At 36.6% G+C, this 72,089-nt stretch overlaps 1 protein-coding gene and 1 long non-coding RNA gene across 2 annotated transcripts; one reads left to right on the top strand and one right to left on the bottom strand.

Moving 5' to 3' along the window:
• Nucleotides 1–5,041: 5,041 nt before the first annotated feature.
• PRKX (protein kinase cAMP-dependent X-linked catalytic subunit) lies at nucleotides 5,042–60,246 on the bottom strand. The gene is made up of 9 exons (XM_066313835.1): nucleotides 59,878–60,246; nucleotides 32,353–32,521; nucleotides 27,964–28,227; nucleotides 21,171–21,290; nucleotides 15,139–15,234; nucleotides 11,502–11,559; nucleotides 9,278–9,355; nucleotides 6,245–6,393; nucleotides 5,042–5,825 (listed from the first exon to the last, which is right to left on the bottom strand). Exons 1-8 carry the CDS (start codon nucleotides 60,059–60,061, stop codon nucleotides 6,268–6,270), a joined length of 1,095 nt encoding a protein of 364 aa, XP_066169932.1. The 5' UTR covers nucleotides 60,062–60,246; the 3' UTR covers nucleotides 5,042–5,825; nucleotides 6,245–6,267.
• On the top strand, nucleotides 13,851–32,744 carry LOC136358035 (uncharacterized). The gene is made up of 2 exons (XR_010742995.1): nucleotides 13,851–13,948; nucleotides 32,496–32,744. It is a non-coding gene; the product is annotated as an uncharacterized lncRNA (long non-coding RNA).
• Nucleotides 60,247–72,089: the final 11,843 nt, after the last annotated feature.

Genomic DNA, 72,089 nt, shown 5'->3' on the forward strand with positions numbered 1-72,089 from the left:
TTCTTGGTTAAAGTACAATTCAAGGCTGTTTTCCCAAAATATTTTTCTCCCCTTCATTTGCCTGCTTTATTTCAATTGTCCAGAATAGGGACAATATGCAGGAGAGAAGAACTAAAAAAAAAAACAAAAACAAAAAAAAAAAAACCAAAAAACAACCCAAACCAACAAAGAAACAACAAACAACTAAAAACATCTGAAGTTGGTTAGTTGTTTATTCTGACACCAACTACACTTTTCAAGATATCTATCTGTACTCTGATTATGTAAATACAATACAGTAGGGATATCACCTGCATGGCACATTATGAGTTCTGCATACTAGAAATAAGACAGGTCTCCATTTTGGTGTTTAAGGTCACATATTTGAGATGTGCCTCAGAGACTTCAGCGGCCTGAACTGCAGTTGTAGTAAGAGATGTTAAGACTCTCAACTGCCCCAGTAACTCATTGGCTTTGAAACAAATGCAGTGAACCAGATAAACCTATCTTAAGTCGAAGTTGACATAATAGCCCCACTGACTGCTGCACTTTTCACAGAATAATAGTCTGAAATATGATTGCAGAAAACTGGAGTATTTGGAAACATAGAAAGAAAACTGTACAATTCAGCTTACTAAAATTTTACAGTATTTCTGGTTTCAAGCATAAATGCAAAGCTTGACGCACATCCACATGTGGTGATTTTTTTGAAGGGTAGATGGAAAAAGGGATCATGGAAGACAGAATGGAATTGTCTTCTACTGAGAGTAGCAGAAGAGCCTTTTACTTTCCCTGTGAAAAGCTGCTGAGATTGAAGCAGCTAGCAGGAGTTTGCACGTGAAAGGGCTCGATTTGTGAGTTATATAAGAATTCACAAAATACTGGGCAGGATCCAGATGTAACAGTGCCAGATGCCTCCTACGATTCCTTTTAGTATCATACCTTTATTGCCCAACAGTGGGTCGCAGAACAGTGGGCTACTGTCAAATGCTGTTTTAAGAGAATCCTGCCCTAAAAACGCCTAATGAAGCACAAAGTGAGAGATTTGGGGGTAGTGAGAGTGCTCCAACAAAACATACCTACCCTGAATGAGTGAAAAAGCGTATTTTAAGTGGCCTCTATTGGAAAAGATGAAGTGTTACACGTGCATTCAAAAAAGACATAGTACTCAGGACAAATGAACAAAAACTCCAACACACGGCTGGGGAATGAACAAGATGCCAAACAAAATTCTTTCTTGTTACCATTCAAAATTTTCCTGTGTTTTAACTGAAAAGTCCTTTTGATTCATGTCAACGACACGACTAAAAGCTTGCCAAGACTCATTGCAGTGTTCCTTCACTTTCCATTAGCAGTCTCTTGAAGCACATGACACAATGGTTTACAAGAGAAAAACACAGAATGTTTTTGTGTATTCAGTTCTATGAATCAATGCACAGAATTTAGAATGAAGCCAGGCAGGAAAAATGAAATATTCTGTCTTGAAAAAGTGAACCCTTAACTAGTCCAAACTGTATCCAGTAGGTTCTACGGTAATGTAGTTATTGCCAGATTATGATGTCTAGGGGATAAGAAATAAAATACACTTGACCCAAGAGAAGGAATTTAACACAAACAGCTACACAAATTTTGTTATAAGTGAACTTTTCAAGTTTTGGTGGAAGATGAAATAAAGGGTAAGTTAGGTGTGCCTGACATTGTAAGAATACTTTTCGTGACATTGTAAGAGTACTTTTCAATGCTCAAAGAAATAGATTGAACTGAGTGTTCTGGACAGTGTTCAGGTCATTAAGTTGTAAAAATGCCAAAGCAATTAGGGTCATATAATCAAAGTTTAATGAGAAATCCAAGTTAACACTTTTGATTATTGGTGCACTTCCTGAAATGGTTTTGAAAATGTACTTTTTGGTGCTTCTTCAACACCATCTGAAATCTGTTCTAACACCTGTGTCCTGTTCTGAAAAGGCATAAAATTTGAAAAGAAGGAACAGTTGTTTTTCTATTCCTCTCGTCTCCCCTTCACCATTTTCTTGAATGAAGAACCCAAATCCCCTCCTAGCATAAATGGAAGCAAACTAGGTTTAAACATTTGTAAAGATATAAAGTTTTATTAAATGAATCCAGATTTGACAGCTATTACATTAAATTAAACAGCAATAAAGTTTTACTAGGGTTTATGTACAGATCACAGTGATTTATCATTGTGCAATGAGGGCTGACTTTGTAACTTTGAACAGTACTTACACGTGAGCTACAACAAGCAATCAGCAACACACAACATTAGCCCAAGTGAACCTTGCAAGTTGAGCAGTCCAAACTGATTATGCAGCACACAAATGCCTTCTATCCCTACCACTACTTACTAGACAACAGAGTATTTATAAAGCAGTCAAAGTTTGCCATAGAAAAGTGCAAAACATGGGAAGTCTGTACACAGTACAGTACAAAAAGGAATCATGCTACAGTCATTGAAAGCTGAAAAATAATTCTATAGCATAGGAAGCACTGCATCACAACTCTTCTGAATGGCAAGCAGATGGGCTGAGGAACAGCCCTATCTTCATTGCTTTCAAAACTGTAAAATCCCTGTTTATCCATTTAAACATAGTTTAGTACCTATATTTGATCCATAACAATGACTTTCTACAGTGGAAGATCACATTAGTTAAAGCTCAGTAGCACACATATTCATTGATCAAGCTAATTTACAGGAAAATCTACAGCATGTTCTTCATTGAAATCATGAAGCATTTATATCATTTGGTTACAAGGCAATTGAGTTTACAATTCATGTCTATCACTTAAAACCTCAGACTGGGCAATTAAAAATATATATATAAAAAACTCAAAAATAAAGGTTGTTTTTTAATGTTTAACATTCTTGTTCACTGATGTAGAATACCAAAGGCCTATGGGCTCTCTTGCAAGACAAGTCCTTATGCAACAGTCTATATGCAAAAGTACATTAACAGAAAGAATCAAAATAAAATTAATTTCAGAGAACACCCTACTTGAATACGAACTAAAAAAATCTTCTAGTCTTCTTAAAAAAATCCATAAATCCAGAATTCCTAGTGCAGTGTTTACCTGCATGAGCACTCAGAACTACATTAATGGGCCACAAAGTCCCAGTAAAGACTTAAAGCAGACTCACTTGTGCAAATAAATAAAACAGCCAGGTAATAACACCTCATTAGGTCCAGAACTGTAGAGAAAATAACTGATAATTTAAAATAATGCTTAAAAATGTTTGGGTTTTATTTTTTAATTCCGTACTTTAATTAAAAAAAAAAGGAAAGCAGTTTTGTACTAGAAAGCATGCTGACGAGGTCAGTAGTTTACCTGTATGTACACATGGCTCGGAAACAATGTAAAGTATTAATGATATTGTATTCACTTCCTTAGTCTCCATCATAATGAGTGTCTGTGTGTCCACTGCCAGCAATGGGTAAGATTCATAAAAAGAAAATCCACTGTCTCCTGTTGTTCAGGCATTCAACACTTCTAACTTCTAAATTACCCAAATCGACTTCATTTCCTCAGATCTGAAGACTTAAACAGAGAGCAGCTTTGAAATTTGAAAAAAAATTCCTATATTTAGCACACTTTCTTGTTGCAGTATGTAAATTTTCAAATATGAAACTGATGTTGTTTCATATCAACTGATGATGCGAATACCGTAGTATTCATATCAGAGTCCACAGAATACCGTAAGCTTGCACATTAAGAAAACTTTCAAACTGTTTGCTCCTCCTTATGCAAAGTAAGATGTGTTTTATGTGTTTCAGTTTTTTTTCAATTGATTTAGACTAACTAATTCCACAGATACAAATATAGTGGGCCAGATTCACTTTTCCAAGAGAATATGGCACTTACACAATGTTAAAACTGTAATTTCCTATGGATTGTCCTGTATTTCATTATACATTCCTACACAATATTTACTGAGTGGCAGCTGGGGCCATCAAATTGCATAACATCAAGACAGCTTTGTGATATTTCAGAATTATAATTTTGAAATATCCTAATTTTGTTACACATTGTGCATTTTTGCCAAGTGTTATACAATCTATTTAAGTAAGACTTGCTTTATGAAGAAATAATCTAATACCCTGGAAGTTACAGATTCTCGATAACACCTCTGTACTGTTTAAAAAAGAAAAAATGAGATCACTTTTCCACAAAGAGACTCCAGTAACACATCTGCCAGAAAATCATGAATATGGTAGTTTCAGTAGCAGTTACTTTGTAGGCAATTCAAGATTTAGTTTAGAAAAAAAAATCTTTGGCCTACATTTTTTATTGCTTTCAGATCAAAACCATGGAGAGTAGTTTTTGGGAAAAACTGTCTGTATGATCTAATTAGACAGTATGTAGAGCCATACGTCATAGCAGTAGAACTCCAAAGAGCTGATGTCCTCTGAGAAAAAAAAATTGGTCTAAATATGATAATTTCACTAGAAGTTATCTACACCCACAACATCCTAAAGGATGTAATTGCTTTTTGTAATTGAAGCACTTCAAAATCAACTCCCTTATATTAACAAGTATCACAATATGGAACAAGAAAAAAAACCAAAAAAAAAGAGATTCTGACTGGTATTCAATTTACCTTCATGTTTTTGTGCATCCATATGTATAGATACATACATGCGCACATACTGATATTCAAAATTAAGCAGTATTGCAAATAACTCCAAAACACAGTGTGCTCAAGCTGCTAGAAAGATGTTAGCATCGGATAAAAAAGAGACCCTGCATCTCAAGTTCGAACTCTGTACATAGGACATTGCTGGCAGCAGGGACTAGGACATTTTCCAAAAAGGAGGAGCAGAAAAAGAAGGCTGTACTATATATCAGTCTTCCCTCTGATATTCAGAAGCGTTTAGCATTCAACAACTATTTCACTAATGAAAAAGGCCTGTTATGGCTCATGCTTTCCATTTGGAGAAGATAATCAGTGTGTGAGGGAACAACTCCTGTCAGAGCCAGTCAAAGCCCCTTCATCAGGATGGACTGACTTGCAAATTTACAGCGCAAAATTAAAAAATTTTATTTTTCATGTGAGGAATCGCATTTCAGACAGTGTATAATTACTCAAAATTCTGGCTTCCAAAGAGATATAATTGTAACAGAAGTTCATAAATTAGCCATTAAGATGCATCTTAAACAACAATAAGACATGCCCTTGTCTTTCTGCTTTCAAGTACTATGGTTGTAAGTGTGAGGCATTGGAAATTTTAGGTACAAATCTTTTTTAAAACATAATTATTTTTGTTTTTTACAAAGAATTATAAAATGTATATAAGATGATGAAAAACTCATTTATCCTTTTTTAAGACTTTTATTCCTAAAGAACTTCTTGAAAAACATTATTTGAAAAATAAAAATCATAGACTCTGCAAAGTACAAAAATTTACATCTTTGCACAATTCCTGTGCTTTAGTTGTACTGTATTCATTATATACATATATACTAATTTGTGCTTTTAATACACAAGTTTAGTATAAACTTATAAAATTAAGTCTATGAGTTAACTATGCAAAAAGGATCTGGGAATAGCAGGAAACTTAATTCAACCATAAGTTAAAAAAAAAATCCTAAAAATATCATTTTAGTTAGTCTACTTCAGAGCAGACTATCATTATTACAATTTACTAAACTAAAGTCAAATGTTTACAGCAAAAAATTATTCCTGCCTGCCTCCATCTTTTTTGATATTTATTATATACTAATACACATATCTAAATGCAGTATCATTCTTAGCCACAAAGGAAATCTTCCTTTACATCTGAACTCCATCGTTCTTCAGACTTGCTCTTAGCACTTCAATTTTCTTCCAGTTTCTAAGACAAAAAAAAGAACACGAAAACTCAAGGTGGACTATTTGAAATCAGTAACAAGTACCAACCTATCGCATTTATAAGAGAGAATATCCAGGGTACAGAATTAATCTGACAATCTTACTCCTCTAGAGTCTGCATTCTTAGTAGTAAAACCTTATAGTTTTATCTATCACACTTTCTTATCTGTCAAATCAATCTAGGTATTTCTTTTTAACACACTCTTTTAAAAAATTTAAGGACAGAAGGACTTAAATATCTGTATGCAAATAAACCTTCATCACTGTAGGAAACCAGATCCTGTGAGGTAAGTGATTTTTGTCACTTCAACCCATTATGAATCAGAAAATGTAATTTCTGCACAAGGTTCTCACTCAAAGATCTGCAATGCTTTCAAGGGCACTCTTGACATTTGCACATACCTTGTCCAGTGTAGATGTTATACTCAGAAGTTCTTGAAAATTTCTAGATCTTTAGGAGGTACCGGAGGTATCTTGTTCCAGTCATCTTCAGGATAAGCTTCAAAATTGGAAGTATCCCCATCATTGGATACTTTGGGCACTATGGGAGGCTAGTCATAAGAAGCACAACAAAAATGTTAGTGGTTTCCTCAATGAGCTCCTCTCCATCATACTATTCTGTAAAAGATCTAAAAAACAAATGGAGTAAAGATTTACTGTTCACCTTTACCCTAATAATGAATGGCATGAGAGACAGAAGCTCGCAGCAACACATACACATTCCCACACTTTGTCAATTTTACACTTAAATGATGTGGTTAAAAGACACTTAGATTAATTATTAATACATTCAATACAGATACCTATTTTACTGAGCCACTAGCTTCTTTTCAACTAAGAATCTCCATAGCAGCATGCAAAACTGCTACCATATTGAGGGAAAAAGCCTCCTCTTCACTGCTTTCAAACAGATTGATTGCTTTTAAAGAGGTTGAAATTACTAATTTCTGTCTACCAACTGTGCTTTTTTCCTAACATAGCAATTAATTCAAGCAGGTAAAGAAATTGCTCCACCATAATTCATTTGAAAAGGATGGCTATAAAAGCAGCCGAATTCAAATGGGTTGTTTTTATGAAACTTGAAGGTACCAAGACAAGCATCAGGTTTTTTATCTGTTTTCACAGAGGATCCTTTGAATTTCTAGCATTGCTCATCAGCTTCACAATACCTGTAGTTTTAACTTGTCTTAAATCAGGGGATTGAGAATCCTCTGCGCTTCTGGCCACAGACTATGAGATAAAGATCCTTTCAGGAACATTTCATTAATTGCAGGTGTTAATGAAGGGTAACCCCCTTTTCCTCTCTCAAGGGACATTTATTTCTCTATCCTCTTCTCAGCAACTGAGAGCTTAACTATCATGCTGCGTCCAACAGAACACTTTTGAGTGAGAAAACCTTATGGACAATCACTGAACTGGCTCAAAGTGATACCACAGGCAAAACTATATAGTATGGCAAAATGCTTTTCTGCATATCTTCAAAAAGATATAGAAGTCTAGCTTTCACTGGCTCATGAGATCTTATCTGATCTTTTGGGCTTCTCAAAACAATGTCATCATCAGTAGGTTTTCAATGGGACAGATGGGTCGCCCTAAGATAGTATTTGTAACCTTCAGCCAAAAGCAGAGTCCCAATTTTGTGTCTGGCAGTCACAGTAATACTGTGTAGCAGCTGAGGAAAACGTGCAGAATATGCTCTGCCCCACTGTGGGCAGTGCCTGGTACCCCTCCTCCCTGTAAGCATTTTGGCAGAAAAAACAGTTTTGTTAAGTGACACACAGAAAGAAAATATAAAAGAAAAGCGAGAAAGGATGATTAATGAAATTATTTTCTCTCTTTCAGTCATTATTATTGTTTACATGCTATTGATATTTAAGACCTTATTAGGACCATGAATCAATGCCTCATTTATACATGAGACAAATTCATGCTTTTTACAGGGAAAATGGAGCATTGTGTGCATTATTTCGTATTTTCAATCTCTTCATCAGTATGAAATTGTGAAAACAAATTTTGAAGAATATAGCTGCCTCTAGAAATAACCAAGTAAAATTCTGATCCACTTCACATCCCTACTTTTAAGTTTAGTTCAGCACTATCTCATCTTCTAAGAGGTTAATGGAACCATCACAAAGACCAAGAAACAAGTTTTGTATTCGTAATAATCTGAATGCTATGGTGACTCTTTTTTGACTAATTTTTTAAATAAAAATGCCAAACAAAGGATGTTTGGACCTGAGACATTTGCCTGTACATCTAACAATCATTTTTAATACTCTATGTTTTTTATTGCTTTGGTTGTTATAAACTTCAGAGTTTATATGCTAATAAAACAGGTACTCATCCAGTTTGTGTTCTTTGCAGGTTCCAGTAAACAGAATTTATAGTTCATACCTACAAAAATTTGACTTCATTACAGTGCATATACATAAAACATCAACTGGGTGCAGTAATGATTAAAAATACAACAAACTCACACATTTAAAACACTGTAAACTTATTTTTCCTAAAGAGAAAAGTCCCCTACAGCTTTGTATTAGATATTGTTTACAAGAATACATCAAGAGCATTTTAATATTGTCTCTTTCTCTCTCTTTTTTTTTTTTTTTCCCTCAAGAACTCAAGGTATCTACTTGGAATTTATGTGTAATAAACTAATGCAAAGAAAAGAAAAAGAAAAACAAATGCTTAATTGGTACTTGATTGACTGCATATGGTAACCCAACCTGTCCTAGAGAAAATCACTGGTGTAAGGAATTGTACAAGTTAGAAAACTCTGAGGAAGGAAAGAAAGAAGGCAGTTTTACTTCCAAAGGACTTTAAAAATATTTTGCTTTGTTGATAGCTTTTGCAAACATCTGCCATCATACAATACTAGAATTCAGTGCTATTAAAAAGTATGTTGGAATTACATTCATAAATCCTTCTCTTTCATCTTCTCTCTTCTTCCTATTCCCATGTGCTTTACTTTTTATTAAAACATTTACCTGAAGTGAACTTGGCACAAAATTTAAAGCCCAGAGTAAAATACTTCCATATATGTAAGGACAAGGAAAAAAAGAAAAAAAAAAATCAAAGCAGCAAATTATCAATCCCCTCCATCTCCCCAAATAAAAAAACCACTTACAGCAAGTAATCACTTACAAAACTCTAAACCTGAAAACTAACTTTTGTATTAACTAATCAGCATCAGCAAATTAAAGCAGGGATTTTTTAGACAGTTTGTATATAAACAAAAATGCAAATAGACACACATACAATTAACTCTGCAATGCCAGAAGGCACATATGCATTTAATTACTAAGTGTGCATATAGATACGTGGTTATACACACACAAACACACAGATGCAACAGCCAACAAACCTTCAACAGATCAGCTTAAATGAACAATGATTTCTCCTTGTGATGTCCTATACAGTATTTGCAGAATGTACCTTTAGTCTCTTTTGAGGTACAGCATCCCAGTCTATAGACCTGAACCATCGATGTCTCTTCACATCATCTGCTCCATTCTTTAAGGAAAGAAATCAAAATAACTATTTTTTAAGCTACATGTATGTCAAACCATGAATTTCATTACAAGGACTGTGATACCAAAGCAGACTAACATTCTAGCCTTTTTTCTTGTTTTCAGGTGACAATCATTAAAAAATTCTAAAGGATAAATTCATAGTATTAACTCCCTAGCAGGTCCTGAGTTCCAGCAAAAAACCACAGCTATTTTTGATGTGGGGTTTGTTTAGATTTTTTTCAGCATTCTTCTGACACAATGGAGATCAAGAACAGGCTTAAAGTATCCACAAAACCATTCACTACAGTCTTGTTTACATTAGTTTTCTCCAACATTTTAGGGAATGCCTTCTATTCAGATATACTTTCTAATTCTTGCGCAAAAACAAAAGCAAAAAAAACCCCCACAAACAAACAAAAAAACAAACAAAAAACCAACCAAACAAACAAAAAAACCCCACCAACAAAAAAACCAGATGAGGATTGATGGTGTTTAAAATAAAACTAATCTCTGGGAAGCACATAATTTTTTCAAACATTACACATATTTAATGCTGACAGCAAGAGGTTCTCAACTACTGTTATAGAAGGAAATATATTAAAACATTTGTTTTCATTTCAGATACACAGTTAAAGGTGTATTTGCCTTGTAATGATTACTCTCTCCGGGGTGCCTGCTTTATTTATGTACATAAGAGAAAAAAATGTCTCTTTTTTCATTATCAGGCTTGTTTAAAGCACAGACTTGTTCTCAAGGCATTAAGCACTGGGGAAAAACAGTTGGTTCTCTGTCTCAGACCTGATCACAGGACAGCACTCAAGATTATACCATGCACAGCTCCACAAAATGAAGCACTATCACGCATTTAGGTTTTTTCAGATTTATGTGGACTGGGACATTCATATCCAATGAGGCATCAAGGAGAACAGTACCATTCTCTCAAAAGCAATGACTGAACGCTTCAAGAGGAAGTGTTCAGTGGAACTTACATCTTTTTAAACCAATTATGATCATGGAAAAGGATCAGACACAAGTCTGACCTAGTGCTCCCACTCCAAAATCTGCTGTTAATTAGAACTAGTTTTGATTTAAGCATTTTAGGCAATTGTGGGGAAAACCCCAAAACAAACCTAAGCAACCACAGACAAAAAAAATCTCCCCCAAACAACACAAAACCCAGCCAAACACATTTACCAAAGCCCATGTTTGAATAAGTCAAGATTTGCCTTTGTTCTTGTTTTCCTTCAAAACTGTCCAAAGACACAAACGTTTTCACTGGTAAATGAGTTTAAAAATTTTCAGCTTCAGAAATCCTCCTGAAAAGCACTACAAAGGATTCTGAAGGATAAGAAAAACATTCTTGCCAGTCTAAGTTTGTGCCATAAAAAGGCTCCAAAAGAAAACACCGGGCAGCTGGTTAAAGCATTTATACTTATATCATTATGTTAAGAAAACCCTGGATAATTGTGCACCTTTTACCTTCTTGACCTGTGTTTACCATTCAATGTGCTTTGGGCCAAAAAGTAAACCTCTAACATACCTTACCCAGAGAAACAGAAATCTTAGATGTCTCTAAAGAAATGAAAGATTATGCAAACTAATTTCACTATCTACTGTCTTTATAAAATCTGTTCAGATTAGGGTAAATAATTCTTCCTGGTGGAAGAGTATTTGACTGTGCTTAATCAGCCCCACCAAGACAATGACCAAGTATCATAGTGCTACATCCTTACACTCCCAAAAATAATTTTTAAATTTCAAATTTGATTAGTGCTCCTTCTGGGACTGACACCTCCACAAAAAACAGAACCAAATGGGGAGGCTGAATATCATGTTTCAATATCAGGACTTAATATCATGTTTCTGGTTTAATCCAGGTTTTCACTTTAATAAATAGGGTGGTGGTAAGGAGAGAGGGAAACCATCATGAAGAGTAGCATTAATCCAAACAGGAGAACGACTTTAAGAAAAACAGAAATACAGAGGTTAAACTTTGCATTTTGGATTGCATAACCCAAGTGATATATGGGAAAAAGTAATTGTTTCATGTTTATAAAAAAAGAGCTCTCTATGAAGAGCTGGTCTATAGCTTTCCTACAGAATTCTTTCAACCTTGTGTTGTGTTACACTAAAGATTTTACACTGACCTTCATATTTCCTAGTCGTCTTGTTCTGTCAACCACAAGTAGCTTCTTAATAAGGTCTCTGAAGTAAAGAAAACATGTTCTCTGTTAAACAGAAGCAATTTATATTTGACTGTCAAGTGTTACAGAGTATAGACATGCTTCCCTTTGACCCATTCATTTCCTTCTATTTTAGGATATTTAAGAATAAACAATAAAAAAGAATCTAACAGAGTTCTTGCATGTTTCTTTTACACTCTTCCAAGAAACAAAAGAAAAAAAACTTCTCACTCTCTCCTCCCCTACCCCTTGTCAAGTAGCACCATTTTGTTCTTTTTATTTTTGTATTTTGCTGGACATTCCAGGTCTCAAAATGGATCTCAAATCTGTTTTGCCAGAACTCAACACTTATATATATTAACAAAGCAGATAAAGCTGTATCCTCATCTTTATGCTAATTATCCAGGGAAACCAGGGAAGAGCTAGTCATCTGCTTAAAACTAGTAACATCTATAATTTCACTGAAAACAAAAAGGCTCACTGAGATATTGGTTCATGGAACAGTTCTACATAAAGCTAAATCAATATTTTAAAATATTAAAATAAGTTTAGAGACACAAAACTCTGCAATTTTAGTAGCAAAGTACTTCAAATATTAAGCCCCAAACAACTATGACATAAACAACAAGTACCAGAATTTATGGAATTAGCTTGATTACTTAGGAGTCAAAAGAAAAATATGGCTTCATATTTCTATAAGCAGTTACATTTCATCTCAAAGAGTATTTTGCTATTTTATTTTAGAATAATGGCATTCTGGACTAATTGCATGAAGTACCAATGACAAGAAAGAACAAAAGTTTAGCCATATTTATAATCTCAAGTAATCCTGAGATATGGCTAGTTCCAATTTTTAACAATATGAAAGGTAAAAAAAAAGTCAACAGCTTTATTTACAGCAAATAACACAAACGTAACAATGACACACCTGCCTCCCTCCATCCCTACCTGTAATGTCTACTATCCCTCTCAAAAATAGCACTGTGTCACCTATCCTTGAAATCACAAAAGTGCCTGCAGAAAAAAACACATGAACTGAATTTGCTAGACTATTTAAAAAGCTATTGCATTCAGCAGGCATACGATCCTAAAATTCAACCTCGGAAAAAAATTAAATTATAGGAATACAAAAGTCCATGTAGAAAGCAATTTTTGAAACTCTCATGATTAATTCAGACAATCAATATTTGAATTAGATTAAATCATGTGACCAACTTCTTTTACAGTCATCTTTGCAGAAATACCCCTTTCTACTTCACAAAGACCATTCCTTATGGAAGAGGCTACAAGGATGCCTATAAGTACACTTAAAACAGAAGTAGAACTGCAAAGAAATCCAGAAACCCAAAAGAGATTCAGAGAGTTTGTGGCCAATGACACTTCCCTGTTCCAATAAAACCAGACAACATTTCATGGAACATTCTTGGCTTGCTTCAAAACTTCTTCATAGAAGTTGCTTCATAGAACAGTTAAGGGATGAGCTTACTTTAGTTGTCACTAAAAATGATGCTGCATTGGACTGGTGAAATATCCATTGAATTGAAACAAATAATATACGGTTTAGTAGCTCTTTATTATATTGGTTCTAAAATATAATTTAAAAATTATGTTAAAATTAATTCAATGGATATGTTGGTGTATGTATTCGGAGAATCAAATTCTACATGAAGGTCTCTCCAGACCAATAATCAGTAAAATGCTGTAACAGTGACATTTCGTTTGGAGTTTTCCAAAACTGGCTTTGCAAAGAAAAGTTAAAAAAAAAAAAAAAAACAGTAGGAAAGAAGGAAAGCAGAAGTGGTACAAATTCAGAAAGCAAAAAGTATGAGAGGGTGATAGGTGAGTAAAAAATGTCAGCGCCCATAAATTCAGGTAGTACATATCCCTAGGGAGAGAAATGCTCTCAGAATTCAGAGTGAAATAGTTTTGCTGCCTCAGAACAGGGAATTAAAACACTGTATAACCCTAGTACTTCAGACACAGCCTGGATGTGACAGGACCCAAGACAGCCTTCTTTCTGGCTGAAATACTGACTTATTGGAAAAAGAAAGGGAAAACAGATGGAACAGAAGGTAAGAAGCAGACTGCCTTCACTGCACAAAATAATCCTGGCACTTGCTTTAAGCTCATGATGCAGAGATGTTCAAAGACTATCTGGTTCTGTATACTGTGTTTTAAAAGAAGGTAGAGAGGCTGACATCCAAGATACTGTGCTCACAACCCATCTGCAGAAAGCAAGTGAAGACAGTAGTGTGGCCAGCAGGACACAACAGTGATTGTCCCCCTCTAGTGGCGAGTGGTGAGGCCACACCCAGTGCTCCTGTGTCCAGTTCCGGCCTCTCACTCCAAGAGACACTGACATGCTGGAGTGTGTCCTGAGAAGGGCAATAGAGCTGGTGAAGGGTCTGGAGGTAAGTCCCCCAAGGAGTGGCTGACGGAGCTGGGATTGTTTTGGCTGGATAAAAGGAGGCTCAGGGGTGACCTTATTAGTCTCTGTAACAGCTTTCACTATATTGGATGGGTTGCAAGTGATTATAACCTAATTTGAGGTGTTCCACCTCCTGATCACAGTATTATAGTTCAGTGCACAGAACACTACAAGAGATAATCAGTTTTCTTTGCAAGACCAAGTGGATTAGGAAGACCAGAAAATGGACTACACTAAACTGGAAACAGTATGGAGCTACTAAGAGAAAACTGTTACTAAGAGGCAAAAATATGAGACACTAACTAGACAGCTTAAGGGGATGAAGACATGCTTCATTCACCACACCTGATGATTCAGTGGAAGCTTAAATCTTTGTCAAATGATTAGTTTTGCTTTTAAGTGTTTACCCAGTACTGACAGTTAGCAAGTGCCTCACTAAGATCACTAACAAAACATCATGAATGATGAACATAGGAATAACTTCCTGTCTTCACTCTCTCATTCATCCACTCAGTTCTCTCTGGTTCTTAGGAGAAACTTCATATTTATTTTCCTCCATTTTAACGTTTACTAAAAAGTATTTCAGTTATGAAGTTTTTAAACAGGGAAAAAATTACTTCATCTGCAATATACCTTTAACAATTGCTAAATACTGAGAATTAATCCCACATTACATGAGTATGTAATACTGCATATTGAACTGGGCCCCTGCTATCATAAATGTAAGTTGATTTTACAACAGAACTTCTGAAGTATCAGAGTTCTCTTAAGTAATTATCCTGAGAGTGATTTAAGTGGTGTGTATCTATAGATAGAAAGTTTAGTGCTCTCTTCCTGCTCTCCTAACTTTTACTCAGATTATCTCCTCATATTTCTCCTCTTGACCTTCTTACAGTACAAGCCAATGGGGTTTGCACAAGGTGGAAAAGCATTCAATATCCCATAATACACAGAAAAAAGGGTCAGATACTATCTTACAACTGTATCACCACCTTGAAGTCTACCAAATATATATGTTTATTAAAAGTGAAAGTGTAAATATAATATAAAACATTTAAGCGTGATGTTTCAAAAAATCAGAATCTGAAACCAAGTCTTCTAAAAAGATTTTTTAGAAACAGTGCTGAGGAGGTGTTTAGAATAGAAAAACAGCATTGGGAGTCATGGACTTACTTTACATATAAATCCAAATGCCTCGGGAAATCTATTTTGCCAGCAAGAATCTTCTGATATATACCAAATGGATTGTCATCGAAAAATGGAGGAAACCTGTTTTAATGCAGACAATTTTTAGATGTTAGAAAAAGAAGTCCTAAAAATCTTATAAGCAGTATTATGTTACAGCACTTCTCAGAAATAACTGATTATATTGTTCTTTTTGGACACTACCAATCAAATAGCATCTTGAAGAACAATTTAAGGCTGCCATTGTAAAACAGAAAACATTTGTGTATGCAACACACTGAATGCAGAAGTAAAATTTAAATATAACAATAGAAAAATATAAAACTGTTACATAGTTGCAGTAAAAATATATTTATGAAATGAGTGTTCTGTGTTAAAAGTAAAAAACACTTTGCTGTTATCTCTAAAGCCCAGGGACATACTCTCCAAAAGAGCGTTACCATTTTTGATCTTGTCCTGTAACTGCAGGCACACTCTTATTTTTACCAGTTTCTGTCTAAAGTGTTAAAGGACCTTCACATGAATACATTATCCAGTTCAGTTATTTGTCGTACTTCTTGAATTGAAGTATATGTTTTGCTAGATAAGATTCTTGAAACAGTCAGACTGCTCACAACTCTCCAAGTGCAGCTGCCTTTCTGTGTGGGACAGATAAAGTTTTCATTTCATAATCTTCCCCATGATGAATAGTAAATTAACATGTGAATAAAATTCTACATCTATATTTTCTATGAAGTTCCTTTTGAAGTTATGAGCAAACAGAGAGACTACTTCTTTTTGCACAGCTACAGTAAGAACTGAGTTTTCTGCTGTGCTTCCTTTCCTAGTACAGTACATCACAATTGCTCCGAGAGGTGCATCAGTAGAGCCAGTACAGCAGCTGAGCCCGAGCACCAACAGCTTTCTGAGCATCAGTCATGCTCTTAAAAGTTACCACAGGAAACCTTCTAAGGGAATGGAATAACTCAGTCAATAATCCCAGTCCTGCTCTGCACTCTGTAACATGACCAAAACAACCCTCTTACTATGTTTCTGCCTCAAAATCCCTACAGAATTAAAAAAACTTGCAGGTTTAGAGTGTTGACCATATCAGTAGCATCCAACCATTACTACAGTTTAATTAAAATATTTTCACATCTCCCTAACATTTTATAGTTACCTTCTCAGAAAACTTAACTGCACACATACACACACAAATACAGTGCTCATGGCTTTGGAAATCTCTGATAGCACAAAAACAAGGATGGAAAAAACATTTCATCACTTCAGGCTTTTTTAATAATTTTATGACACTCAAACTAGCTTATTCCTCAAGAACTACTATACATTATTTCTATTATGTTTTCAGAGGCATTAATTTCTCCATTCTGCTGATGATCAAGTGGATTAGCATTCCCTTTGAAATACTGTAAATTTCAGCCATGGCAATATTGAAATTCTATCAGAATAATTAAGTAAAAGTGTCTGTAGGCTTATGGTAAAAAAATCCATATTAATTCAAAGCACTGAAAAGCATGACTAAACTATCTGGCTAGGGAAAGACCAAAGGATATTTCTTGTTAGTGTTCAGAAAGTCAGAGTACTTTCTTTATGAAAAACTACTTTCCAGCTAACTGGAAAGTGGAAGAATCTCAGGAATAATACTTGTGCTATTAAAAACTCCTGCTTTGACACTAAGGAACAAGGAAAACGTGATTGCTATTTAACATGCACAAGTTTTTCTCACACAAGATAAAAGTTTCTTTTTTAGTCAAGAAATATAAATATCATTCACATTGTCCACAGGAAGTTGACAAATTCAATTTTCCATTTATTACCTATTAGAATCTATAAGTGCATAAAGCAATTAGAATGATATTTTGTAACTATGTGTTAGAAAGCTGTCAGCTGCAGTAAGCAGATTACTGTACATTACTGTACTGAGGTGTGAAATCAAGAAGAATAGAAGTACATATAATTTTTTTTATATTTACATGTTTAAATTGCTCTTTGCTTTCCTACTTTGAAAATCCAAAATTACTCTGGCTAGAGTTCTTGAGAAAAGTTTGAATCACAATTGGCTATACAGTAATTTTATGGTAATTCTGCTTAAATGCATTTCAACTCTATGCAAAACAACCACAGCTTTGAAAGATTGCAGAGTTTTCTCATGAACAAACCAAGTAACTCGATTTTGATGCTTTTTGTAAATGCCAACCTTCAACACAGCACAGATTTTAGACAAAACAATGCAATTACTGTGCTGGGAGCTACCTAATAAATCAACAAAAATCCCCTTGAGTTTCAGACTTTCTTCACACCACAACAGAAATACAAACAGCTGCCTTTTCACCAGCTGAAAAGAAGCTACAAAAAATATCATCTCTGTAAACGGGAGAACAGCTGCAAACCATTCCTTTTGCTAACTGAAGCATAACAGTGGCATGGACATAAGTTTCAAAGACAGTCTGAATAACAGAAGTGTGTAAAACCTCAAGGGAAAACACACAGGTCTGAGAACATGAAACTGCAGACAAGAAGCATTACCCTGCCTAAAATGGAAGACCAGCACATCACTTATGACAACCCAAGCAAAAATAAAAAACACATAGCCCACATTAATACACAAAATTCATATTAGTTGCATATTCGATAACAATACAATTATGACATATCTAATGTTAAATAACAAGTATATTTTTCTCTGCATTAAATTGTAACAGAACTCATTTCCTCAAAATTAAATAGATGTTCCAACCCATTTATTTAGCTTGTTTAGATTAACTCTCCGAAGTTAGTGTTATTCATCTGTTAAGATTTCCACTCACCCTTGCTTCTCCCTATTCCTTCCCTTTTCTGTATCTTGCTATGTCAAACCTCAACAGGACCTTGCCTCAAACCTAGTTTGTGCAGAAGAATTCCATGGGCCTCCAGAGATTAAGTTAGGGAAATAAGACACTGCAGAACAGGAAGGTGTGGGTTTGTTTGCTTGTTTTTAGAGAGGCCCTTTCCTCACACTCACACCTACCAATTCTTTTCAATTGCTTTTGGGCTTCAGAGAGACTAAATTCAGGAAACAACTATCAAATGTCCTACATTAATTTACTTGCAGACAATAATTCAGTCTTGAAGTCGGGTTTTGTTCACCTTCAAAATATTTTCAGATTTCTTAAATCTTCTTTGAATTTTGATGGATAAAGTTAACTAGGACTGTTTCTGTAATAAAAGCCTTGATAGTAAGTATCTGGCCAGATCTTGAGTTGGTGAGGAGAAGTGCTTCAAAACACTATTACCAAGAACAGCAAAAAGGTGATAAAATGCTAAAACATGTGACAATCTTCCCATGTAAAGCAAACGCATACAAGCCCTAATCCCTGTCCTCCTTTAATTCCCTTAAAAAAAACCCCTAATAAATAGTATTTATCTATATCCCAAATCTTAAAAAAAAACCCCAAAACACACCCCCTACCCCTTCAAATTAACCAAACCTCAAAACACAAACACCCCAAACAAACAAGCTTGTATAGAGTCCCTATTCCAGCTTTAGACAATGACTGAATGCTGCTGGTTTATTTTTTATTTTTTGATGGAGTCCTTATCCAAAGCAGCATTCAATCATTATGAAGAGCATGTCTATAAAAGTACTGTAGTAAAAAAACCATAGAAAATCAGACACAGCAGACAGTTGCTCTGTCAATCAGCCTATATAAAACCTCACTTGACTTTCAGGAAAATGTAAGCTATCTCTATTGGTTAAAAGTCTCTAAAAGCCAAAGTGTTCATATTAAGCCATCTCCCTCTCTTCCCCTCACCCTGAAACCCAGGTCTCATCCCTTGAGCCAGACAGTGTCATGACCCAGAAGTTCCTACACAGAAACAATGGCAGCTACTCCCTTTTTTTATGATCAATATATACCAGTCATATTTCAGTAGAATATACAGCAGTCATACTGCAGCACCCTGCAGTCTTGAGATCTTAATGACTCCAAATATTTTACTTGATTGCCACCTGTAGTCTGTATGTCAACTTTGTAAACCATGTTTCTATCAGTGGTCTAGTGAAGAGAACGCTATCAACACCTCTGTAAGGTGTGCAAATAAAAAAGGCCCAATATCCACTCACACTGAGACCACACAGACCTGACAGAGAGTGGTCTCCCACTGAAACCCATGGCAGGAAGGTAAATCACAGCTGGGTGACTGCAGCACCTGCGCTCATATTACAGCCCAGACACTTTCATCTACAGTCTTCCTGCTGTCTAGGACTAAGATTAGTGGCAACAAGCTTGCTGGGAATCTCTTTTTTTCTTTCTGAGAATCTTTCATCTCTCTGTGAAGGATTCTTTTGACCAGCTTGGGCTGCTCACCTTACTGGAAGCAATGGAAGAAAGGTGAAGCCTGTTCTTTGTACAGATCAGCCTACATAAATAACAACTTCATATTAGACCAGTCAGCCAAGCCTGCCTGGGCCAGTCAGCAGCTATTATGTATTTTTGTCGCTATTCTGTCAACAAACTGCTGTGAGATTCAGTGTCAATGTATATGCAAGCCTTCAGGACACCAAGAAAGAAAGCAGTGGGTAGCGGGCTAAAGTTGTGCTGCTACTGGGTGAACTACACAGCAGTACACGTAGTGGATTAGAGCTCTGAAGTGCCCACCCATCTATCAGGGGAACTACCTGCTCAGGCAAATTTAGGAGCTTGTCCAAACACTGGAAGAGTCACCAAAATCACTTTGAAATGACTACTGCACAGAGAAGAGAATTAATAGATCCAAGCAAGCACACTTTGTTCTGATCATACTACAAGGCTGCAGATTTATTATTTATTAAGGAATGACCACACAGGATACCTGACAAACCTGGGGACCAAGAAGGCACACAGTGCACTGAGCCAGGTACCAGAAGAAGCTCTAAGAACTATGAAATCAAACTGATAAATACATTATGTTTCTTCAGAAGCTATGAATACCTTGCTCTCATCTGCATTTGTCTTATAGCACCCATCACAAAAAAAGCCAATTGCTTTCAAAAATCTCAGTCTTTTTTCAAGTACCCTCAAACAACACAGCCAAGAAAAAAAAAATAGTAAAAGGAAAACCACCAAAATGCCTTGTTTAGCATACAAGCTCAATTTCACATTCTAACTAAATCAGTTATTTATTTTACTGGAAAAATATTTATTTTTTGAAATAAGAGCAAATTGAGACAATTACTTTTATCTAACACTAACAAGTAATGAACAATTAATTATATTAATGCCAGAAATTGTTTCTTCAGTTTGAATTTGTATCTTCTGAAAACACTGCTTATCAAACAAATTCCAAAACACCAAAAGTAGCATTTGAGCACACTGATTTTAAACAAACCTATAAAGCTTTTCCCTGCTCTTCTTCCTCTGGTTTAAAGAAAACCAGTGCTCAGTTGTAATACAAACTGTATTAATAAAAGTCCTTCTACTTCCCACTGTGCCTTTTTACAGACTGAAGCTCCCACCATAACTAGGATTCCCCCTACACTGAAAATTAATTACAGAAGCAGTCCTGTTCTTTATTCTTTAGATATAAATAACCTTGTGAATAAAAATCTAAACTTCGGCAAAAGCTGATTTTCCAAAACACACAAGGAAAAGAGAAGCTGTTAAAAAAGCCCTAGGTAAAAAAAAAAAAAAAAAAACAACAACCAAAAAAAAACAAAAAAAAAAAAACCCCAAACAAACAAAACAACAAACAAAAAAACAAACAAACAAAACAAAACAAAACAAAAAAAAAAAAAAAACCACAAACCAAACAGAAAACCTAACCCCAAAACAGGAAATAAAACCAACAAACTCAAAAAATTAAAACACTCCCATAACAACAGTGATATATGTTCTTTCTGTAAAGCTTCCCAATTCCTTTCTTCAATGGCACAAATTATAAACTGGTATATCAATATTAAATGTAGCCCAAATTTGTTAATCCAAATATTGTGAAAAGAACTAGCAAATAATTTTTTACATAATATTACATAATATTGCTGTGATATAGTAATTATCACTTACCCTGACAACATCTCAAATATAAGAATTCCTAGGGCCCACCAATCCACAGCTCTTCCGTGACCTTTACTTTGTATAACTTCTGGTGCAAGGTACTCAGGAGTGCCACAGAGAGTCCACGTTCTGGTTGGAAAAGAAGGGGAAAAAAACCCACAACAAAACAAACAACAAAAGCAGATCAAAGTGGAACTGAAATAACAGTAATAGGAAAAAACCAAACACACGCGTAAGAAGTACCCAACGTATACCTATGTATTTACTGTACAAAGCAACAGAGAAATAAGAAAGGCCTCTACAAGATCTAAGCAGACTGCTTTGATGATGTTCTCCAATTCTCCTGGAACAGAGATATATTCAAATAAGAAACTTCCTGTCTCAGAAAATACCTGTGCAATATCTGTGCACTGAGTTTCTCAGCTGGTGCTGCTCTACCCAATAGACTATAGATTGTTTTCAATTATTAACAGGATTTTTCACTCTATAAGCTGCAGACCCTGGGAGTTCATGGACTGACAGGCCCAGCAGAAGACAAGCTTAACAGCCTTTTCCAGCAAAACAAAATTTCATTTAGAAAAAGAAAAGGAAGAAGGGAGTTTTTAAAGTAGTAGTAGTTTAAATCAGTAAACAGTTGCACATACAGTAGGATTTGTTTTACAATCTAAATATAGTATTTAAATCTAACCTGTCATCACTTCCACAATATTTATTAAAAGGGAAACATTTTGTATTTTCAGTTATTGAAAATGTTTATAAGGTGTAGTTAAGCAAGTGTGAGATCAGCAACACTTTTTGTGATATATTTTAAGGCAATTTTTAGTCATAGCTTTCTGTGGTAAGGTCAGAATAAAACTGTTATATTGCTAACTAACTGAAGCTCAGTTTCTATAAAGACATGAAACAAATTGAAGCTAGGCAGCTAAGTTTACAAAGACCAAATTACATTTTAAAAGAAAAATATTCTGAAATAATTTCTTCCAGAAATGTGAACTTTTCTTTGTAAAAATGCCCATGTAGAATTTGCCTGGCTTCACTTCCTTGACTTAGGTTTAAATGCACACTTGAGAAAAAAATCTGCTCTCACTCTGAATAAATTACCCTTCCCCAGCAGCAAGTCAGAAGATAAAACTTGGAAAATGTGCTCCCCAATTCAAGAGAAATTGAAATCACAGTATAGAATAAGGAGGAAAACTGCATCACATTTTAAAAGGAGTTCTAGTAAAATACGGCGAAGAATACAGTCACAAATGGTCACCACACATGACTTGCACCAAAAAAACCCTCAGAGTGTTTGTGAGAGGAAGAATTTTCTCCAATCAAACTGGTAACACACTCCTGGACAAATGCATAAAGACAAACAGCAATCACCTTTAGAAGTGATACTAATTCAACTTATTTTTTTCTGAGAATGCAGAGAAGACAAATGTTCCACTCTACTCTGTGCTGACACAGCCTCACCTTGAGGCCTGTCGGCAGTTTTGGCCACCACAATGTAAAAAAGACATTCAGCTAGTAGAGAGGATCCCAAGGAGGGCAACCAAGATGGTGAAGGGTCTGGAGGGGAAGCCTTATGAGGAGCCTGTGGTCTGTTCAGACTGGAGGAGACTGAGGGGGGACCTCATTGTGGTCTTCGACATCCTTACGAGGGGAAGCAGAGGGGCAGGCACTGATCTCTTCACTCTTGTGACCAGTGAGAGGACACAAAGAAACGTCATGAAACTGAGTTGTTTAGGCTGGGTATCAGGAAAAACCAGATATCAGGTTTCTTCACCCAGAGGGTGGTTGAGCACTGGAACAGGCTCCCCAGGGAAGTGATCACAGAACCAAGTCCGAGAAAGTTCAATAAGTGCTCAGAAAATGCTCTCAGGCACACGGTGTGACTCCTGGGGATGTCCTGGGCCAGGCCAGGAGGTGGATTTGATGATTCTCATGGGTCCCTTCCAACTCAGCACGTTCTGTGATTCTTTGAAATATTTTAAAAAGAGCTTTTGGGATACTTTTTTTTCCACTTGGTAGTTTTTCTAAGCCTTAGCCTTGATATATAAAAATAGTTAAGATAAAGGAAGAGAAGCTGCACAGTCAGTTAAGGCTTTAAATGAAGAATTATGACTTGAATTTCTTTAAGCTTCAGTTTACTACGGCAAAAGCCAAATTACTCCAGCTAAACTATCAGAAGTAATAGGCACACTTTGCATTCAACGTGCTTCAAGGTTCTTGAAACTACATTCTTAAGTGTAAAGAATATATCATTGATTTTTATCATGAATTTATCTAAAAAATATAAACTCTTCTTTTCCAGATCAAGCATACTGAATTTTTACATATAGTGCTGCTTTACACTACTGCCATCTAGCAGCTACCTAGATCAGGACTATAGAATTAGGAATAACAGCAAAACTGTGTCATCCTTTAAAAGGAAGTATTTCTCCCTCTCCCAAATTTAAAAAGCTGTATTCATCGTGTGACTCAATCACACTGATTTAGGCAGCTATGCCAATGAAGCAGCTGACAGTTTTACTATGTCTTTATTCAAGTAAAAGGGAAGCTGTGAATCAAGGCAAACATAACTTCAAGTCTCCTAGCCACAGGAGCAGATCAAATTTATTATCACCACATTAACTACTTCCTTAATTTCAATCAAGAAATGGATGTTTACTAACTACACAAAAACTTTAAAGAAGCTCATGTTCTTTAAGAGGTTTATTTGTACCGTAAGATCGTGAATTGTGTTTCCTCTTTTGTTGGTCATGAAACAGACTATTTAGTATTTTGGAAAACACATCAAGTAGATGCTACAAAAAGATAATATTTTAAATTATTTTTTATCATTACTATTTTATGACTACTGCAAATTCATCTGAAATTCCAGATAACTTTTTTGAAGATAAATTACAATGCAACAAAATAAGAATAGCTTCCCTTCAAACTGCTACAAAATATTCACTGTTCTGAAATTTCAAGATAAAAGCTGAAATAATGTTAAGTGCTAAATTATAAGGTTGAATTTAAAATATGAAATAAAAAATCTACTCTGGTTATAAAGGTAAGCTACAAAATAATTTTGTGAAACTTTTCAAGAGTATTGTGTGAAGAAGCTCAGCCTCGATGGTTAATGTATTTTAGCTTTCTACACCATTCAGCATCCATCTCTGGAGTATCTGACAAGCTTTTTGCATACAAGCCAGATTACTAACTTTTGTTTTGGTATTCTGGCAGTTTCTCTGTAATTTTATTTAACAAAGATTGCTTTGTATCCAGTTGACAAAAATCCATTCTGCAAGACATTCTAGATTGTTTCTACAACGACAAAGGGAACACTTTGCAAACCAGACTGTGTCTTACTTAGTCTTTCTCTCTTCAATCCACCGTGTAGAACAGCCATAAGACACATCCAGCTTAAGCAACAGTGCAGAACTACCCCCAATATTTTTAAGATTAATCACTTCTCAAGTTTCTAGAATGACTCACAGGTAAATTTCTATTTTAGGAATGTAAATGGAACAAACTAAAATTAACAGTGAATAACATTGCAGGAAAAAAAATATCACTCAAGTCTTAATTTTACCTAAAACATTTATAACTTTGAGTGAAATCTGTCCATAAAAACCCCATAAAATTCCATGCAGATTAGTTTTGTGCTTCTCTGAAAGAACATGAAAATTAAACCCTAACGCCCCCCAAAATCCCAAAAACCCCTCAACATCCAAAACAAAACAGAACAAAAAACCCAACGAAAATCTACACAGAAAAAAGAAATCAGATTAGAAAAAAAAAAAAAAAATCAATAAAAATACCATACCCAAAAAGTGGTATATGCTTTTCAGAAAGAGAAAGGTCTATAAATGTAACAGATGTAAACTTCAAAGGAAATCCTTTTTACAGCCTTCAGGTAACAGTAACTTATAAAAAAACCCTCCCCAACTTTCTTCTTGACATTGCCCTTTTTCAAAACTAGTGCCACATCTATTTTATATGAATGTACTTACAAGAAACTGAAAAGGTTATTAAGTCTTCAGTTAAGCAACATCAAGGTGGAAAAGAGAAGAAATAAACAGCAGCTGAGGCAAAGACACACTGTTTTGGAGAAAAATTTAGAATTTTTAAACGTACACTGAGTGAAAAAGGAGGAACAAGGATAAACAGAAGGACATACCAACAAGGAACAGAAGGAGCAAAGAAAACCTCCTCTCTTGCCTCTGTCTCAAAAAAGAAAATATTAAGAGTCTTGCCCTTCAGAAATTGAACTAATAAGAAGGTACAAGTGCAGGTTGCTTTCCACAGTGGGTACATGAGCTATGAGCCAGACACTCTTTCTGAAGGGCAGCTTGACTGTGGAGGGACATGGTGAATATTTCATCCCTGCATACATGGTCATGGGAAGAAAGGAAAATGTCTACAGAAAAACCTCAGTTAGGCAGCCACAGAATTATTCATGTGATGTATTATGTATCTGGAATGTGCCATTGTATCCAGAGTCTTCTGCACAGTATGTTTTCATTTACATACTATGACTTCTTTCTAGGAATGTCTTAGCTGATCCTGAGTGCAGGCTATCTCACCATGTTTGAAAACCATAAATACTTCGTATCTTCTTTTCACCATTTATGTATGCTGTTTATATGCACTCATCTACACACTTGCTGACACCCATACACATAAGATTGATGTGTACAGACATTTTCTATTCAAAAAATGACAAATTATCTCCTATAATTTTGATCAAATAGGCTATGCCATAAACAAAAGCACCTACTGCAGTGCATTAGTGGATAAAGGGCTAAACTGTGTACCTTTACAGTGACAAAACCAACATTGTGAAGATGACTTCAGCTAGTAGGGAGAATACTACATATTTAGTAATACAAAAAAATAAACCAGATTTGCATAGGTGCTCAAACCTGTGCTCTAACTGATAATGTCATTGCTCATTCCAATTTTATGTTCTGTATTTATGTTACCTGTTGTACATTTGAAGGTAAATCAGCTATGAATATAAAACTACTATAATCTTCTATGATTCAACACAAACTGATCAACTTCACTGCCCTCCAAGCAATATGGGAAACATAAACCAAATTAAAACCAGTAGTGATAACTAAGTTTGATTTCCTAAAATATATCCGAACAAATTTACTCTTAGAGATTCATATTCCAGGTTTAAAAATACACTCTGATGTGAACTATTACCTTATTTAATGAAGGGTTACTTCTCTTGTGCCTTAAACCCTCAGAAACACAATTACCACTAAGTGGCAGTATTTACATGTAAAGAGCAAGTCAAAAGTATTTGTAGGAAAATGTCTTATAAAGAGATTGTGCTACTTTCTTACATAGAAGTATGTTTTGCCTTCCTGCAAAAAGTTATTTTGCTTAAAAAACAAAGCATTGAAATAAAAGGCCAGCACTTGTAGGCCTTTTTGCTTGCCCAGTGGAAACTGAATTCAGATACTCATAACAGAATTCTATGGTTTTAAAACAGATTTTCAGACCTTAAAGGTGAACAGAACTTTTGGTTCTCTTTTGTGATTTGTCTCATCTGACTGTTACTTCATAAGGGATCTATTAAGCAGCTTTCTCAGATCTACTCTTGTTACTGATAAGTAAAACTTCACAAAGAGAAAGCCTTGTAAAATCATGGCTCAGGCCTTTGACCTTTTCTAGTTTTCTACTTTGGCTAAGTAGAAAAGGACTGTGGGAAAGAGACTGCTGAATTAGGGGAAGAAAAGCAAGTTATGTAACCAATGTGCATTCACATTGTGGTGTATGGTGGTTGGTTCAATTACATTTGTGATGATTTAAAAGTACGTAACTGATAACTGGCTAACTGCTTAAAAAGGCCTGGTTTTTGCAATAAAGCAGCTCTGCTTTGCACCTGCCTGGGGACTCTGCATCACTCTGGACCCTCACTTACCTACACACTCTCCTTTCAACCTGACCTTGTAGAACTCTCCTCCTGGAGACCTGTTTGTTACAAAAGCAGCATCAAACAGCTCAATGACCGAAGAGGATGAGCACCTACATAACACCTCACTCACCACTGCGCTGCCTCCATCAGAACTATCAAACACGGTCTCCCTCAAGAGATGACTCAAAGGCATAGAATAAAGCCTTGTCACATCACTCTTCTGATACAACAGGCTGGTTTTCACCTCCCTTTTCTAGAATCCCAATGCTCTTCTGTACTCTTTTTGAAAACGTGTATTATGGTCTTGGAAGAGTAGTCCAAACAGAGAGAACAGAGGAATCACTGGGGGGGAGCCTCTGCATTATCAAAAAGTTTACATATGTAATTAAAGCTGACAGTTATATAGAAACTAGATTTAAATAAATCAATTCTGCTGAAGCTGGCCTTACAGTTTCTGTCTAGATTTTTGCAGTTTCATTTTAGCCACAGGCTAGTGAAAACTCTGTATCCAGTTACAATTTGTTATTCTCACACTTCAAAAATCTCTAAAAGGAAATGAGAAGGAAACACAAGTTACAAAACATATAGCAATTCAGTATCTATGGAGGATTAATTTAGGTATTCTAGCATTTGCTTGTATTGCTTCCTTGAACTCCTTTTTACAACATGACTGATGAAAACTTAAATATACCTTTTTTTTCGTTGCTTATGTGTGATACTGCTCCTAGTTATACCTAAGGGGTAATACTGCTTTCCATACAGCCATTTTAAGGGATTTGACATGTGTGAACCATATGGAGTGTTAAATCAAATACTGAGCACCTGAAAACAAACATTTCTTTTTCTAACTGTTTAGCGTGCAAAATGTAATTACTAGAACAAAACCCCACTTACCTGTCCACAAGTTTTTTTGCAAATCCAAAATCGGTAAGCTTGATATGTCCTTCTTTGTCTAGTAATATATTTTCAGGTTTTAAGTCTCTGTAAACTATTTCTTTGGAGTGCAGGTATTCTATTGCACAAATAATTTCCGTGGAGTAAAACAGTCCTGTGCTGTTGTTGAAACGCCCCATGTTGCGCAGGTAACTAAAAAGTTCTCCTCCTGGCACATACTCCATTAACATATATAAAAAACGTTCATCGTGGTTGGTCCAAAATCTGTAACAAAAGTAGTGTTTTACTGAACAAAGAAATTATGTCTCTGATTTGCTCTACAAGGAAATGTCTGTAAAATGGTCTCTGCTGCCCCATCCATGTACATAACTAATTTCTGATTTCTTGTCTGCAAATGTTAAACCCCCAAGAATCCAGGATTATGTAAGACATTAAGGGAGCCACCTTAACCTGTAATGTAAACCAAATGGCTGAGGATAAGTACAGCACAGGCCAAGAAAAAAAAATTGATAGGTTCTGTTTCATTGTACAAAACAGGTCTCTTCTAAGCACCAAATAACTGACCTGATATAAAGACCAGACATTTTTTACACACCTTACATTTTATATTATCAAGCATTACCAAAGTGATAGGCAGAATCTGCTTTTGTAAAGATTTTCATGACAGTATGTTCAAAACCAGACATCAAAGAGTTATCCTTCTCCTCTTCTATGTCTTCTTCCCCAGAGATAGACATTCCCAACTAAAGCATCAGACGACAATGCTTGCTCTTCTATGCCATCCTTCACAAAAGCAATAGAAAAGCAAAAATGACACCAAAACAAGATTCATTTCTGTACCTCAGAATTAATCTAGGATAGGTACCTTCCATTCCTCAGACTGCCACCTTTAATTTAAGAGCTATTTCTGTGGTAGTTAGAGTAACATAAAGAAAAGCTAAAGAAAAAAGAAAATAATTATATGTGGCTTTAAAATGTTTAATTACAGAATACAGGAATCTTCTCTTCCACATTCCTCTAAATTATGCTGTATTTCATTCTATCTACATTAAAAAACTCACCATACCCCTAAATGTAGCTCAACAGTTAAGAAGAAAACAAGTATCTGGTAAGATCATGAAGAACACTACCACTTAAAACAAAGAACTATCCCTAATTCCCTAATAAAAGATAGAGAACTCTGTATCCTTACTTACTGATAGGGTGATACAAGGACAGAAGCTACTTCAGCTTCTAGTTAGTGCTTCTGCAGTATCACAGGTACCTCATGCTTAATCAGGGCATGGAGCCTCGGGAAAGATAAGCAGAAACTGAGCACCCTAACACACAGATTACTTTTACTCAGGAAGATTTTATTTTTGACAGCAGCACTGAGGCAACCGAGGAAAAAAGACAGACTAACAGACATCAGCTACAGCTCTCCCATTCCCTCAGTGATGGAGAAAGCAGAGCCCAGGTTTGTCTTCTGCTTTTAGGGAACTTCTTCCCTGTCACAGTCACCCACATCATTAATTGGCTGTTGATGATGTTAAGAGTATCTTTGTTGACTACGCAGAAACACTCTGAAAATGCATTCTAGGTCATTAGGAAAAGCTGTACCTACAATAAACAATGTAAGAAGAGCAGGAACGGGTGAAACAAAGCAAACCACACATTTATGGGAATGGAAGAGCAAAATCTGACAATACAGAGGGAAAAAAATAGAACAGCTACATCATTAAGCACAGGATTCTTACTGGAATTAATTTCTTCGAAAACTGACTCTTAAAAGGTTTATTTATCCACAGAAAAATGGATATATTATTTGGTATACATGAAAAAGAGCAAAATAAAGAATTTTTGTACTTGCAATTCAGATTGCTTTAAATGGTAATTTTTTACAAAAAGAAGAGAAAAAACCCACAGAAATTGATTAGAATAATGTATGGCATCATTAACTCTACAATTCAGCTTTACTACATAAACTTTAGATGCCATTGTGAATTCCTATAGAAAAACAACCTGTTTTAGCCTATATAACCACAAGACATAGAAGATTTTTATTAATTATTCTTCTCCTCAAAAACATGTCAACATTACATCTCACTATTAAGAGCTGCACAACAGTAGGACACATTACTCAAACATGGCAATAAAGACTTCCTAAGAATCTCCAGTGATCAGTTGTTGCAAAAGCACCTAAGAAGCATTTAGAAAAAAAAACTGTTAAAAAATATTTAGATGAGTAACTCCAGCATCTACAGAAAAGCAGTACCCCCCATATTTAGAATAGGTATTTCTCAAAAGTAACAGGAAAAGGAAAAAAAGAGAACTCTTTACATATAGGAAGACACATGGAATTTCTGAACACGAGAAATTAATTATGTGCAGCATTACTTTATAATTTTCCATCATAAAATCCTGAACTATTAATGCTGCATTGACACCTATTCCCGGTTTTGCAACCAAAGGACAATTCTATCAGTGTTAAAGATGGTGAAGCTATCTGAAAACATAAAAAAACAGACCATGTAGATAACACACTTTAAAGGCATTAAAGCTGAACTGTATAATTTCTTCCCATTTCTGCTAAACACTTACAGGAAAACGATTAACAGAAAAAAACCTCACACATATATTGGGCAGGAAGTGGCTGAAAAAAAACCTTTTAGCCACCCAAAGAGCTGCAGAATATGTTATTTGTTATACAGTCTAGTGATAATCATCCACAAAGGCTTGTTTAATCTAAAGCACATAAATATTGTTGTGACCTAAATTTTAACTATCTCACTTGAGCTACATTGCTTGGAGTCTCCTCTGCCAAGGGAAAAAGGCATCACATGGACAATTACATAAGCATAGCAGAAGCAATATCTCACTAGACATTTCAACAGAAAAAGCAGAACTCTAGAAGACATGAAGAATGTTTGCCTTCCATACAAAGCAAACTATTTGGATTGCATCCTTTGGCAGACTGAAAAATCTGATATTTTGTAAATAAGGTGTGAATGAAATCCAGCAGAACTCCCCTGTTTGGACTTTTGATCCCTTCTGTATGAACATGAATCCTCCCATCCCTGTCTCTGACATCTCGCCCAAGATTTCTATACTCCCACTATTCCTGACACACAGACCTACTGAGATGGGGTTTGCTTGGGAGTTTGCTTGTTGGTTTTGGTTGGGTTTTCTTGTAAGGAATTTCGAAATGTATGGAGATATTTATACAAAATCCTGTTCCCCTCATTCCCTCCATACTTCAACCAGTCTAACCAGATGCACTCAGCCACTCCACCTTGATTTCTTCCATGAATCTCAATCTCTACATATTCTAGAACTTGTCTTACTGATACTATGCCACACACAGGACTGCTGAACACTAGCTGGAAACTAATAGCATCATGACGCTGGAAAAAGTCAACACCACACCGAGGAAAAAGCCTCGTCTTGCTGGGTTCATTCCCTCTTCTGAATGACTACCACGCAGCTGCCTTCTTCTTTTCCCTCTGACACTTGCTTAACCCTGGCAGGAAGCTGCACTCTCTACAGCTAGATTAACTAAGGCAAATTTTGTCTAATTTTATGTAAAACCGATTAAAGCAGAAAAACAGAAACAAATCTTGGTTAATAGCCAGCCATGTATCCATGCATGAGGAAATATAAATGAAAAATTACCCTGCAATTACCAGGGGTTTAGTTATCATATTAATAGATATGGACTCAGATACACAAGAAGAGCTATGAATAGAAGAGTATGATACCTTCTCTCTTTAGCAATGAGACCACTGGGATCATTAGAGTTATGTAAATCTCACTAAAAAAAAAAGTATTCTTTATGAACTGTGTTGAAATCATGCTTCTCAATAGGTTCCATCACTTAAGAAATAAGGGAATACCAAAGTCAAAGAAGTGCTGCAGCTATTTAAGCTCTTTATAAATTAAGTTTGCAAAAGTATCGTTCACTTAAGTTTGTAAAAACTAGGTATTTTAATCTAGGAATATCTTCAGCTATTTACCAATATCTATAGCACATACATGTAGAAATACTTTCATCACCATTCCAACATCAAGAATTGTTCTAGAAGTCATTTTGACAAGCCAATCCTAAGAATACTTCATTAGCATTTTCCCCTCACTTCACAAAATGTCTCTTCTGAAGTGTGAAAAATAAGAGAGAGAAAATGCCTTATAATAAATTATTGTTTGAATGTTTAAATTATGCCTTTTTATTTAAAATTCTTGATTCTTCTAAGATACATACTTCATTCCAAAATCTATTTCAATCTAGATTACGTGTGAGAAATTAAATGATCAGCATTGGTTAAATACACTAGAACTTGCAATGAGACTCTGGAGTACTTTAACTGCACTTTCTGTATGAGTGAAATGAATTAAAAAATTACAGCAACTTACAATCTGATCAAAAAAGGGTGGTTGACTTCTTTCAAGACAGACTTTTCATTGTGCACGTGTTGCTCTTGCTTCAGCCGAATGACATCAGGAATGCTCATTACTTTCAGTGCAAAGTAACGTTTAGCCATTTTTTCCTTCACCAGATGAACGCGTCCAAAGGTACCAGTGCCTGCAAAATTGGAGTAGAAACATAAACTTACCATAAAAAAGGAAAAATACAAAGATAATTTGCTAAATTAAGACCTACAGGAACTCCAATTATTCAGGTGTGAGATTATGAACTCAAATGTACACAGAGAAATGAAACAATTCAGAAGGATAAGGAAGTTATGGGAAAAAAATACATAAAATTCGCTAATCTGTCTAAAAATTAATAAATTTAAAAAAATCTGCTTATAGTGCACAGTGTGATATCACTTGGAAACTGTAGCTGTCTGGCACTCCTTTTTTTACAGTTCATGTATTCCTTTTCCAATTCACTCTAAAAAACGAAGTAAAATAAAAACATTGACTTTCAAATAATACATTAGGCATTTTTCTATTCAATAGTCATTGAAGTTCCTTTTTAAGTGCTTTGCACTCAAGACAATCATATATAACTGAACTGAGTATCTCTCTTTGTTTGAAATCAAAGGTAAAACTGGTACATTTAGCCAGATTGCTATTTGTTGTGCAGCAGAGTGTTACATATTTGAAGACGAACACACATTTCAACTTACTGGGTGGTTGTTTATTGTTTTTCTGCTCATTGAACAAAGCCATGTAGGTTCTATTACAGCAGTAGGCCAGATATTTTTAATCCCATTCTCAGACAGAAATATGTGCCACTATAAAGGACACCTGGCATTCAGATCAAGTGGCTAACTTGTGAAAGGTCACTCTCTCCAGAAAAGCCAAAAGCTTATTCTACTTCAGCTCACAATCATCCTCTTCTTTGCACACACCGTAGGAAAGGCAGGGTGTTAGACTTGTTACAGTATCAATAACTGGTTTGTTACCTGATTTCAGATTGTGTTGATCAGTTATGAGCAATTTATAGCAAAGACAATTTCCTAAAATGTGCAAGAGGTACAGGGAAAGGAGTATGTATGTGAAAGGAAATACATTTTTGAGAGATAGGTAGGAGCAAGAAACCAACAAATTACCTTCTAAAACTGCATTACTGGGGAGATGAGAAAAAACAGGGGAATTTTTGCCTCTGGTAGTTTAAATTTACATTTGAAATACTTCTTTGCTGTATGTGTGTTCTCAGCTAAAAAAATTATGTTATTTAACAGTTTTTCTTTCCGATCACTTAACATGTTATTTAAGACATAGCATTTACTAAAAAACAAAATACTCATATTACAAACTAAGAAATACTCACTCCAGCAATCCAGTTTAATGGAATTTGCAGCTCTACTACCAATACCATTTTCAAAGCCAGTTTTCAAGATAAAAGTTCTCACTACACGAACACATCAAGGATTACCATTGTCCAAGCACAAAAGATTCTATCAAACAAGTTTTACATTCCCACCTGTCCCCAGTTACAGTTCCTTAACCAAGAAAACTGCATACAGGTCTAGGAAAAAGCCTGCTATTATAGCAAAGTAAACCATCAGGTTACCCCGGAAAATTTATCATGCAATGAAATCCTTTAACAATGTAGTCACATTACATGACAATATCTGCAAACAACTTTGTTTGCTCAGGGATGGACTTCTGCACTAAAAACCCCCAAACAAATAATATTTAAAAACCCCAACAAACAAACACAAAAAAGGGCCCAAAAGCTTCCAAACAGATACATCTATCCAAGCTACTTTAAATACTGATTACTTACATCTACACTGCGTGCACAGACAAAAAAAAAATAACTTGGCCTATTTCTGAATTAGGAGCTGAAATTTAAATTTAGAGTAAAAGAACTGTGAAGAATAACGACAGTCATATGGCACACAAACTAGAAACCATCTTTCATTTTTGAGACTTTCAAATGTGGACTCAGGGAAATTCACAATACTAACCCCATAAGGAAATGTAGTTTTACATGCATTTTGATACTTGTATGAATTAAGTGCTTCCAAAGACATATCCAACAGGAAAGTCAAAAGTGAACACATATCTAATTGTTCCTAGATCTCTAGTGATTACATGTTTAAGGACTTGTTCTACTTGTTTAAGAAATTTTTATTTTAGAATGCTTTACTTTGCCTTATACTATCAAGTTTATCTTTACAAACCACTGGTTCGAAATAACAGCAGAAATAATAGAAATCACAAGTTCTATCTCTTTTCAAAGAAGAACCTGTCAGGGACTTCTTTAGCAATAGTTCTAACTTTGGAAACACTTCTTCCTTAAAAACATCTCTGCCAGGAACAGCAAAGCCTGGCAGGCTGTTCCAGAATAGTGGCAAAGCCCTAATCTACAAAGCCTCTGGGAAAACCAGACGACCACACAGACAGGCAAGAACAGAGAACCTCCCAAACCAGTTTTATTGCTGAACTGATCCCAGGCAGTCTATTTTCAAACATCTTTAGCACAGTTGCAAGCAACTATGAAAATCAAGACAATATAGATCGAGAAGTATCTAACATTTGTTTTCAGACAACTCCTCTCATACTATGTATTTTCTCCCCATCAAGACTTCTCATAAAATCCATTAGGCCTGCATTAGCTGGTAGTACCCACACACCAACCAGTCTTCCACAGGAGTAACTGCTATACCTTTTTTTTTTTTTTTCCTTTTTTTTCCTGTTTTATACCTAGCCAGTCTTCAAACAATCAGCTAAAGTCTGCATACAGAAACTACTGTAATTCAAAATATCTCTTCAAACCTGCTCATACTTTTAGCTTTTAGCCATTTCTGCTAGTATTTTTAAAATGTTCTTCCTTGCAATTGATAGGGAAGAGGGAGAAATGGATGGGAGTCAAGGTGTGAGGCTGCAACAAGGTGTTGTCACGGCTGTTTAGCACAGTCAAGAAAATCTGTTTTATAAGAACAGGTCGCTGTGTTGTGACTAGATAGAAATTCTGCCTTTCAGATTCATAAAAAGAAAACTAAAAACCTGAAGCAGTAAGTGGTAATGTGCAAGATGAAGGCCCAGCTTCATAAATTTGAGGGAAGGTTTTTGGAAGCAAATTAGGCAGTGTTACTAGTCTTCCATCAAAGCACCACTCCAGGTGAGGAGACACGTAACCCACAGAACAATTTCTATTAATCTCTATGAAAGAACTATTCAACTTTTTCCCCCTGATTACCACAGAGCTCAGCTGTGTGGACCAACTGGAGTTGACCTTTTGTGACAGATAAGTAAATATTCCTTATGATTACCTTAAAATGGAAATATTCTGTACTTGTCTGTAAGAATGAAGGGAAATAGTGTTTACAGATTTGCACTTTAGTCTACTCACATTTATTTCATATTTGGTTCAAACTAAGAGAACTTAAGGGACATCACACCATTCTAGATTAGTCCTTGGATCTACCAAGTACTATCCTGCTGAAGGAAGAGAAATGGCTTCATACACTCCTCACATACATATCCCTATTTGTCTATTATAGTACATGTTACCAGAGTTCCAGAGCAAAACAGTGCCCCTACACAAGAAGATCATACCTCAAGAAAACACCTGTTCTTACAAAGTCTGAAGGCAGATTTGTAGTTTATTTGCACAGACCCCTTCTTCCTGCTAAGAGGTATAATAAGTGAAGTGAAGGTCTCTGGCCACCAGTAACAACAGTAAGAAGAGTACCTGTGCCGTTTGCAACAATTCAGGATTTTCAGGACTATATGGGCAAACTGAATAAAATATGCAAAATGCTAACCACTAATCCAGTATAATCTGTTTACAACAGAAATAATAAAATTCTTGGATTCTACTGCAAATTTTATGTGGTTGCAGAGCTTGAAAGAATGCCAGCCATCTTCTCCATTAGGTAACCTTCTCATGTTAAACACAAAGAGATGAGGCCAAAATCTGCAGAGGACCAACTTGGCCTACGTATCAAACACAAGTAGGGTATTTTCAATCTTACAAAACAAGCTGGATTCCCTAACACCATGCAAAAACGCCATAGCCAGTTTCCAGGATTTTGCTCTCTTTGAAGCCTGGCAGAAAAGAATAAAAAATGTGGGAACATTTCTGATGCAATTTCAGATACTTTTGAAGCTAGGTAAACCAATCCTGCAACTTTTGATCAGCTAAAACAATTGAGTGAGTAGTCATGTAGTGACTATTTTGCTATTGATGTAGATGACTAATTTAATGCTTAGATTGCCTCTTTATTTGCTCCCATTAATTAGACCCAGCTGTTTCAGCTTCCCATCCTTTTAATCCCCAGCTCTTTCTTAAAACCAAGTCGGCCTTGCTCAGATAGATACCATCTGTTTTAATGAAGAATAAACTAGGTCATGTAAGCTCTATGACCCCAAGGGCTGCTTTCTGAGTCCCAGAAGGGTTGGTCCTACCTTCAACAAATGCCTACAAAAATCATCAGATGCATTCACTTTTATTTACAGTTAGAAGAAACATTTCCTACTGTGACACGTATTAGTCTTTATTGATAGCCATAAGTATAAGAGACTTTATTCTGTTAAATATCAGAGATGAACTAAGTGAATTGTATTAGATTGCAAACTCACTACTGAATGTCAAATTTTGCCTGCCATTTAATCGTTTTCTTAATTTGGGATGGAACTTCAACAGCCTAGACTAGGAAATAGGGGTTGTCAGTAATTATTGACAAAGAAGCGGACAAGTGGCATAGCAAAGGAAAACCAGCCTGCCCAAACAGACTGGTAAGCAGAAGATTAACACTTGGGAGAAAGATTTAGGGAAACCACAAGTCACAAGCAACTGTGGGCTTCTAATACAAAAGATGTGGTTGGCACATGAATAGGGCAACTCAAAGTGGGCATGATGATTTTGGACATCCCAGTAGCAAAGTTTATTTTTATTAATGTATAATATCCTACACCAATGTCACTGAAAATGCCTAATTCAGTGTCTTCACTGTTCTGCAAGCCAGCTGTGAATTGTTCACCGTAAATCTTAGATCACTGCTTTTATAGATCTGCATTACTCTAAAGGGTTCAGATCTAACACTAAAAAACATGTCAGAGAAGTAATAGAAGTCAGAGGAAGATGCCGTATTTTTTTTTTCTGTCTAGAATTGCACATCTCATACTGCTGAAAAAACAAAAGAAATATCTGATCACATTTTTTGCAAAGCTTTTTTGCAGCCTTCAATATGCACTGAAATTAGACACAGTCTGATTAAGATCTTAACAGCATAGGAAACACAGATGTGTGTGCAGTGTTCACCATGGGCAGCCCTGCCAGAGGAGCTGCTTCTATGATTCTTCATATTCATCCATTGTGCTGTGATTCCATTTCCACCAAGAACCCTTGAAGAGAGAAAAATGCCTTTCTATTTAGCAATAATGTGAGACAGTACATAGCAAGAACTTTATCCATCACATTCCAGGCAAGATCACTGGATCACCTGTTCCACAACTTTTATTGGCACAGGCACACCAGTGGTTTTCTCTTCTGTTCTGGATGACAGCCACACCCCTTTCAAACCAGTCAAAAGCTCAGTATCATTAATTCTTTATTCCAGCTCAGCTGAACTTAAAAAGAAAGTAGCAATCCATGTTCAAAGTACAGCCTAGCTTTGGACTCAAAGGAGATGCTGTAAAAAAGTTCCAAAGGTCCCAAACACCTGGCAATTTTTAGGTTCCTTCTTACTTGGTATACAAGGAGCCTATAACAACACACCATTAAAACTACATTTAACCACCTGGAATTCAGTTCAGTCTCTTTTCAACATCATACAAGATTCAGTATGCCAGAGAATACCGAGAAGTTGTGTCAACAACTCTTGCTGTTGATCCACCCATTTCAATCTTACTGAACTACAGTCCTTCAGAACTAAGGACATCACTCGGCTAATTAACACCCATCAGTCAAGTTTCTTGTTTTCCCATTGTTCAGATACATGTTTCTGATTTCCAGAAAGTGCCAATCAACTAAACATCAATGATGCAAGTTCCTCTGTATTTTCAGGTTTTTGATATTTTTTCTCACAAATTATTGTCTCTCTACAAAAATATTGTAAATATCAGGGGGTCTTTAAGCAAAACAAGCAGAATTCTTGAAAGTTTCTTGTCTCTTTATTCTTTCTTTTTTAATCTACTTTGAGATACTAGGGACCAATAAATAAATGAAACCAGAAAGTCACCAGATTGCTGTTTATGATAGCAAATAAATATTCTCAATTTATAAACAGCTCTTAGAACACTGATTCTAAATGCATCTCGCTTCTCAAAACTTTTAATATCCACAATCTTCAGAACAATTCTCATCAAATTAGTATTTCCCTACTTGGTTCTTCAGTGGTACTTCTGCAACTCTTTCTATGTCTTCCACAACCTGCAATTCGTGACCCACTGATAAAAAGAAGATGAACAGATGAGTGGATGATAAAGCTATTCCTCCATATTGACACTAGGACATTGCAAAACCATTATTACTAGTACTTTTACCTATTTAAATATTACACTTGAATATTACAGTTAGATTACAACTTCAAAACTGGGTTTTTTAAATTAAAACAGCTGAAATAGAAGCCTTTAAAGATTAACTCCTTTTTCACACAGAAACTAAGTTTTACTTGCTGAACTAAATTAAGGAGGCCTGTTGAAACAGCTTAATTTAAATGATACCAAACACCTGCTGGAAGTGCAGCTGATTAACCTGTATTATTACTTTTTTTAAAAATTTGGCCTATCATATTTTAGAAGACAAGTATACTTAAGCCAAGAACCAGGTCTAGCTAGTAACACTTGCCGAATGAAAATACAAGAAAGCATTAAATTCTCTCTTTCATCTGATGAGAATTTCAGGTTATTAGAGCTTTATCAAAAAGTGTTGTATTTTAATAGCTGGAGAAATATCTGTAAATTGAAAATTATACAAGAAAGACAGACTTTCCTGGAATTTAAAAAAGTTAGAACATTCAAATCCTATTCACAGAATTGATTCTATCAGGTAGGGAGAGGTTAAAATAAGCACATGAACTACTTCTTGGAATGTAAATATTAAAGGGGAAAATTTTTTACCTATTGGTTTTCTTCCAAATAATTTCTCAAAAAACAAAAGCCAGACATGCAAACTCCACATCTAGCCTTCTGTACATATGTGTTCAAAGTGAATATTTTCTAATGGCTTTAATAATCTTTAACTGTTTAAACCCACTACGAAACAGCTTCCTTGAAATGAAATCTAACATAAATGGACATTTAAGCCAAAAGTTGCTATATTTAATCAAGTGTGTTACACTTGCACTTACCACAAACAAAATGAGATATAAAGTAACCCAGATTCCAGCAAAAAAGAAGGAAAACCAACAAGATGAGTTTAGTACTATATCAGGTATCATAAACCTCCAAGTTTTAGTGTACAGATTTGTCTTGTTTAAAAACAGTAATAAAAGATGTTACAACAGAAAAAATTTCCAATACAATCTAAAATTATGAATTCCAATCTCTCGTTAAGATACTCCTGGATTTTTTGTCTGTGAATAGTTGTGAATATACAGCTCCTGCTTCGAGCTGGGATCAGTACTTCACTCACTATTTTAAATTTGATGTCTCAGAAGCAGTATAAGCCAAAAGGCTTCTAATTTTCTATGAGGATGAATAACTTGCAGTTTACCTCTGGTAATACATAAAGGATCAATTCCAGTAAATCATTAGCACACTATTTTCCATTTATTCTGTTCAGTTAATGAGAAGTGTTTCTCAGTGATTTTTTTCCCTTTCCAAAGTTTTTTTTTCTATCTAAGTAGAAAAAAAACCTAAGCAGGGACATCTTATATTGAGGGAGGAAAAAAAAAAAAAAAAAAAAAAAAAAAAAAAAGCTCTGTTTCTAAGTTTCATTCTCATAATCTCATAATCAAATGTTTAACCAAGAGGACAGTAAAGCTCGCTCTCATCATTTATCAGTACTTCTATCTTCACCTTCAGTTTCCCTGGTGATAGGAAGTATTTACAGAACTGTTTTGGCTGGTTGCTTTACTCAAATTCAGCATGAAGAAATTTAGTTGATTTTCCACCCAAAAACAAACAAACAAACAAACAAAAAACCAAACATACAAAAAAAGAAAACCAACACCCTCCCAAAAAAACCCACCCCCCCCCCCAAAAAAAAAAGACAAAACGAAACAAAAAACCACCACAAAACCCAAATAAAACCAAACAAAAAACCCCCCTGTAAAACAAAATAAAACAACAAAAGCTAAACAAATTGCCATGTCACAGCAATAACAAGTTTCAGCAGACTGAAATCTTTTTCAGGTAACTTCAGCTAAAAGAAATAGCCATTAAGGTCTTCAAAGTTTAAAACAGCACCTCTGTAGAAGACACACAACTGTTCAGCTATGTGAAATATTGTTCCAAAATCTTTTGCTCTGTCAGTTCCTACAGTTGAACTTATGAGATTGCATATGTCGCCATCAAACAATTATACACTCAAAAGCTTACCATTTCACCCAAAGAATAAAGAAAACCTTAAAATAAAACAAGCCAGCCAAACAACTACAAAACATGGCTCAAAACTCTTGCTTTCATTTCAGAAAAATAAATAAAAATAAAATTTTGATGACTAAGAAGCAAACACCAATGCAATAATCCATATGGGATTTAGAGGCAACTAGTTTCAAAGAAGTGAATGTTACACAGAGTATAATAAATATCAAATCCATGCAACAGCACAGATCAAAATTTCAACAGCAGCCCCCTCTGAACAAGGTAAGTGTAAATAGGGGTACTTAGTAGGTATCTCATTAGCAACTTTTCTTTTCAACCCAGAAATATCATACATATTATACATACTTGTATAATTTTACATAATCATCATATTTTGGTCTGTCCTGAAATTCAGCTTTTCCAAAACAGATACCTGCTGTCAGTCAGTCCCATGTTAATGCAAAGAAAGCATGAGGCTTAATACCCTTGATAGTGTCCTTTTAAAAAGCAAACAAAAAAGTCTTGTGAAGTACAAAGGTTTATTATTGCTGACCTAATGTAATCTTCACTGAGAGCAGTGCTAAATCAGACACGAAGAGGAGGTACTCTACACAGTGCAGAAAAACTGTATTTTTAAATACTTTTCAAACAGATTGTCTATTTTTTACTTAATATGTACTACAATGATTGTAAAATTCAGGACTAAAATAATGTTGAGGAGCTTCTGGTTGAAGACAGATAAGACTTATACTTAAGACTTAATATAAATGCACTCAGTACATTTTAGCCCTCTCATGAGTTTCAGGAAACTGGTAAAATAGGTAACGAATAGAAAACTGCTCCAGGATTATGTATTCCCTGCTATTTTCTGTGTTACCACACAATTAAACACAGAATGCCCTAGTTCAGAAACACACTTGAATACACACATACCGGCACAACTGAAAAAGCTGGAAAGGCCAGTGTGAAAACCTGATACACTAAACTTCAGAAAGCAAAATTAAATCAAAGTTCAGTGGTAGCCAACAGCTACTTTTCCTTTTTTTTTTTTCCAATCAAACTTTTCACTTTCATTTAAACTGACCTAGAACTAACTCAGGACATGGAAAAACAAGACAAACAAAACCTCTGGACATTCCTACTGAAGACAAAGCTTGACCATTGGGTAGTAGTTAAATACCTCAAAGCATCAGAAAGTGTAGTCTTCACATTAGATCTTAAAACCTTAAGACTGGTATTTTTGAAAACTGGAGTAAAACTTCCACTTTCAAAGACAGACTACAAAGTACCACCATAGATGGTAGCTCATACCATCTTTTTCATGGTTGTACATTAAAAGACACAGTAAGTGTAAGCTTTGAAAGAAATGTCATTACCCTTGGCCTGTTCCAATTTATGGTGGAAACTTACAAAAACTCTTTGTACAATACAAAAAAATGAAAATAAAAAAGTTGCAGGCTAAGAGTATGCAAGCTGTTATTGTAGCCCCAACACAAGGTGAGAGACACAACTTCTCCCATCTTTTAGGCAAAGAATCAACAGTCTCCCCAAACATCCTGAGACAGAATGTCTTCACTTATTACACAGCCTGACTTTGGATCAGACAAGTGGAATCCCCTGCAAGTCAACAGAGGAGAAAAAAGGCACTTCTGTATTCAACAGAGTGGTTTTACACACCCAATTTCTGAACACAGAAGTACCTATTTCCCTCTGTTGACTCTACACATATAGCTTAGATAGTTGTTTACAATGCATAGGCCTACATCCAGACAGAAGAGAGCAATCTCAAGGTTGTATGGCCTGGTAAGTGCATGACATTTATCATGACACAGAAACCACTGAAATAGAATATGCGAATCTGTGTAAGGAAGTATATAAATTTGCAAGGTCTGAAAAGGAATTGTTGGCAACTCACTAAATTCTTCATGCACCATGTCATGAAACCTATGTCAAATGATACCTATATTGCTTTATAATCTACAGCACTGTTAACTAACTTACCCAGTGTCATAAATGTGGTATTAACAATGTCAGGTCATTCATCTAGGTGTTTTTTTTTTTTTTTTCACAATATTGATACAGTTTAACATTGCACACAAGAGAGGATACACTGTGTACAAATAATCACAGTTCAAACCACATCCAATTTGCAAGCTTGAATTGATCTCTAGTCTGTAATTTCACATGTTATTCAAGCTTACATAGCACAATAGTCTTACAAGGTATTTAAAACATTACTCTCACACTTGAGCTATTATGCTGACAGAGAAAAATATTTCTAATATAACTATGACCTTTTCTAAAAATTCTATTTAGTTTGATCTTTGTTTTGACTGGATTGTAGTGAGTACTAGAGATTAAATATAATAAGCACATATGACTCAGCATTGTAACCATAGCAGAAGGAATGCCTTTCCAAGAGACTCAATAATTCCTTTGCATCTACAAGTTACAAGCAGTTGCTGTGACACTACAATCCTGCATTCTATAAATTGTAAATGAAATTTTACAAAAACAAAATCAAACTACAAGCCCACATGAATTTTCTCCTAAAACACTATCTCAGTCTGGAATAAGCACTGCAAATATATTTATATTTGGTTAAAGGTTAATGCGCTGAGAATTTGTGAGTGGAACAAAATATTCCTCAAAGGGAAGGCTTTGTTTATATTCAGAAGGCAGTATCAACTGATATTCCTAAGAGACTACAGAATAACAATGCCTTAGGTATCTAGAATTTACTTCATGTGTTCCATTACCTTTCCAAATTTTCACATAGTATACCTTACAAAAATGAGTGTAACTGTGTACAAGATAAGGCGACAAAATCACCATTGTTTGGCACTAGAATGAATATCGCCATATTCTCCACATAAAGAGCTACTATCCAAGAAAGAGGAAGTCTAGAATATCCAAATAAAGTTATATTTGATATGGAACTGGAACAAAAGCCCTAACACAAATATTAAGTGTCAAAACCCCAGTCTCCAAACTCCATTCTCAAATATCGATTAAACATTTTGGAAAAAAATCTTGATAGTGGCCAAGAATTACATTACTAATGGAATTAGAGACTGAAAATTTCACTTGTATTAATACCTAATGTTACTGAAGACATGACAATGGCAAGTAAACATTCAAATTCTCTAAAGGACCATGGCCTGAATTTTTCATGCTATTCAGCGCTGGATGGACCAGTCACTGTTTTCTCTCTACAATGGAGAAAAACAAGGGTAAACTTAAATTCTGTTCTTTGTATCAGCCAACTGAATATGTGACTGAAACACAGAATGGACATAGCAGTTTTTGTCTATTTTCACTATGCAGTTCTATTATAGGAAAGAAAAGCCACTCTACCAATCTCCCACAGTTTCACCTTCCCCTGAGTTTTATGCACAAACTTTCCTTCCCATACCAGAACTGGAATCCAATCTCTCTCTGTTATTCTCTCTCTCAATATCAAGCCCAAGGAACCCATCCAAATCAGCAAATAAGACTTTAAATACAACTCTGTACATAATTGGCATTATTTAAATGGATCAGGATAAGAACATTCAAGAATTTATGAAAAAGTACACTGAAACAACCTACAAGTAAATTCCTTTCATGAAACAATCCTCATTTTCCAAATGACTCTTAAGAAACTAACTCTACAAGAAAAGAGAAATCAAGTCAATAACAGAGTAAGTTTCAGAGGCTATGGCATACATCAAAATATTATGATTCATTTTGCAACAGTAAGAATAGATTTTTTGGTTGATAACCAGATGGCATTTCTGTGCTGCAAATTGTTTCTATACAATCTTTCCTTCTGTTTTTCTTCAAGCATAATATCATCTAAGGACAAATATCCACTTTTTAAAAATTGATTAAACACAGTTTGCAAATTTCATACATCTGAAGAGACGGGTGGAAAGATGAAATATGTCACAAACAGGCAAAGATAGAAGCGAACTCCCTACACAAAACATTTTTTTACCATGCAAAAGGAAGATTGACATACAAGATTATGGAATAAGTCTCATTTGCAATGACTAGCATCCCTGAACAAATATATTTAAAGAGTAAATATATGTGTATAATAAAGAATTTATCAGATTTGAAATTATTAACAAGAAATGCATGCTTGCAGCCCAGGATCTGGGCTGCATCACAAGCAGTGTGGGTGAGCAGCTCAAGAGAGTGGATTCTGCCCCTCTACTGCTCTGCTCAGAACCCACTTGAGTATACCCAGGTCGGGGGTTTTCAGCACAAGAAAGACACAGACCTGTTAGAACAGGTCCAAAGGACGGACACAAAGGTCATTAGAGGGCTGGAGCACCTCTCCTGTGAAGACAGGTTGAGAGAGCTGGGTTGCTCAGCCTGGACAAAGCAAGGACCAGGGGCCTCATTAAAGGCCTTAAAGCCTTATTGAGGCTTTCCAGCAGTTAAAGAGGGCTTAAAAAATCCAAACAAAACCACTACTTTGTACATGGGCAGATAGTGACAGGCCAAAAGGGAATGGCTTCAAACTGAAAGAGGGTAGGTTTAGGCCAGATGTCAGGTTAGATCACTCAGGCTGCCCAGAGGAGTTGAGGATGGAAGTGTTTGAGGCCAGCTTGGCCTCATCCCTGGAAGTGTCTGAGGCCAGCTTGGACAGGGCTTTCAGCAACCTAGTGGAAGGTGTCCCTGCCTACAGCAGAAACGTTGGAACTAGATGGTATTTAAGGGACCTTGCAATAATTTCAAAGCATTCTCTGATTTTATGACTACTCAAATCTTGACAATAAAACCAAGTTTATTTTTTTTGTAAGAATCAACATTTTCTTTCAGATTTTCTGTTATTTCACTCTGCTATCCTACGTATGTCTTCATCATACATCAAATTTCTTCTGTAAGTAAATACACATGAGCCCATTTACCCAAACTCAGGTTAATTTACTCTGTTGTTTACATAGTTGCTTCTTACTACTACTCTCTACAATTCTCTCACCCCACACAACCTCGGAACTACCTGAACCTAGTCTGATATACCTGAAAACAAAACCACAGTCAGTAGGAGAGGAGTGATGAATAGCAAATCCAACACCACTTGGATAGAATAGATTAAATTACAGCTAATTGAATTCATGAGCCGTAGTTCACATGCCAAGAGTACTTGATGTGCCCTTTACAGACCATGTTTCTCCAATACTGAAACATCATTGCTGAGGGTCATTCACTATTATAGCTGACACAGCACACAGCTCAACATAAATGTATTTTAATTTGTATTCAATTTAAAGAAAAAAACAGCTCAATATCGTTTATAATTCAGGATTTACATTTAAGGAAATAGTACACAAGCTCAAAGCCACTAAAGTTAGAAGGCAGGGACAGATTTAAGCATCAGAAACAAACACAAAATCAATCTATCTGGGCCTGCCCATCAGCCCATATTTAACTTAAATCAGTTGTAACTGAAAGCTACTGGTAATCTGATAGTTATTATATTATTACCCATTAACACTTTTAACAAGAGGTGAAGCATGTTAAGTTTTCAGTAGTAAAGCCAAAAGGTATACTTCTTCCCTGAAGACAGATGAAATAGCCAAACAAGAAAGGCATATTAGGTATATATTATATTAGGTATTTATATATATTTATTATATCAGGCATATTAGGTATTTACTGTTACTGAAACTTGTTTCAAATCCTTGCAGATTTCCTAGGAACAAGTAACAGTCTCAGAAGACAGGACAGAGACTGATGAAATTATTGTTTCATATATATGATGTCCTCATACCTCACTGAGGGAAGAAGAAACTGGCACTGCACTATACCAAATATACCTCCTCACAAGGTACCAGAAGAAAACTCTGCCAGTGATTAATAAAATTTCATACTCTTTGACATAAAAATGAAATTTTATCCTTTGTAGGACATACCAGTACACAAGCTAAGTATAATCAATGTTTAAAGCACCTGTTATCACTATAGCGCCCTTTTCAGTCAAGTTTGCTTTCAGTCTTTAAAATGAGGTCTGTGTACAACATGCAAAACTCCTCAGAGATTAATGTACTTTATGGTAAATTATTCAATAGTTTCCATCCCCTCCCCTCCCAACTTACCACTCCCACCCACCCAAAAAAAAAAAAAATAAAATATATTTGTCTTGCTTATAAAACTTAACCAACCATGTTGTAGAAGGTTCTCCAAAGCAAAGTGATCAGAGTATGGCTTTTCTCTCTTTGCTCCCCCCTCCCCCAAGTGATCTTACACTTCTTGATGGCTTTTCTTTTTCTGTCCTATTACTACAATCACTGTTCAATTCTACATCAAGAATCATATTTCAGAGAAGCAAAGGAGGCCAAGCAACAAAGTTGTGTTTGTTCTCCAACGATGCAGCTCTTAACATTTCTATCAAACAGGAAAGCCAATCAGACTAGAAATCAGCTATCACGGGAGGACCTAGAGTTTTGAATCTCTCCATAGCTATTACAAACCACTGCCAATAGGAGTTCTTCCCCCTTGAACAAATATTTTTTAAATGCAAAAACATACTTTATCAATATATTTTATTACAGGACATAAACTGACCATATTTACTGCAAGAGTGCCCAACTTGAGCATATTGGAGAATCCATTAAAAAACTGCCATAGCTGACTTATTTCCATCTGAATAGATGACATTGCACACCCAGTATTACCCAGCAAAAAACTGCACATTCAGATAAACTTACCAAATCAAGAACTAGTGACATCAGTTTCTTCACTTACAACAATGCAATCCAGGAAAGGTGAGTGTGCTTCAAAACAGAGATCTTGAGGGCACATGAACAGACTGTCCCAAAAAAGGAGTCAATGAGGAAAATGTCCAGCCTGGATGGGCAAGGAGGTTTTGAAGGAATTTAGGAATAAAAAGAGGATGTATCATCTTTAGAAAGAGGGTCAAGTCTCTCAGGAAGTATTTATGGGGGATACCAGGGCATGTAGGAAAAAACTTGGGGGGGACAAAGCTCAATTCAAACTTGGCAACTTTCATAAAGGATAATAAAAATATTTTTAGAAATATATTAATGGCAAAAGGAAGGGTAAGACCAACCTTTGTTCTCTACTGGATGCAGCAGGGAATTTAGCAACTGCAGATGAGGAGAAGGAGGAAGTGTTTAATGCCTTCTTTTCCTCAGTCTTTAGTGGGAAGGCAGCTTGTCCTCAGGACAACTGTCCTCCTGGGTTGGTGGATGGTGTCAGGGAGCAGAATGGTCCCCCTGTTATCCAGGAGGAAGCAGTCAGAGAATTTCTGAGCTGCTTGGAAGTTCATAGATCTATGGGACCAGGTGGGATCCATCCCAGGGTGATGAGGGAACTGGTAGATGAGCTTGCGAAGCCACTCTCCATCATTACCAACAGTCCTGGCTCACTGGTGAGATTCCAGATGACTGGAAGCCAACCAGTGTGACACCCATTCACAAAAAGGGTGGGAAGGAAGATCCTGGTAATCATAGGCCAGTTAGCTTGACCTCAGTACCCAGTGAGGTAATGGAACAGTTTATATTAAGTGGCATCACACAGCACTTACAGGATGGCCAGGGCCTCAGACCCAGCCAGCCTGGGGTTAGCAGGGGTGGGTCGTGTTTGCCCAACCTGGTCTCCTTTTATGACCAGGTGACCCACCTGGTGGATGCAGGAAGGGCTGTGGATGTTGACTCTTTGGACTCCAGCAAGGCCTTTGGCACTGTCTCCCACAGCACACTCCTGGAAAAGCTGGCAGCCCACGGCTTGGACAGGAGCACTCTTTGCTGGGTTAGGAACAGGCTGGATCCAGAGAGTGATGGTGAATGGTGCTGCATCCAGCTGGCAGCCAGTCACCAGTGGTGTCCCTCAGGGGTCTGTGCTGGGGCCAGTTCTGTCCAATATTTTTATTGAAACATGGGTGAGGGGATTGAGTCTTCCATTGGTAGATTTGCAGAGGACACTAAGCTGAGAGCATGCGTCTATCTGTTGGAAGGTAGGAGGGCTCTGCAGAGACCTGGAACATTGGATGGATGGGCAGAGTCCAACAGGATGAGGTTTAATAAGTCCAAGTGCTGAGTCCTGCACTTTGGCCACAATAACCACCTGCAATGTTACAGGCTGGGGATGGTGTGGCTGGACAGTGCCCAGGCAGAAAGGGATCTGGGGGTTCTGGTGACAGCAGCTGAACAGGAGCCAGCAGTGTGCCCTGGTGGCCAAGAGGGCCAGTGGCATCCTGGCCTGGATCAGGAATGGTGTGTCCAGCAGGAGCAGGGAGGTCATTCTCCCCCTGTCCTGGGCACTGGTGAGGCCACACCTCGAGTGCTGTGTCCAGCTCTGGGCCCTCAGTTTGGGAAGGACGTTGAGACACTTGAGTGTGTCCAGAGGTGACAACGAGGCTGGTGAGGGGCTGGGAACACAAACCCTGTGAGGAACCACTGGGGGACCTGGGGGTGTTTAGCTGGAGGAAAAGGAGACTCAGAGGTGACCTTATCACTCTCTACAACTCCCTGAAAGGTGGCTGTAGCCAGGTGGGGGTTGGTCTCTTTCTCCAGGCAGCAACTGGAAGAACAAGAAGATACAGTCTCCAGCTGCACCTCAGGAAATATAGATTGGATATTAGGAAAAAGTTTTTTTATGGAAAGAGTGATTCAGTACTGGAATTGTCTGCCCAGGGAGGTGGTGGAGTCACCACCCCTGGATGTGTTTAAAGAAAGACTGGATGTGGCACTTGGTGCCATGGTTTAGTTGAGATGTTAGGGCATGGGTTGGACTCAATGATCTTGAATGTCTCTTCCAACCCAGTGATTCTGTCATTCTGTGTGCATCTGTGCTCCTTGTTATGCTTTCACTCAGTTCTACTGCTTTTGCCCTGAAAAGATGCAATTATCTAGGAAATCCAAACCCACCTAAACAAAACGGAAGTACCTCAAACAGCATTAAGCCCCCTTATCCTTTCTTTTTCTAATACCATTTTTAGTAGGATCTCCAACATTCTGTACCAAAGGTATAGCCTTACATAAGCACTCATCTCCACCGCCTGCCAGCCTTTTCTTACTATTAATTTCTTTTGGTAAGTTCTCATTTCACCAAGAATCCTCTTTTTAAATGCAAATAGCAACCACACAAAGTCAATAAAATTCTAAAAGAATAATTAACACAGAAGTGTAAACCTTTGCCTCCAAATACTATGCTGAATCATTTCACTTGCAGTTTGAAGACAAAATTATCTCTATGGCAGGCATTTATCACCAAGGTACATTCTCAGGAAACTATTAAAGCAGTGTGAAACAAGGAGACACACAGCCAATAAGTCAATAACTATGAAACCAACTCCTGTTTAGATTTAAGTTAGCTGGGTTTACCTGCAAGCCTGTCAGGATAAAAGACTGCTTGCTGAGATATTGGTTAATTAGTCACAAAACCAGTTGTCTTCCTCATTTATCATTTTTCAATGCTACCTCTCTCTACTTACGATAAGCATGTATCTTAGAAGCAAGCTCTTCTCGACAGATCAAGACTTCACTGATAAGAAACATCACTTGCAGACAGAACAAATCATGTGTTTCATTTTCTAAAGTATTTAAAAAAAAGTTTTCACAGAATTATGCCAAATCAAACAAACCACGCTGTACTCTGTCTAATTCACAACTAACAGTAATCTAGGAGCACTGAAAAATTTAAGTTGCCTAAGAAGCAAGGCAGCAAAAAATTATCACCACTGCTAGCAAAATAAATTTTTTATCTTACAGTAAGTCAAGTGTTGCAGATAAAGAATTGAGATAAATCTAGAAACCATTCACTTATTGGAACAAATAATATAATTTTATTAAAATACTTAAAACTGATTTATGTCATAAGCTTTACAGCATCAGGATTGGATGTGCCCCAATTTGTGTCTTATTTTCAACTGATGAATGTATAAAACTAAATGACTGTGTAAAACTGAAATTAAAAAAAAATAAAATTAAAAAACTTCCCCCCCCCCAAAGAAATATATCTTCATGGGTTTGGTAATATTTTTCATTAACTGTTAAGGGTTTTTTTTTGGATTCTTTCCAAGTCTCTTCTCAGTTACTTTTGTTTTTCCTTCTAATGGCTTTGTCTTGTAGGGCACACTCTTTCTCACAGCTTCTTCCCAGTTGGCATTTATAGCAGAAAAAACAAACAAACAAAACAAACCCAACTTTAGTCAAGAAAAATTTTCCACAAACAGATCCAAGGCACCACAGCTCCTCATTGTAAAATACTAGAAGAGATGTAGAAAAGCGTTTAAATAAAATAATTTGAACTAAGGTGCAATACCAGGAAAATTTTAGAAGTGTTTGTAAATGTCTTATAACCCAAATTCTATTATATCCAAATATATAGAAGAATGAACCATTCTACAAATATGGGAACTGAACTGTATTGGTTACTAAAAAAAGGAGGAAGAAAAATGTTGCTGCTTCACCATAAATTCTAAATTCACCATTTCTGAGTGTGACAACTGGATGACTTAAAAAAAGATATACTGCCAAAGTTTCTATAGACCTTTGAAAGTCACAGATGTCAGGGAGAATTTAATGGCCTCAGAACACAAACTGTATATCGACATGCAACCTAAAAAATTGTCATAAAAGAGAGGACAAGAATCCCAGTTCAGAAACAGACTGGCCAGCACTGTCCTCCTTGTTTGTTCTCCAGGGAAAGACAAGTTACCCTCTAATCTTCCTGAAAACAAAAAATTTTACAATGCATACTCTTGAAATTATTTTTGGCAGGCCATGCAAATTAAAACTGTACAGGCTATCATCTCCTGCACCCAAGGGCTATAGGAAGCCACTCCAAGCTAAAAGGGAAGAGGTCTGAGGCTAGGAGTCTGTCATCAGTTTTGGGGCAGGTGGCACAAGGAGTCTGCTATTATAGCACTCAGAAGTTCAATATGAATGCAGTCAGCCACCAGCCCCTTCATTTTTATATCTGCCATCCATACAGCTATTACAGCATCTTTATTAGCATACCAGCAAAGTACAAACCCTATACCCAGTTTAGCTTGTTTTTGGAAGAGTCTGTAGAGGGATACTTCCCTTAACATCTTCCTAAATCATTTCAGAGCATTTAATTTAGTGACTGGAGCAATACCTGAGAGGCATAAAAAGCAGTACTAACTAGACATTTTGTTTCCATCCAGCGAGCACCCTGCACCTTCAACAATAAAAGCAGAGTCATTACTATTATATTTCAAATTGCTCTGAGTCACCATATTCCCCAACACAAACATAACAACACTTCAACAAATACCATGAATGCTCTGTAAGAAGCTACATTTTAGCAAAGAACCAGTCCAAAACTCATAAAAAAACCACAGCATAATGGACATCTTAAACTGTCATTTTATAGGATTTTGGTAATCAGTCCTCACCTCCTTGGTAAGAATCAAGTAAAGAAACTAATAAAGAAGAAAACCAAAGAAGAAAAACAAAACAAAACATCCCACACCTTGGCACCTTCATCTGATTTCCTCTTGTATTAGACAACATCAGAAGTTCTATAATATTTTATTCTATATTTTCCAGGCAAAATAATTTACTGCATCGTTAGCTTTGGTGCTTTTAAAAATATGCCTTAGAAAAAACAACAAGTCAAAGTCACAGCTTACAATTGCTGATAATTGTTTATAATATGTAACTCTTCTGCTTTGAGTTGCCTTTCTCCAGTACTCCAATAAATACAAAATATAAATAATTACACCCGAATATACAAATTGCATATTAGAATCAAAGTAACAAATAACAAGAAGATGAACTTTCATGAAAAATCAGCTCAGAACTAATCCTTTAAGGAAGTAAAAAAATCTCGTAGCTTAAAAATTAAATAAAAAACCCCACTCCTGCATACTGTAGGTGTTGTATGAATAGTTTCTAGAAACAAAGATTTGGTGTGAATATCCATTAAGAAGTCGAAACATGCTGACAGAAAATGAGGAGAAGAATTACATATTCTCACTCTTCCCCTAGCAAGCTCCAAAATAGTAAAGTTTACAATTTATCAGTTTGTATAAACTTAAATATATATACATATTTACATATATAATGTCTAATCCAATCGAGAAAGCTGTAGGTGATATTAAAAACAAATATCCAAAAAAGAAACAAGAGCAACAATTTCACATAAAAATTACTCTCTTGATATACAGACAAGATAGCTTGTTGACACAAGGGCTTGAAATACTCTCCCTAACAAACAGTCACAGGACTAGAAAACCAGATACTTCGGGAATGGTTCCACTGATCGGATCAAACCAGCAGCCAAGTCTCACATTCCACCACCATCAGTAGCATACAGAAATAGGTTATACCATACAGTTCAGTGACATGAAAAGGATGCTTCCTTCGTTTAAACTTAATGTGCCTCAGTGATCAATAAATAAATAACACACACACACGATTTGTCTGATTTGAAATGTATTGAAGCAGACCAAATGATTCCCTGGTGAAAAATAACAACACATTTACACAAAAGTTACTGTCAATCTATTAACAGACCAGCCAGCAACTGCTCCAAGCTGGGATGTGAGAGAAGAAACTATCCAGAAGAAAAAGGGCAACCAAGTGGAAAGTGTTCATGACCAAATTATACAGATTTCCATCTTTGATCCACTCCATTACTAAAAGTAAGGATTAAAAAAAATCTGCATTTTATACAAAAAACCAAACCAGTGCTCTAATGTGAAGTGCAAACAGTGCAGTTCACAAGCTAGACATTATTGGAAAATAAGGTTTTATCATATATATCTCTCTCCTCTTTATTAAAAAAAGAAAAAAGAAATCAACACTTGTTCAGCCACTTGAAAGACAGTCTTCCTATGGGAAAGGAGAATCAGTCTAATTTTGAGAATTGTTCTACCCTAAATATCCCAGGTGCACACTAACACACAGTACCCAGCAAAATATTATGTGAGGCTGCTAAAAAAACCTCTAAAACACAGCAAAGGTGAAAGGATGCTTTCCCAAGTAAAGATATTACGTTAAGTTACTCCTGAATAGTACAAGCTAATACTGAAAATGTTTTACACTATAAGTGTCAACAGTAAGGGAATTACAATGAGCTAAATAATTTGATTTAAAACAGCTTATGCCCAGACAAGACCTTGGAAGGTAAACACAGGTTCCTGCCTTTTACTTCACAAAAATTCACTCTTCATTGCCATATATACCTCTATGTCTCTCATAATAAATAAAATGGTATTTAAATTTCACCACACTTGTCTTTTTTTTTTTCTAGTTACACTGCCTATCACTCTAAAAAGCAGACCAAACCAGGATAATACACACTTTAGGAAGGGATTTGTTTTGTTAAGTTTTCCTTATATGAAAGCCAAAATATCAAGGCAGTCATCTCCATAAGGCTGCTCTCCCTGTCCACTACAAACAGTCCAGACATGCATACTCAGGAAGCTAAACATAGAAAAAATTGAGTTGAGCCCTAAGAGCCTACATGCTTTCAACCCCTAGTACTTTAAAGTTCCTGTTTCTTCCCACTGAAGAAGGAAAAAGAAAAAAAGAGTTAAAAATCTCTATTTCTCCACAGGTTTCTTATCTTCTTCAGTTTGGGCTGACACACGATGCTTAACAGAGGAATTTTTCCAAGTATTTTCACCTGGTACATTAGAGTTTTTAAAGTGTAAACTTGGCAGGAGAAAGGTGTGGTGGTAGGTGCTTTTGATTTTGTGGGTGAGTTTTGCATACTTCTTATTTCTGAAATATTAGTACTAGTTGGGTTCCAGATTATTTGATTATTTGCATTGCAAAAAGCACTTCTGGGCATCTCTGGGCTATTTATAGGACTTAACAAATTACTTATCTTCAAGAAGTGTATCTGAGTGTCAAAGCCTATTCTAGAACATACTGTCAAATTCACAACATCAGAAAAAGAATACTGAATTTCTTTCTGCAATCAATTACATATCTAAACTAGATTCAGACAAAAGAAACAGGTGACAGGCACACACTAACAATTTACCTCTAGACTGATTTTAAACACTGAAGATAGAAAAGCAGAAATGTGAACTTTCAATTTTCACATGTTCAGACTTCTTCCATACACTTTCACTTTTCTGACCTCTCTGAAAGATAAAAGAAAATACTTGTTTCAATCCATTTTTTTTCCATCCTAAAGAGAACAAGAAACCTATGGGAAAGAACCTGCCTAATCTACAATAAACAGTATGGTATTGAAATTCACCTCAGTAGTGGATTAACAGGAAAAGCAAGGGAAGAAAGCTGAGTCACACCTGGTCATTTCTCTCTACAACAGCAGCTATAATAATAATGATTTATTTTGGGACAAGTGTCATTTTGTGGGAGGGAAAAAATGAAGTAAGAAATACAGAGAGTGAAAACAAAATCCAAGTCATTTAGCTTTATGACTAAAGCCTCAATCATGTACAAATGTAATGGTGAATTCAGGTCACCATTACAGTCACAACATTCAGACCATGTTTTCTTTCAAAACTTGTGGAATTTAAGAACACTGCCAAGTCAAATCATGGATTATTATTTATCATCTCAGTATCAAGAAAATGTGACAAAACAGGGAAAAAAATGCTCATATGTCCCTTAGAAAATTTAAAATAGGTGACAACCTTGGTAGTGAAACGAAAAATAACACCTGGTAAGAAACTGAACTAATTTAAGCCTCCAAGAAAAGGAAAAAAAAAAAAAAAGCCAACAGCTTCTTTTCATGTAAAGAACTTGGCTACTCTGGGGCACAATTTCTTACTCAGACAATTCTCTGGCATTAGACTACAACTGTGTACCTACTGTCAGGCTGATCCAATGCCACTTGAAATATATTTGGCTAGCATATTTTGTGTGTGAACATAGAGAAATTAAGTACTTGAAAATGCGTAGCACCTCATTTTTCCCATGAACTTTTTTAAATTTTCCCATGTGCATAAAAATGAAAATACTGGTATGCTCAATTTTTTATTCGCATTTGTTTAGTGTAAAGCACTTCATGGGAACAGTAGTTTAAAAGAATCTTTTTGCATAAAAATACTCTAAATAAAACATTTCAATCAATTGAACAGATTCACAACTCCAAATTTATATTTACATAGTCTGCTATGGAATTCACTGCACTTTGAAAAACGGACAAGAAACAGATCTCAGAGGAGAGAGGGCAAGAAAAAAATTTGTCATCTTTCTCCTCCTGGTGCTCTCTTCCTTCTCCCTCTTCCATGACCATGTATTTCAACCAGGAATGTAACACTTTTCTCACCTTTACCTACCCAAAAGTGAAGTACTTTCTGGTTTTTTCTGTATTACTTACTCTAGTTTACCTGAATTACTTTTTCATTATGGTATAATTAAAAATTTAGCATCTCTATTTCAGGGTACATATCAGGTGTCCAACTGCAGGCACTCTGGAACAGGAAGTTTGCCCATATTAAATGCTCATCACATTTAAGCACATCACATTATAACCAAGGATGATTCAGAAACTATGGCATTAGTGTTCACAGTCTCCTTCTTTCACTGACCAGATCTACAAGAAGTTTTAAATAGGGTCAAATAAGCATGGGCCACAAACTTTCAATGAACATGGTGGTCATGGCATATAAACTTTTGCTTCTGTACAGCACAGAACTCAATCTTGGCACAGTTGAGTATGTAAATTCACCGAGATTCACAGAGTATTTCAGCCTGGCCTAAACAGCAGTTTCTGAGTATGCTGAGCAAATATTCGTATTTCAACCTCCTTTGAAAGGAAAATGAATTCAGAACAAGATGAGAACAACCAGACACCTTCAACGGTTCCAGAGCAAGAGTGTTCAACTTTCATACAAGACTAGTTAAAAAACCTATACACTTCAAAGGGTCAAAGCCACATCTTCAAGCCCTCAGGAAGTACCCTTAAAGAAATACTTTTCCTGTTTAACTTCTCTTAGCGCCAGAAACCAGTATGTGTCCCAGTCCTGTGCCCTCCTGAAAGCCATAACTTCACTTTATCAACTAAATATTAAGGCACTCCCCTCCAAAGCAAACCTGTACTCCAAACTCGGCTCCAACTGCGTTTTAACAAAGGGCCCACAAACATCCAAACAAAGGCTGAGTCCTGGGATGTTTAGGGGAGATAAATGTCCTCTGAATTATCACACTGTACTTCCCTTTTGCATTTCCCGCCTTTACACTAAGTTCTCTGCTAAACCAGGCACAGCATCCCAACACAAATCACAGAGAAGACATGCAATCCAGCCTGCATTATGGCGGCCAGCTGAACAGAGAGATTTTCATCCTCTGAGACTATGAAAGATACTTAAAACAGTAGCTGTTATATTCAAAGTAGGTATTGCATTCAACTATTTTTTTTTTACATGGATTTTATTCCATCCTCAGAGAGAAACCGCACAAAGTCATGGATTATGACAATCTCACAGAGACCAACACAATTCTGTTACCTTAAATATGAATCAAAAACAGCTGCAAGAACATGGAACTCACCTACCTACCTATTTTGACTTTCAACTTTCTCAAGGTGATAGTTTCCAAGGCCATAACTATTTCTAAGCCTGGGTATATCTATAAGCAATGATTCTAGTAAAGGAAATACCAGAACTTCCTGTTATGTAATTTTTGGGTATTCCCCTCCCATCCTCAAGCATCTCCAATTATCTCAGATAGAGCATACAGCTTTCAAGAACATCAGCAGAAAGAAAATGGTTATCCTTATCAAAGCATTCCAACTGCACACAATTCCAAATTGCTGTAGTGAAACTGATGACATTAATCCCTTCTTTCTGTGCAGGGAGATCAAAATGGAGGAGAAGGTAATACTGACTTAAACCACTGCTCAAGAGAACTGCAGATACACTCTTTCAGTACGTGTGCTATAAACCTACTGTGTACTTAACTAACTGAATTAAAAAAGTTTTAAGCCAAGCAAAAAAGTTTCTCAAGCTAAACTACAAATCTTCTCTCCTACCCTGCAGTATTTTGCACTGATTTAACTTGCAGCCCATTTAAATTAGGTCTCCAATACTTCACGACAGCAGGTGCACACAGAGCAGCCCAACCACACACAGACTCACTGACTCAGATCCCCAATGCACTATGGCAGCATTAGTGGGGCGCCACATCTTTCATAAACTTGGCCACTCAGAGCAGGTATTCACGTGTTCAGTTTCAGTATCACTTTGAGGTTACAACACTGCTTCCTGGTTAGGAGTGAGACCCTGTCCCTCTCACAGACTTCTACAGAAGCACACAGGCATGTCAAAAATCCATTTTTCAACCAACTTCAAATAAGCCAGCTCAGTTTCTTTGACAAAGTAAGGCCTTAGGTATTTATCTGTGCACAGGGGTACACCTTTCCAGTTTTGTTTTTTATTTTCCCTATAAAATTACTAGTGACACAGTTCGAAAGAAATACAAAGAATAGTCATCTTTTCAGACAGAGCTGTTTGAGACAAAAAGAAAAGAAAAAATCAAGCTGTGGAAGAGAGAATGAATGTATTCTGTCAGTGCCTTGACGGGCTCCTTCATCTGCTCCTTTTACCTTTTATTTCTTTGTAACAGGCAGTGTCTCACTTTTTCAGTCTCTCTTTAAATCCTGTGGAATCACAACCTTCCCTTAGCCTCTAAAGAGCATCTTAAAGAACATAGAGTGTGTACTGTTTAAGGCTGACACCAGGATTATTTCCACAATCCTTCATTGGCTGCAGGAATATTTCCATGACTACTCTGTCTTCCTTAAAAATTACTATTTGTCTGCAATCTGCATTTCACTCGAAGTCTTAATCCTCAGCGATTACAATTGTATCCACATGGTCATGATGTAATGAAGAAAAGCAACCACTTCTGGAGGGTAAAAAACATCACAAACCTTTCAAGAAGTCCCTTGATTATCTCAAACAATTTATCAATAAAATGTCTCCCCACATTTCAAAGTGGAATATTATCTCAAAATACAACGCACTTCAAGAGAAGATAATGTGTTCTTCACTGACAACAACACTCTTGGGCCTTTCCAATTCCATGTTTAAAGCCATCGACTTCACTAAGAAAGGGTTAATATCACACCTTTTTGGCTGAAGAGAGCTTAGGGGAAATTAAGATTTACATCACATTATTTACTGGTATAAATCTGTCCAAAGTAATTTCACAGTCCTATAATAAAAAAGTGAATAAAACTTCCATGTAGTTGAAGATAAAAGAAACCAGGTGCAAAAACATACGCAACTGTCAGTATGTACGTCCAAACACCATGCATAGATACATGAACACCATGAACATCATTACTGATGTCTGAAATGCCTCTTTATTAGGCACATGCATCTACTCTGCAATGCCACTGATTACAGGCAGTTTTAGTAAGCGCGGTACTTGTGAGATGAGACCTTACCTTCTACCAAAATTCTACACACGCAAAGCATCTTTGCATCAATATTCAGCGCAACAGCATGCCGGGGGTTTGACATATACTCAGCTGCATTCGGCTAACCTGTTTGATCTCTTCCCTGGCCCAACAACTCATTTAAATGATGAATTTTTTATCATGATGCAGCTAAGTGAAGCTAAACCAGACAAACCAGGTTTTAGACCAAAAGGTCTTTCAGCTTCAGCAGTGGCAGTGCTCATCTCACAGACCAAGCCAAGCCCTGTTTCGGGCACAGGCTCGCTCTGCTGCCGATCCCGCGGCCGGAGCCGGTGTCCCGGCAGCAGCGGGGCCGCCCGATGCCCGCAGCCTCCCGCAGCGCGGCTCCACAACTGCGCGGGGCTGCGGCGCGTCCCCGCCAGCCGCCCCCGGCCACCGACCCCACCGCGGGCACCCCGGCTGCCCTCACACCGGCCAGCGGCGGCGCGGCGGGAGAAAAGGCAGCGGAGCGGGGAGGGGGACGAGGAGAAAAAAAAAAAAAAAAAAAAAAAAAAAAAAAAGGGCGCTGAGGAAGGGGGCAGCCAGCTGCCAGCTGTTCGGGCACCTCCTCCCGCCGCGGACGGTCGCGGAGAGACACCTCGGCAGCTCCTTTGTTCCCCTCCTCCCCGCACTCACCCACGGTGGCCAGGGTCTCCAGGTCCTCCAGCTTGTAGGCAGCGGGCTCCAGCGCGGCGGGCGAGCCGGGACCAGCGGGGCTGGGGGCCGGCACGGCGGGCTGAGGCGCGGCCACTCCCGCCGCCGCCGCCTCGCCGCCGCTCTTCGCCCCCATCTTGGCCTTGGCAGCGCTGAAGGCGTCCATGGGGCCGAGCGGGCGCCCCGCGGCCGCTCAGCGCATGGAGAAGGGCGAGAGGAAGAGGGAGGAGAGGGAGCGGCGGGGACGCAAAGTTTCAGTCTTCAGCAGGCGGGGTGGCTGCTCCCCAGGGCTGGAGCCCGCTGCCGCGTCTGAGGGGGCGCGCAGCCCTTCAGCATCGCGGCCACGAGCGCCGCGCCGCCCGCCGGTGCCCGCAGCAGGCAGGGACCGCCGCTCAGACAATGGCGAGGGTGCGCCCAGCCGCGCCACACGCGGGGCGGGGGGCGGGGTTTGCCGCTGCCGCTGCGGCACCGTCCCGCTGAGGGCCGGCGGGGCGGGGAGGGGCCGGGGGAAGCGCGGCCCCGCCGCACAGCGGGAGCGCGGCCCTCGCCGCGGGCACGGCCCGGACCGTGCGACGGCCCCGGTGCTCTCCGCTCTTCCCCACCCTGCGTCCTGCCCGAGGGGCGGCACGGCGGGGAGCCGGGTGAAGTGTCGGCGGCTGCCGCGCCTGCCCCGCGCTCCCTCAGTGTTGCGGGGATGCCTGGAACCGTCCTGTCCGCTCCACGCAGAAAGTTAAAAATGAGCGATGGGGCCCTTGCGAAGTGGCAGCCGGTCCCTCAGCCCGGCTGCACGGTAGCAGCCCTGGGAAGAGCCGGTCTTTCCCCTCGCGTGGGAGCGCGTGTTCGGGTGTTCCCCCTGCACGTCCCAAAGGGTTTGTCACGCCTTCTCTTACTCCCCGTTTCCAAGCAGGTGTGGATTCCGCACCGGCCACAGCCCGTCCGCGTCCCCTGCTCCAGCCTGCAGGGCGCTGGTGTGGCTGGGGATGGCTGGGGACGGTGCTGGGCTGCGCTCGGCCGAGGCGAGGAGACACCCGCCTCATGCAGCAGCAGCAGAGTACCGCATACAGCCCCTTCCAGGGCAGCCAAGGAGCTGCTGACGATTATGCTGGAAGACAGGGCAAATTGGTGTGTGAAACAAGTCACTGCAAAGTGTACACATCAAAATTTAGACGGAAATCCTGATTTTTTCCATGCCTTGGTCTGGCCCAGTTTTACCCTATTCACAGCTACTCTCCTTTGCCCCCGTGAGCAGGATATCTGCAAAGCTGATGTGTAAATCACGTCATACGGGTGGCGTTTGGCATCTCCTTTTTATTAAATGTGACATCATGAGAATTTAAGGCCTATTATTTTCTGTGTGGAGTAGGTTCAATAATAATGAGAAATAATTGTGTGTATACAAAAAATGAGTACAAATATATAAATTATTTATAAGAATTACAAATTTATGTACATTTATCCTGAAGCTTAAGGTATCCTTAGAGTCCAATTTATAGTCATAATATCAGAGGATATAAAATGCATTTTTTATCTTTTAGCTTGTTGACATGAAGGGTTATGACTAATTTGGAAAATTCTTAGGTCATCTCTGCTTCCGGTCAGCCTTTGAAAAGTCACCAATCAAGGAGGATGACATCACTTCTGCTCCAAAATTTCAGATTTCATCTGTCAACTCTTTGGAATGCAAGTTTTGCCCTTCTATTTTGCTTTACTACTTTAATGCTTTACTTTCCTTTGTGCTTCTTTACTGCAAGGTCGACTGAGCACTAGAACAGGTTGTCCAGAGAGGTTGTGGAATGTCCCTCACTGGAAATATTCAGAAACCATCTGGATGCAATGCTGTGCAATGTGCTCTCTGATAACCCTGCCTGAACCATGTCACCCACTGTGGTCCTTTCACCTCACCCATTCTGTGACTATGTTCTGTACATTGTATATCAGATTTACCATGATTTAGGCCTTGAATGAGATATTTAAAAGATTCCTTAAACTGCAAATTGTAAATGTTCTCGCAAGCTGTAAATTTAATTCCTGTTTGATGAAAAGGTAAGAAAGCCAACAAAACTCTTTTAACAATAAATAAAATTTTTGTTTAAGATAGCATTTTAAAAAGAAACATCAAAACATTGAAGAAATCTCAGTGTACCTAAAATATAACTTTGTTTTTCTAGCCAGGTAATTGAAAATTTAGAAAAAAGGTATAAACCGATCGTGATAATTATTTTCAAGAGAGAGTACCTTAACTTTAGTCTAGCCAAGCAAATTGATGTTTGATCTTCCTGAAATCTTTCCTTTTCAATAAAAACTATGAAATCATTCATTGCTCAGATGTTTAAAAGGGCATAAAGTATTTCATATAAGGTATTGATTATCTTCAACTGATATTTCCATTTATGCTACAAAGTTTAGCTAATGTTTAAATTACTTGCATTCAGAATCATAAAACTTTCCTTTAAAGAGCCTCCTACTGCCATACTTCAACAGCTGGTGGCCTGTATGACAGCAGTCATTCAAAAGAGCTGTAATTCAGCAAGATTCCCAAGCACAGGATTAGTTCCATTCAGTGCAGTGTCTGTTTTTAAGATTAAAGTTTGTTTCCTTCTTTGGCGTCCAAGGCATTTGCTAGTTGCAGTTGTAGCAACATAATTGCAATGTTTATATTTAGAATGTCAACATATTATTAGTGTGCTTTGCCACCTCTGTGTAACCCACTCAGAATTTATCTTGCAGATGCTGATCACTATCCACAATACTTCAGGGAAAGAAAATGTCATTCTTTCTACATACAAAGAGGTTGAAAATCAAGACTCCTAACTTCATTTATTGCAAGTGGAAGTGGAGCTGGCCACTAGATTGCAATAATTGATATGAAACATAGTTTCTTTCAAAATTTGGACAAATTCATAGGCAAGCCTGCAGCCCTGTACTCCTTTCTCCTTTCTTCTTTACCCTTATTTTATCCTAACACATGACCTTTTGGTGGCAGGTACTTTTTAAATAATCTTGGCCCTTCCGTTGCTCTCAATAATTCATACTTCTCAGCTTTTTCCCTTTCCTCACACATACATTAGATGTCTAAAGCTAGGTTCCTTTGTCTTAAAACAATTCACGCCTTTTATGTTTCCAGTCCTTTACCTTACAAAGTGCTTATACTAAGGATTAGTTGTATTTTCATTTTCCCTTAAAAGTACCAGATGTTACAAATTATTCTTTCCAAATACAGTGAAGATCTTTTTAGAAGTGATTTTATTTAGAAGGAAAAAAAAAACCCAAAACCAAAAACACACCCCCCAAAAAACCAACCAATCAACCAAAAACCCAAAATAAAAGAAAAACAGAGAACAGTAGTTTAAATTATTTTCTCAATTCAATATTTTAGTGAGAGCTTATTCTTCCATTTTGGTTGCCAGAAGTGTTCAGAGTACTTATATTCCTTTATAAGGTAAGAATTTTCAGGGACCAGACAGGTTCCAGGTGTAAATTTGGTTATTCCTTGCAGCCTTTTATGCATGTGCATTTGCCAAACTTCAGCACATACAGCCACACTGGCAGGTAAATGTTTCTTTGGGTCCTAAATTATTAACTTTCTTCCCATTCCTTCCTTTCTGTTTTTAATTTTTTGTTTTCCCCCGGGAAACTTTTAGTTAATAATATTAAACCAATGAAAAGAGTAAAAAACTTTCTACTTATCAATGAGTGGATATAACAGATCATTTTTCTGTCATTTTGGGGGGACATTGTGGTACACATTCCATGCAAATTGAATATGATTTAAGCACCTAACTCTCTGGGAAAGGAATTAGTTATTTAAATGTCTCCATGGCTGCAGACAAAAGAGTCTTTCCTGTGGTCTGAGCAGCTTTGCGTTTGTCTACCTGAAAGCCTACTTCTTTCTTCCCTGCAAATATATAATTTTCCTTACAAATCTTTTTAAAGCATATCTTTACCATCAGCATCATAGTAAAACTACTACAACAAGTTTGCTGGAGAACTTGTTCAAACTTGTAGGGAGGAAATGGAGAAGTCCTTCAGTGGTGGTTATTACTAATAAATAGCTCCATATCATCTCCTTTAGTCACATTACATACAGTGCCTAAAAACGTGGGACTGCTCTGAGGAGGAAGAAAAACTAGTAAAGATAATTAGTACTGGTATGTGTTTTTCATTTGTTTTGTTTTGCTAAAGAAGTTCATGATCAGGCAAGCCCTATGATGTAAACCAGCACCCTTTCGTGCAAAAAATCCCGGCCTGTGACAAAGGAAAGGGGAAATTATTCCACCCGTCTGAAGCAGTTCCTTCATAGTATGGAAATAAGCCCATCTGTATAATGAGCAATCACACACCATGCAAATGTATCGACACATTCAGAAAGCAACTATCACACTTTTATTTGAATGTGATTATGTTTAACGTTTTTTTAAAAGCATTTAAATTATGATGAGTATAGTGGCTTTATCCAAATGAGAATTTAAACACAAAGAATATAATATAGTTGCCTACATCCAAAACTGTGTTTCTGATGAGTTTTGCTGAGTTGATTCCTTGCTTCGGAAGTGGATTGGTGTAGCCAGTTCAAACATGGAAATGCTGTTACTAGATTGTCTAGACTTTCTGCCCAGTCTGAGCAAGTTTGTGTCTAGCTTCTGCCAAAACTAGATTGAGATCTGGAAACAAGATATTGCTTTGCCTATATTTGCTGAGGAACTTGTTCTGTTAAGCATTCTGAAGGTATATCTCACATACATGCAAAACTGCTACACTCACAAAAGTAAGTTGTGGCCAATTTTTTACACCAAAAAAAAAAAAAAAATTCAGGAACACTGTGTTAGCTGATAGAAGACCCTGAAGCACCAGCATGCTGGACAAGCTCTTTGAAGTCAGGTGGTGATATTTGCTTCAGTTCAAAGATAGAATAAAGCAGCAATGCACTAGGACATCTTTTTGTTCATTCTTTTCCTCAAACAACTAGTTTTGTCCATTGACACTGGCATATCTCATTTTGAATACTCAGGATAGTATGCTGCTTACAGCAGTCCTCCAGCAAATGGGATATCCAGAATTTTTGATCTTAATTGTATGAGAAGAGCTCTCATTCTAGCCTCCCTTCTTTAAGCTACTGAATGCAATTGTAGGGCCTATTCTCCCATACTGTGCATTGCTATATCACAAACACTCCATATTTACTGTGCCAATAAAAGGATGTGTTTGCTACATTGCTCTGTGGGATTCTACAAAAATTGTATAAATTAAATATAATTAAATTCACATTTATTTATACAATTTATGGTATATAGTTATAGCGTATTTATACAAATTTTACTGCATTTCTGCAAAAATTAGTGCAAAATAATAAATTCCACAAACAAGTAAATTGGTTTGAGCTTTATTTCTTTTTCTTTTTTTTTTCATAGTATAACGTGTAATGTGAACCTTATAGTATTCAGGGTAGTCAGACAGACTCTATCTGTTGCTACCAGTTTCAGGGAATTAAGCTATCTCAACAAGGAGTTCTCATTTAGATAAATGTAAAATTTCTGTGACAAAACATTTCCCCCTCTGTATTTAGAATAGTTAGAAGCCTTTTAAAGTGAAATTGAGTATTTTTAAGGCAGAAACAGAATAAATATTTTCATTCAACATTTTTTTAAATTTTATTTGGTTTCATATTGGTATCTTCAAGACTGTGGACTTGGTGAGAAAAAAGAAACAGCTAAAATCTTCCTTTAGTCACAGGCATCAAAGTGAGAATGTTGCCAGGCTCAGAGCCCATCATATCTGCATTGATTTAGTGTCAAATTTTCCCCATGTCACAATTTATGTGGGCTTCAGGTGTGGTTCATCTTAACCTGATCCAAATCCAGGCTGCCACAACTCTGTTGTTCTCCTCCCTCTCTCGCATCAGCACCCACGCCCTTGCTTTTGCTTTTGACATTCAGGCAGCTTCCTGGTGAGCCAGTTCAGGAATTAGTTCAGGGATTTATTTATTAAATAAAGTTATTAGGGTTTCTAGCCAAATCACTTCCCAAACCCTTGCCATGCATAGGGTTTTAGGGCCTTTAGTGCCCTAATCTTACAGCTGTGGGGAATTCTGAGCCAGACTGCATTTCTATCAAACTGGTTCAGCTTTATCCAACACTTATTTTGCTTATGCCTTTGTTGTTTCATGCACTGACCCTTGGAAAAAAAAAATCAGTACTTTGCATACTTAATAGATGTACAGGGCTGCAGCTGAGGTTCCCATTAACAGTCTTAAAAGATACATTAATTCATAAATCTTTTCCAACCTAAATGATTTTATGCTCTGCATGACTAAACCACTTCACAGTGGTGTTGAAACTGGCCATAAAATCAGAGGAAAGAGATGGGCACCTCATTTAGACTGTCAGATGGTAGATGATGTTCTGGATTCCTTTCTTTGACTAGCTCTATCAGGAAATAAGCAGTTAGATTTAATTCACATTGTTTCCAGATGAGACTGTCATTCTCTCTTACCTCTGTAGCACTTAAAATCAGCTAAGCAAAATCTGACCCTTATTTACTTCCAGCTTAGACAAATCTTTTCAAATCTTTGCAGTTTATCACTAAAATAAAGATGAAATCAGAGCCCCCAAACTTTTACAAATAGTATACAAAGATGTTCTCTATATATTTATATTCATGGCTAAATGTAATCAATTCCTGTTAGTTTTTTTCATTGAAGGCAAAATGCATGATAGCTACATCTTTAAAATGGGAATTGAATTGCGAAAAAGAAGAACATTATCTGTTGAATGCAACAACATGAATTATGTGTTTATTATTTGTAACTGGGATCTTCTGCTATGAAATAATATATTCTTAATCTGCTCTTAATATAATTAAAATACTGTAAAGACTAAATTCATTCTGTAATGTCACGCTTACCACTTTACACTTCAAGCTGGCCAAATTTATACTTTTATCTTTTATTGTCAATTAATCCTCACAGAAACATGGACTAAAGCAGATAGAAAATACTTCAATATATTTCTACTGATACTCTTACAATTTGATTACTACTGCAACTGAAGAATTGGAGTTTAGGTTTCTTAGAATTCATTTTTGTACTCTTACATATGAAATAAAATTTATGTATGCTATTCAAACTTTTTCTGCTAAACAAGTATGTTTTACTGAACAAAGTGGTATTAACTGTAATTCATTCATCTGTTTACAGTTCAGTTCACAAACTGTTCAGTACATGACAGTCATTGCAGACTTATTAAGCAAAGTATTTAGGCATCTACTGAATTTCTGTTAGTTTTAAGTAAGTGCCTAGATTCTGTTAAAGCCAATGGAATTAGTCATAAAGTACAGTGATTTAAAAACTGTTGTTGAGTTTACCTGCATGTTTAAAGTCATGCATGCACTTATATTCTTTACGAATGGGAGCATAAATCAAAAACACAGAAGGAATCATGTTTCAAATATAAAATGAGAATAGAACTTCAGAAAAAAAAAAAAAAAAAAAAAAAAAGCATTGTAGCACTTAGGAAGAATCAAGAGTCAATTTAATATAGGATCATTATAGATCTGTGCAAACTCTATGTTATGCCCAGGCACATATTTTTAACGTTCTCACATTTTTTGCTGCTTTATGGTACATTCTGGCTTTTCCCATTGTTATTACTTTGATGTAGTATAAAATCTGCAAAGTAGTCAACATAAATATTAAATGTTGTGGATGTTAGGCAATAATGAATATGAATGTAGCTGAGTTCAGCAGCATATGAGCAGTCCAATTGTTCATTGATCTTGCAAAACAACTAATTACATAACTTTCCTACTATACTTAGCATCTGATCTCTGGCCTTTGGGTCAACTTGTCTGTGTTGGAAGGAAGTGGATAATTTCTTTAGATAGCTGGAAAAGATTTCATTAAGGATGAAAACTTTTATAAAGCCACAATTTGACACACAGTCATTCTTCTATTCAGGTTTCAGAGTTAGGTAATTTTACAAGTTTTATACAGATAAAATTAGGATTATTTAATTAAATGTAAAATCCAACAGTTCAAATTCAAGCTAATAGCATTTGCAAGGATAGGTTACTGCATCAATTAATGCAGTGTCAGGGCAGTTCCCTGCAAGTCTGAGGGGAATGAGGAAGACGATGTCTTGCATCAGAGGAAATATTCACGTAGGAAAAAAAGATGCTTAAAGTAATCTAAAAATAATTGCAAGCATTCTTTTAAAGCTTTGATTTTAGTATATCTAGAAATCATGTCTTATCATTAATAAATTCACTTTATCGAAGTTTATACATGGTGTTTTCAAAATTTCTAAATGTGTTTATCTGTTTTTGCAATGATTATTTTTCATCATCCATTAATCTACTTCTCATAATCACAGGAATGTTTCTGTGATGACAGAAGCTTTGCATCAGGTATAATCTACATACTCTTGGGATTGGTTTGTTTGTTCGTTTGCTACGATTAGTTAATAGAGACATATTGAAGTATTGGAAAAATGGTTGCTTAGATACTGATTCCAGCCTAGTGGAAATTAACAGGCCTCTTCCACTTACTGATGTCCGAGATTAGTGGATGATATATCAAAAAATGTATATTAATTCTGCAAAAGAATATACAATTCTGAGGAGTCTCAGATTACAGGAAAAGGATCTTTGTTGGTATGTTCTTCCAGTTCTAGTTCCCTTCTTTCCCAGTATATGGAAGAGAGTCAGATATATACAATTTATTTTACTGAAATAATTCTGACTATATATTTTTATTAAAAAGAAAAATAACTCTTTTTAACTTGGACAGCATTTAACTACTTGATAGGTCCTGTAACAGAGGGATAGGGTTTTGATTTTTATTTTATTTCTCCTTTTTTGTGACTGTTATTATTCAGATACTTTACTCCCATAACCATTTTATCAGTGCTAGTTTCATGAGTATATATATATATATATTTATATATTGTGCGTTTCTTCTCTGTTTCTGTTTTTAGAAACTTTTTCATCAGGCAGTAAAGCAGTCTCATTGCTTCCAACAAGGCTCATATCTCCCAATGACACCTGTACAGTTGCAAAGATTACTATTTAAAAATTAATAGAAAACTCTGCCAGATGTCTTTGTCTTTCTCATATTCTCCATTAAAAAATGATACTCAAATTAATTATATGAAAATACAAAAAATGAAAAATGTAAATAATAAGTAATAGCAGACGTGTAGGCCAAGAAGAAATAATGTCTTCTGTTGGAAAAGCAAGTGCCATGTGTGGTGGGCAGGATAGTGGGAGTCGGGGCAGCACTTGCAGGTGTCATGGCTAAGGAGTAAGTCTGCTAAGGGTTTCTGGGTCTTGGGGGAAGCCTTTTGAAGGACAGTGTTCATAGTTTCCTTTTTCAGATTCCTTCTGAATTTCCAGTGGGGGGAAAAGCAGATTTACATTTCACTGGGGACTGAGAAACCCAGTCTATGGAAACCGCTGAAGACAGAAATTGGATTTGATCATACCATGGCTCATGCCATGACTTTCCCAGACAGCTCTGTCCTTTTCCAATCCCTTAGGAGAAATGGATAATAAATACACGTGTGGTAGTGCATGACTATATGAATCTGTTTTTAAATCTAACAGGGGAAATGTGAAGCTCTTTAACAATGATTTAGCTAGGTTCATCAGTTATTTTTAGTATCTGCATTTGAACAGCTGGAACTTGGGGAATATTGAAAGGAAGAAAATTACTGTAATTCAGAAAGAAATGTGGGTAAGGTGATACAGAGATTTCACAAAGAAAAAGTGAAGACATAAAAATACTTCCCTAAAAATGCCAAGGTATAAGTTTTCGGGTGCAGGTGTCTGTAACAATGGTGAGGTATTTTTGAATGAGCATGTGCTCTTTAGTCTAGACAGTTGATCACCTCATTAGTACTATTTGAGTGCCCCGACCTATGCCCCCAGGGATTCTTACACAAGAAGAGCGAGAAATTTATTGAAGGGGCGTACATGAGGTTTTCAGAAGTTAGGAATTTAAAAGCCAAAAATGTGAAAATCACGTTGTGACAATGTTAGAGATAGTAGAGTAACGATGCTAAATTGGGTGATGGAGACATCAAATGTTTCTGCAGGTTTACTCAGTACTCTTCTACTTCGTAATTTGGGATGGAGTAAAAGTTACATTACTGATGGTACTTTTTTCATTCATTACATATATTCAAGATCTTTACAATTGTAGTGGGCTGTTTTGTTAAAATTGTTTCAGTTTTAGTATTTGATGGTGAAAAAAAAAGCCCAAAGTTGACTTGCACATTTGAGAAGAAATGTGAAAATACTTGGTGATATTTTTTTCTGTGATTCAGTGAGAAGTGGTGTTCACTAGATGATTTGAAAAACACTGATAATGTTTATTTGGTAATATTACAAATAGTGCATATCTTAATCTCATTACACTGCAAATTATTTTTATTTCTTAAAATGAGTAGTTATTTGCTGAACATAGCATGAAAACTTCGATACTTCTTGTGAGAAAAGCTTTAACTTTAGATCAGGTTCAAAGGTTGACAATTTAATCTCTCCAGCCATACCCAGGGACTTTTAGAAGGAAAAATCTTTAATGAACTGTAATGGAATCCGATCTCAGCTTTTCTTGGATAAGTCCATTTAGAATGTATTTCTCAGTTTGATCTTGTTTTATGAAATCAATTATATGCATTTTCCATTTAAGATTGTGTATGATTTGGAGTCAGTAGAAACAAAAAAAACTTAAAGTGCTTTGTTGGGTAACAAAAAGTTAAGCACATACTTAACAGTAAGTGCTTTCCTAAATTGAAACTCTTCTAATGTTTTCTCCAGTTGTGATGAGAATAGAGTGAAAAAAGAAAAAAAAACAAAAACCTTTGATCTCACTGAACCATTTAAAAAAGAGGTATGGCCCTCTAGGAACCTATTGCAGCAAATCAGAACAATTCAGCAGAATGAATCTTCAAGCTGCAAATACTTATTATATGTAACTCTAATTTCACTGTGTGTGAAATTGTTTTTTGCTAATCTAGAAAGCATGAAATAAGCACTGAGCAAGGAATAGCTCACAGAAATAAAGTGCCACACTGATGATTTCTGACAGTAATTAGTGATAAAGGAGAGGGAAAAGGTGTTTTCATGACACAGGATTCTGCAAACTAAAAAATTCCCTTTGCACCACCCCAATTTATTCTCTTGCAAAGGAGTACTGAATTTTCATTTTACAAAGCAGTAAAATTGGCAAAAGTCAAACTATTGATGCAAATCAAATATGGTATTAGAAAATAATATTTTTGTGGTTTTATAGATTTACTGAAAATAGGAATTAATTTCATACCTAATGAACCTTAGAGTGCTGTTCAGGGATAAAAGACTGGGAAATGATGTATCACTGGCACATGTAGATCTCTGTGCTAAGGTCTCCCAAATAATTAAAATATTTTCTATTTGTTCACACATGTTAGTATAATCTAAAAGAACTGGGTTTCCTCTTGTTACAGATATAACATAATTTGTCACTGGAAGTGATTATGCATCAGGTATCCCAAAATAAAAGAGCAGTTATAAAAATAGCCTGAAAAAATTCTTTGCATGAGAGGAAGGTCTGCCTCAATTCTGAGAAGTGTTTCTGCTGAAGATGTGGCAATCTGTCAAGGCCATGAGAATACCTACTCTGTGGTGAAGCCTCATAAACCCTAAGTAGCCAATCATTTTAAGATGGGGAAAACTATCACCTCTGGAGCCCTTTAAGACTTCTATCTATATACCACAGAAAGATATCTGCTAATTTCTGTTTGTGTTTATTTAGCAAAGCTTTATATCATTACAGTAAAGAAGTGTTCATATCATAGCTTTTATGAAAATCTTATATGTGCCTCCAAAAAATAACTCAAATTATTAACTCACAATTTTATTCTTAGATTTTTGCTTTTGTAAGATGTAAACACAAACATAAAATAGTATGCCAATTATTTCGTTCTAATTCAGTATACCTGTTTTATCTAGGTGTGTGCTATTGAAAATAAGGTATTTTCTTAGTAGTTCATTTACCCAACCCAGGCAACTTTAAAACTAGATTAGAATCACAATTTATATTGCCATGTTGCAGTTTGAAACAAAATGCTTCAAATTTAAAACAAACATTTATTAAGGTCTGATATTTTCCTTCTGAAGACGTATAAATTACTTGAGTGTTTCTTTGAGTTATGCTTCCC

Source organism: Sylvia atricapilla, chromosome 2, assembly GCF_009819655.1.
Source record: "Sylvia atricapilla isolate bSylAtr1 chromosome 2, bSylAtr1.pri, whole genome shotgun sequence".
In the NCBI taxonomy this organism is placed as follows: Eukaryota; Metazoa; Chordata; class Aves; order Passeriformes; family Sylviidae; genus Sylvia; species Sylvia atricapilla.

Coding starts and splice junctions, on each gene's coding strand:
- PRKX (XM_066313835.1), bottom strand. CDS start 60,061: ATGGACGCCTTCAGCGCTGCCAAGGCCAAGATGGGGGCGAAGAGCGGC. Junction 15,235..21,170: donor ATATTTGAGATGTTGTCAGG/GTAAGTGATAAT, acceptor GCATTAAAACAG/GTTTCCTCCATTTTTCGATG. Junction 11,560..15,138: donor CATTTGGATTTATATGTAAA/GTAAGTCCATGA, acceptor TCTTTACTTCAG/AGACCTTATTAAGAAGCTAC.